The 69,657-nt window shown below is 42.2% G+C and overlaps 5 protein-coding genes across 7 annotated transcripts in view; 2 read left to right on the top strand and 3 right to left on the bottom strand.

The window, feature by feature from the left end:
• The window catches only part of LOC138724321 (broad substrate specificity ATP-binding cassette transporter ABCG2-like), a 434,882-nt gene extending 419,108 nt beyond the window's left edge, over window positions 1-15,774 (top strand). For both annotated transcript variants that reach the window (XM_069864276.1, XM_069864275.1), the window contains 14 exons: window positions 560-619; window positions 1,906-2,020; window positions 4,290-4,442; window positions 5,197-5,354; window positions 6,452-6,603; window positions 7,814-7,930; window positions 8,781-9,046; window positions 9,592-9,674; window positions 10,047-10,136; window positions 11,688-11,812; window positions 12,171-12,325; window positions 13,742-13,831; window positions 14,449-14,561; window positions 15,445-15,774. In XM_069864276.1, the coding sequence (XP_069720377.1) occupies window positions 560-619; window positions 1,906-2,020; window positions 4,290-4,442; window positions 5,197-5,354; window positions 6,452-6,603; window positions 7,814-7,930; window positions 8,781-9,046; window positions 9,592-9,674; window positions 10,047-10,136; window positions 11,688-11,812; window positions 12,171-12,325; window positions 13,742-13,831; window positions 14,449-14,561; window positions 15,445-15,592 (1,825 nt within the window). In that variant the 3' untranslated portion in view covers window positions 15,593-15,774. The remainder of the gene's footprint in view (window positions 1-559; window positions 620-1,905; window positions 2,021-4,289; window positions 4,443-5,196; window positions 5,355-6,451; window positions 6,604-7,813; window positions 7,931-8,780; window positions 9,047-9,591; window positions 9,675-10,046; window positions 10,137-11,687; window positions 11,813-12,170; window positions 12,326-13,741; window positions 13,832-14,448; window positions 14,562-15,444) is intronic.
• A 1,317-nt stretch (window positions 15,775-17,091) lies between these two features.
• Window positions 17,092-20,854, top strand: BLOC1S2 (biogenesis of lysosomal organelles complex 1 subunit 2). Of its 2 annotated transcripts, none has more exons than XM_069863999.1 (5): window positions 17,092-17,213; window positions 17,754-17,870; window positions 18,723-18,842; window positions 19,338-19,451; window positions 20,814-20,854. In XM_069863999.1, exons 1-5 carry the CDS (start codon window positions 17,150-17,152, stop codon window positions 20,837-20,839), a joined length of 441 nt encoding a protein of 146 aa, XP_069720100.1. In that variant the 5' UTR covers window positions 17,092-17,149; the 3' UTR covers window positions 20,840-20,854. The 2 variants fall into 2 exon arrangements, with proteins under 2 accessions (XP_069720100.1, XP_069720101.1); XM_069864000.1 differs by lacking the exon at window positions 20,814-20,854 and adding an exon at window positions 19,986-20,537 and having other exon boundaries at window positions 19,338-19,442.
• Window positions 20,855-25,441: 4,587 nt separating this feature from the next.
• Window positions 25,442-34,126, bottom strand: LOC138724323 (cytochrome P450 2H1-like). The gene is made up of 9 exons (XM_069864287.1): window positions 33,896-34,126; window positions 32,325-32,487; window positions 31,378-31,527; window positions 29,447-29,607; window positions 28,383-28,559; window positions 27,789-27,930; window positions 27,309-27,496; window positions 26,684-26,825; window positions 25,442-26,209 (listed from the first exon to the last, which is right to left on the bottom strand). Exons 1-9 carry the CDS (start codon window positions 34,073-34,075, stop codon window positions 26,028-26,030), a joined length of 1,485 nt encoding a protein of 494 aa, XP_069720388.1. The 5' UTR covers window positions 34,076-34,126; the 3' UTR covers window positions 25,442-26,027.
• An 11,742-nt stretch (window positions 34,127-45,868) lies between these two features.
• On the bottom strand, window positions 45,869-59,536 carry LOC138724242 (probable serine/threonine-protein kinase DDB_G0290621). The gene is made up of 10 exons (XM_069864124.1): window positions 59,512-59,536; window positions 58,111-58,181; window positions 56,292-56,310; window positions 55,317-55,384; window positions 54,214-54,345; window positions 50,782-50,976; window positions 50,053-50,168; window positions 49,379-49,532; window positions 48,322-48,482; window positions 45,869-46,710 (listed from the first exon to the last, which is right to left on the bottom strand). Exons 1-10 carry the CDS (start codon window positions 59,534-59,536, stop codon window positions 46,365-46,367), a joined length of 1,287 nt encoding a protein of 428 aa, XP_069720225.1. The 3' UTR covers window positions 45,869-46,364.
• A 207-nt stretch (window positions 59,537-59,743) lies between these two features.
• Window positions 59,744-66,258, bottom strand: LOC138723989 (uncharacterized). Its single transcript, XM_069863575.1, has 7 exons — window positions 66,165-66,258; window positions 65,944-66,057; window positions 64,444-65,063; window positions 64,072-64,210; window positions 62,663-63,508; window positions 61,268-61,446; window positions 59,744-60,252 (listed from the first exon to the last, which is right to left on the bottom strand). The coding sequence occupies exons 2-7, from the start codon at window positions 66,026-66,028 to the stop codon at window positions 60,079-60,081; spliced, it is 2,043 nt and encodes a 680-aa protein (XP_069719676.1). The 5' UTR covers window positions 66,029-66,057; window positions 66,165-66,258; the 3' UTR covers window positions 59,744-60,078.
• Between the last annotated feature and the right edge of the window lie 3,399 nt (window positions 66,259-69,657).

The raw sequence follows: 69,657 nt of genomic DNA, 5'->3' as shown, positions 1-69,657 counted from the left end.
TTCTTTCTTAAATAAGACACCAGTGGGTAGGAATTAATTTGCTGCTATGAATCAGTGATGTCAGTGTCACCTTACAGATCCAGCTGTGCTGGTAAAGAACTGCCAGCCCACAGTTCATGTGAACACTTTCTAATTTGATTTTAGGCAAAATAGCTGAGGTAGAACTGGAGCAGTTTCAGTTACTGGTCTGAGCAAATTAGGACCAAAGTTGTGTGAACTCTTCCGCCAGCAGATCTGAGGGTTCCCTTAGCTATGGTTCAAGCCACGTGGTGGGAGGAAAGGAAAAGCAGAGAGCTTCTTTTTTTCAAGAATCGTCTCATCAGGGAAGACACTTAATTTTTGGTTTTTGTAGATTGTTTTTTATGTCCAGCTCTGGTTCTGTTCTGACAGGTAGTCTGGGACAAGAAAGGAAAAGTGCTTATTGATTTCAGATTTAATGAGAAATTTATTTCAATAATCTCTAAGTTTTCCTTTCACAGCATTTTGTTCACACCTTACCTATACTGCGAACTGCTTGTGAACAGTCCTCCATTTGGAACTAACTCTTTCCTTCTTCCAGTGGCATTATGAAGCCAGGCTTGAATGCTATCCTGGGGCCAACAGGGAGCGGTAAATCTTCGTGAGTACTTTCTTCTGCTTCTTCAAATGGACAGTCAGCTGTGCAAAGAGGATTTGGGACTTTGAGGGTTGGGGGAAATGTGAGGTATCCATAGGCTCAGAACATTGCATACCTGTGAGAAATTTGGTGATGCTGTTTGACCTTGTGTCCCTCTGCTGCAGGCTTTGCCCTGCAGCGGTGTCACACTCCTCATCTGCTCCAATTGGTGGTCCATATTACTGCAGTCACCTTTGGTGGTGGGCTGAGTTAAGATACCAGGCTGAATTGGGGCGACTGTAGATTAGGTGTACGCTCTGTCCTAGACCTGTCATGGGGTGGGAAGACAGAGCAAGCTCCTCTGGGGGCATGAGTGATCTTGTCCCCCGTGAAGTCGCTGCAGCAAGACTTCCTCAAAGATGCTAGGCCAAACCCCTCTTTGACAGATGACAGGAATGTGGTGTAGTGTCAGTCTGTAGGATGCTCTGGATCTTCATCCGAACTTGGCTGTGGCCTGGTGGTGGGGTTGCACATATGCTTGAATTATTTGAATGCTTCTGTTGGAGAAATATCATGCAGACTATCTCCAGCTCATGCTATTTTCTCTCCCCTGTAATCATGGTAAGAGAGCTCTTTATTACTCTCTGCTTTTGAGAATGCCTGAGACTGGCAAATATGGCCAGAATTCATATAGATATGTCTTTTTTTGGTGACCCTTGATCTTCCACGTTAAGGTGACTGCTAGCTAATCATGATGTTTTCAAGAGCAGTGCTTCGTTAGTGCAGTGTTTGCTTAGATAACAGACAGGCTGGCCTCTGCATTGGCAATGAGGAGAATCCAGTGCTATGTTAGAACAAAATTACTTTATAGAATTAATGTTAACTCTGGTCTTGTTTGTACTTATTTGGATTAATTTCCTGGAGATCAAAGTAGTTACTTCTGTGCTTCCCTGGCTGGAGAACAGACTGCAGCTACTCGGCAGGGTGTTTTTGTCTCTTGTGGATTTGAGGTTAGCTGTTAATATGGAAACTGAGTTTATTTCTGTAGGGGGTTGACTGCTGAGAACTTTGAGGGTCTGTATGCTGCCATACTGCTGTGGCACACCTTCTGCTGGAAAATCCTGTATCTACACCAGGCTTTCTCTACAAAGACCAAACGTCCCCAGAGTAGAGAAAACCCCTTTCTGGGCCCTTTGTTTTGCATCATGCTGTGAGCAGACTGTAATTGCAGTCCTGGCTGGTGGCACTTATCCAGTCAAAGGTAAAAGCAGCTGTTAGGGCAAAACCTAATGCCTGGTGTTTGTCTGAAGTCTCTTAGATGTTCTAGCTGCCAGAAAAGACCCAGCAGGCCTGTCTGGAGAAGTGCTTATAGATGGCATTCCACAACCTCCAAATTTCAAGTGCATCTCAGGATATGTTGTGCAGGTGAGTAAATGCCTTCAGCGGAGGCTTGGGAGCCCTTGCAAAGGCATATCATATTAACATGAGCAAAGCATGAACCATCGGGTTAGGTAAAATTCAGTGATTCTTACAGTCTAATTTGATAACTCAGATGTTACAGTAATTAGTATTTTTCTGGGATATGGGAGGCCATTACTCCCATCAAGTCGAGCACAGAGATACTTGTTTTCCCAGAGCCACATGGATGCCCAAGCCACCGGGCTAATGTGGCTTCTTTGGGCTCTGCCCTGAAGAATCAACAAAGGTTAAAACAAAAACAAGTGAGACACGGACACACACACAAATACCCAAAACCTCTTGTAAAACTCTAACAGTTCTGGCTGGTAGAAGTACCTTTAAGCTATCAGACAATAATTCTAGGAAGTAAATAGATCCCTGCTGTTCTTCCTCTGATTCTGACCGGCTGGGATAGAGCTTCATTCCACTCAGAGACAGGAAAAGCCAGCTGAATCTGCGGAAGTGGGTGGAGGCCTGGACCAATAATAGACCCTCAAAGCCCTGGGGGAGCTGAGAAGAAGGGGATTCTTGGCAGCCATATGAGCAGCCAGATCTGGAAACCATCCAGGCTTCTGACTGCACGCAGATGTGAAATAGGCAGTTTTTCTGAAAGCTGCCAGCTGGGGTCTCTCAGAACTTGCATGTGATGAGACTGATGCTAAGTCTTGATCTTGCAGGTCAAAGATCCCTAGATGCACACAAATGGCCAGAAAGCTTCTTTCAAGTAGGCCCAGTTTGACACATTTGTCTCTCTAATGTAACCTTAAAATGATAGGCAATTAGGTGAGACATGAAGTGGTCTCTGTCCCCTCCCATCCTTGTGCAGGACTCCCTAGATCAATAAAGGTGAGCCAAACAGTATAAACAACACTTAAGGCTTACAGGATCAGTTTTATGCAGATAAGCATATAGACATGCCAAGTCATATGTTATCCTGTAAAACTGCTGGTGGTCTCTCCATTCATACCTTGCAAGTGAGGGTGTCATGCCACGGTTTGTTATGTTTAATATTAAGGTACATAGCTTAAATTCATAGCTTAGTTTCAATTGTGGTGACCCAACAGTTGTAGTGGTGGATCTGAGGATGAAGAACGGGAGGCTAAGGTGAGAGATGAGGGAGTGTGGGGAGGAAAGTAAGTGGAAGGAAATTCCTGAACTAGCTTTGGCAGCAAAGCCAGATTATCATAACACTACAGCCCGAGTAATTTGTCACACATGGCTAGCACAGCATCATGTTCAGTCTTCCTCTGTGAACTTCCGTGCCAAACACAGTTGGCTGGCCCATTCTTTGTGCTGATAATCAACTGCATCTGATGTGGAAGGGATGCAAAAGCAGGTAAGAATCTGCTGCCTTACAGCTTAGGGGCTGTGCCTTCCACATGGACAGTAGATTTGAAACACACCTTGTTTCTCAGTACCTGCCCAGTGTTGCAGCCTTTTCCCCATTGTATGGTGGGAGGCAGAATTGGCTTCAATGTTGGAGCAAGGGTGATGGAGAGGCATGGAGCCCTAGATGGAACCGACATCAGCTGTGGCTCATGGTTGCCCAGGTTGGTGTAGACTGCTCAAATGGTTGTGAAATGGATAGATTTGATTCTTGGTGAAGCTTTTCTAAAGGGGTAGCCCTAAGGTCTTGTGCATGAGAGTTACAGATACTTGAGACATGGAAAAAAATGAGAAGCATCTCAGTGAGTTAGTCTTATTCCTCCGAGGAGCTGCTGCTGAGCTGAGGGAAAACCCCTTATTGGCAGTTGAACTTTGCAGATGCTCTGGACCACAGCAGGATGTGACTTGTAACTGGAAACAAAGCTTACTTGGGTAACTCTCTAAGAGTCTCTAACTTGAACACTGAGTACTAGCAATGTCCCTTGGCTTCATCTTGGCTGGCAGAAGTTTAACTTTTTACAAAATAAGCTACCAGCACTGCCTCTCCTTGGCTGATGAGAAAAAGGCACTTGCAATACAAAATGGTACCATCTGCACTTGAACTCCTGAGCTTGAAGACAGGTTAAATTGGTGCTTTGTGCAAGCTAGCAACCTAGAGAGCTGTATTCTCCCCTTAACTGCTACTGAGTGACTTTGAATTTGGTAATGCAAGTCTTGAAACAAGGGTTGTCAGTCCTGTTTCCACTGTGGTTCACAAATGTCTTGTCCAGCAACTGCCACTACAGGGACTCTGGTGCTCAGTTGTAGGTGAGAAAACAGCTTTCCAACTGTCCATTTGTACTGCTTTCAGGATGATGTTGTCATGGGCACAATGACAGTGAGAGAGAACCTGCAATTCTCTGCTGCCCTGCGACTCCCCAGCTCCATCAGCCTTGAAGAGAAGGAAGAGCGAGTCACCCAGATCATTGGTGAGCTGGGATTAAGCAAAGTGGCTGATGCTAAGGTGAGCAGCGAAAATATCTTTCTTAGAAATCATACTGAATCTGAAAACTGAGCTACTTGATTGTGCGCAGTACAGTGTATGTAGTGCAGCTACACTAAGCTAAGCGGGAGCCTGACTAAACCGTACTGCATGAAAGAAATCAGTCTCCAGCTTAGGAGGTAGCTTGGAAAGAGGTCTATTTGTTGCTAAAAGGGTAAGATTTTGAACCATGTCCAGCATGTTTTATAAGTTCAGAAAGGGTGACTTTTTTTGCCTAGTCATAGCCCCTTGGAAAGCTGCTCAGTCACTTCCTGGCATTGTGGGACAAGACAGGGAAATTGTTTTTACAGTGCTGAAGGCTGTAAGGGATGGAAAGCTGGGCTACGATGGAGAAGTCATGTGCAGAGCTTGTTTCTCCTGGCAGCATTTTTAAACTTAGTTTAGTTTTAATTTACTTACCCCACTTTCACATGAGCAGCGGGTGAGCTACCAACAAAAGGCATCCCTAAACAGCAATGCTACCTCTGACTCATTCTGGCTTTTTCTTGTCAGTGTCATCCTTGTTCCCTGAAGTCTTAAGGTGCCTGCTACCTCTGAAAATCAGACTCTGCTTACTGCTCCACAGTCCCTCACACTGAGTCAGACCTGTCATATGCTCCTGGCCCTAGAATTCACTGCTGGGACACTGAAAATGAAAAGGGCTACTGGGTGTGGAGAGACCTGAGCATGCACTGACTAGATCTTGTTGCAAATACCTGATTTCTTCTGCTTGTAGGTAGGAACTGAACTGATCCGGGGAGTGTCTGGAGGAGAACGGAAGAGAACCAACATTGGGATGGAGCTCATCACAGAGCCACCAGTCCTTTTTCTGGATGAACCAACAACTGGCCTTGATGCCAGTACAGCCAATGCAGTCCTCATCCTCTTGAAGAAGTAAGACTCAGTTCTTCAGGGCTCTGCTGCAATTATGTTGTCAGCTCATTACTGAAAAGGAATGCTGTTATGACCAAGTAGCTACAGTGCTGTTTATTATTTTTTTTTAAAAAAAAAAAGCTAGACAAATAGACTCAGAAGTGGTGGTAAATTATTTATTTGGATCTGATCCAAAGCCTTCTAAAGTTGATGGGAATCTTTCCACAGCATGCATTGGACTGAAGCCCGAAAAGCAGATGTAGCTTGGACAGCTTCCTTCTGCCACAGAGAGGGGTTGACTGGGAGGTCAGGCCTTGTAATCATGATTTCTAGGCTTTCCAGCTGAGTCTCTTCCTCCATTCTGGCAACATCCTTGAACTCAGATCAGAATTCACGTGCAGATTTATTGTCAGTGTTTACCTTCGTCTTCTATTTTTTGGTGATGAACTGTCTTCTGATACAAAGAGGATCAGATAAGGCTTATTTAATGTGAAGAAGTTCCTAACCCTCCTTCTGGATTTGTGGCATTTTGTTTGGTTTTGCTTGGGAGGAAATTTTGGTCTGCTGTTTGTGAACAGAGGTCTTTGACTGGCAAGGATACTTGTGGGGCATCAGTACTAAAGCACTTGAAAGACAGTCTGACGAACCTGAAGGAAAATTAGTTTTGACTTTGCTAGAGAATAAATCTTCAGCAGATCTAAGAGAAATCTCAACTGGCCAGACTTCCACAGACTTCTCTGTAAAGTGTAGTATGTAAAGTGCCATTGAGTGCAGTAGGACTGTTCCAGTTAGTCAAGTTGAAGCCTGGTATAGAAAACATGTAAGGAGGCTTTATACACAGCTGCAGCCTCAACCTTTGCTAGCTACAGACAACATCATGCTTTGTCTGCATGGACTGTAATGACTATATCTTGTAATGACGGGTGCTGTCAAGGTATTGCAGGCAGCATCCGGCACAGTGACAGAGAAGGAAGAACTACAGCTTTTCTGGGTTGAGACTCTGAGAAGCTGACAAGTATTTATCTTGGATTTGGATACTTATTTTTTTCTTGGGTTAACATGACCTTTCTAAAATGCAAAGTGTGGTGTGTTTGAGGGATATTTTGTTTCTTTTTCAGGCTCTCAAGAAGAGGACGAACCATCATATTTTCCATCCACCAGCCCCGCTATTCCATATTCAAACTGTTTGACAGTCTGACATTACTAGCTTTGGGAAAGGTGCTGTACCATGGTCCTGCAAATCAGGCCCTGGAGTACTTTAGTTCCATCGGTGAGTCTTCTGTGCCAAGTACAAGGGAAACTGGCTAAGGAGTTTAATCTGTGAGTACATTCTTATCCTAGCAGTGGATAATGGACTTGTGCTTTTTTATCACTAGTATAGAAGAGGCTGTACACATAAGGTCTGAACAGTTAGAGCAGGAAAAAACCCAAAATTATAAAACCAACCTTTTTTAGACAACACAGAGCATAGCTGTTTCTTGCCTTTGTTTTGCCTTGCATTAGGACAAAACCCCAGAACCTCTTGGACATTTAGAAACATGAACACAATAGATAATATGATGCTTGTAGTTCTACCAGCCCTAGATGGCAGACTCTATGGAGTTTTGAACTAAAGCCTGCAGACTAGCAGCAATCTGTAGGAACTGATCCAAGAAGCTGCTCTAGTCTGAATGTAGATGCACGACCAAAAGGACAAAATGATGCTGTGTCTTAAGGTGGGCTAATAATTGCACTGTTGGGTGGCTGCCCCTCTTCCAAATAAGCAGGCATGGTCAGGGTTTCTGACTACATTGGACAGAGAATGTGGAGTGAATTTCTAATCTAGTCTAGATGCAGCTATGGACATGTCTGATTGTAAGGCTTCCCTGGCTTTATGGGAGATGCTTTAACCAATCTCACTAGTTCAACTCCTCCTCTTAGTATCCCACTTCAGTTCCATTCTCTCGGGAATGCTATAGAATAAACATACTTGGTTGTTTTTTTTTTCTTTCCTCCTCGTCCCATAGCTAGAACTATATTATAAGAAGCTGCTTTTGGACAACACTCCCTGTGACCAAAGGAACACAAAAAAGAGTTGAGCTTCTAGAGCAAGCATCTGAGCCTGCAGGGCAGACATCCAACAACCTCTACTGAGGAAATGCATGTCTTTCAGAGTGGGATGTAGTTGAACAGCACTCGGAAGGTAACTAGTGTTGTCCGTGCTGAATTGTGTAGAAACAAGTTGCAGTCTTCTCCCACCTGAAATCAGTGGAGAATAAGGAACTTTGAAGATCTGTTTAGAAACCTCAGTATCACCATCTCCTAAATCCTGCCCATTCTTTTGCTGTAAGCTAATGCTCATGGAAAGCAGTGAAGTTTTCTTGTAACAGGATTGTGAAAGTGATATAGTATTGGACCTGACCTTCCAAGCTGTGCTGTCTGCAATACAAACAAGTTGCATGTGTGGGGTTTTTTTTTTTTGTTTGTTTGGTTTTTTTAAGGATATGAATGTGAACCCTTCAACAATCCAGCTGACTTCTTCCTTGATATCATAAATGGTGATTCTACTGCTGTGGCAGCAAGCAAGGAAGAGCACAGACCTGTGGACACAGGAAAAGGTATATTGTGAAGGAGAAATCTGTTATTGGTTGATGTAGAAGGGAAGTAGTAGTATGTGGTGATGGCAAGCTTTTATTCTCTGAATTTCCTCCAGTCTAAGAGCATTTCATTATCTTTTTATTTTTCCTGCTAATAGATATACTTTGCTTTGGGCTTCTTTAAAGAGCTCAGAAAACTCTGAAAAGGGATTTTCTTTTTTCTTGCTTCAGTAATATAGGAGAGCAATGATAAATATCAGTAACTTAAAAAGCCTACGTAGGAAATACTGAAAAACTAGAATTGCTTCATCTTAAGAAACAGCCAACAGAAAACGGAAGTTTTCAGTCACTTAAGAAGCTGCTGCAGAAAAGACAGGGTAGATAGGCTAAGGAGTTTAGAAAGATTGGAACTAGATTAGAGAATAAACTTTCTAACAATATAGTGAGTGAAATGTTGGGAAATATTTTTTTGGTGATGCTGTAGCATACTCATGACTGAAGAATTATAAGGGAACAGTTTTCATAATGGTGATTTTTGGGGATAAGGAAATGGACCAGAGCAAACATTCATTTTGCCAAAAGTCAGTGAAACAAAGAGAGTTTGGTGCCTCATTCCAAGAATATGACCATTTTTCTGCCACAAAGAACAAGCAGGTTAGCTAGGTTTGATTAAAACTGTGGGGAAACCCTCTCACTCAAGCTAGCCTCTTGAGCTCAGAGCTAAGGCTTGAACAATTCAGATTCTCGGCACATTCCTGGTTTTTTGTTTTTGTTTTATTCAGGCTCCAAAATGGCTGAGCATGTTGATGGGTCATGTCTGAGGGTAGGGTTCATGGGCAATCGCAAGCCACATCTTGTCTTTCTCACTCAGAGGTGAGCAGTGAAAATGGAGTGGCAGGAGATAACGTGGACAGCAGTGTGGTAGATGTGCTGCACCAGAAATATCTCGACTCCAGCCTGTATAAGAGCACAAAGGAAGCACTGGCTAAAGTGGAGCTTGGACAAGGAAGCAAACGGAGAGTATCCAAGCAGGGGCATGAGATTACCTATGCAAATGGATTCCTTACCCAGCTGTACTGGGTCTCCAAGCGTTCCCTGAAAAACCTGATCAGGAACCCACAGGCCTCCGTTGCACAAGTAGGTAACCACAGCTAGAAGTCTCAGACTCCCTCTGCTCTCAGTCCCACAATCTGCAGTTTGTAGGACAGAATTTTGCTTACAAAGGCAGCTAGGGCAACAGGGAAGTCCTGTGCCACTGCCACTTAAGTGGACTGAGATGTCCAGCTACCTTTGTTGCCTTTGAAAAAAAATCTCCATTTTAGTTTAGCAAAAGGGCCAACTGCACTGCAGACTCTAGGGTGGGGGGAAATGCTCCATTCTCTGGTTCACATGGGAAGCTTCTATGGGGATGTTAATTTTTTTTCTCATTTGAAATTTTAAGCTGAGTTATTCTTTGAGTGTGCCTCTACTAACCTTTCCCAGCCAAATATGATCAGAGGAAGAATGAAGAGGATAAACTCAGAAAATTTGCCTTAAGGCTTTTAATTGTCTATGTCATAGCTGTACTTAAAACAGCGAGGTTTTAGGCAAGTGTGAATCTTAAACCCTATATGCCTTAATAATAAGTCTGTCCCTATTTATTTATTTGAAGGACTCCTTTTTCTCTTTCTTTCCCCTTCTAGATAGCAGTGACTGTAATTCTAGCCTTGGTTGTGGGTGCCATCTTTTTTGGTGTAAAACTGGATCGAAGTGGCATTCAGAATCGGTAAGTTGGAAAGCCACTGTCTTGCTCTTTTTTTCTATCTGTAGCAGGCAGGTTTCAGCCACAGGGAAGGCCTTGGGATCCACTTGGACCCCAGGGAGGGTTGGGTTCACGAGCCTCGGTGCACTGCAGCATGGTATTGCCAGAGGTTCTAAAAGGACCACAGTTCTTCTGGGCTCACACATGTGTACAACGGTGATGTGAAAGGGAATAACCCAGGTTTTACAATTAAGATCTACAATAGTACAATTAAGTATCTCTGTTCTGTGGACAGAGACAGAAAAGCACTGACTTCTTGTTATGGTGATGCCTGAGGCTGTCAGTATTTATCTGCTTTGTTTCCTTACTTTTTGCCTGTTCTATTTTGCTTTCTAGGGTTGGATCCTTGTTTTTTGTCACCACAAACCAGTGTTTTTCCAGTGTCTCTGCAATTGAGCTGTTCATTAGAGACAAGAAACTATTTGTGTAAGTAGTGAGGCACTTTAACTGTCTCATACCATGGAGGGAGGCGGGGGAGTATCTTACAGGCTAAACAAAATGATTTCCGCCCAAGACTTAATTGCTCCCTTGCAACATCAGATTGTAATAGTGATGCTAAATTGGTCTGTAAAGCAGGGAGCGAAAATGCTGAGAGATGGGGAAAGGAGGGGAGAAACAAAATGCCTTTATTTTCTTGCTGTGTCATGTTTTATTGAGAAGTCCTTTTCCTACCCATTTTTGGTAACAGCTTTTTTTGAAGTCTGCATGTGAACCCTGCCTGCCCTCTTGCTGACAGGCTTGAAATACTGTCTTGCAATGGTCCTAAAGTGCCAAGACTGTACAAAGATGAAGGCAGAGTTCTTGGAAAAGCTTTGCAAGGGATACTCAGAGGGCTGCTGCCTGGCTTACAAGAGCTTCCTAATAATCAAACACATTTCTCTGTGTATATATGTATGTAAATGAGTGTGTATATTCTATACACACATGTATATATACATATGTGTTGAAAATGTAGTTTGGAACAGCCCCCAGCTCATGGAATGAAAGGGCAAGAGATGGATCCTATGCAGTAAAGAAGAAATTGGAGATCTGTGCCTGGAATGCACATGTCCACCCACAGCTTTCTCAGAGAAGCTTAATATTGCCCCTAACAGCTGCTCAGGAGTGAACCTCCCTCACACTGACATGTCTTGCTAGTCTGCCTTGCTTAACAGCTTAGCCTACCCAGCTGTCTCAATGGTGATTTTGGCACCTCACCAATTAAAGCATCTTTTCATGAGCTCTGTTAAGCAGCAAGACAATCATAGTGACATCTAATTGCCCTGTGAGCTGGAGGCCAGTTGATATCCTAAATGTGTTTTCCCATTGTTGTGTACCATTCCTTCTTCCTGGGAAGCAGTTGTACAAGTTAGCTGTGCACGAGGTGTTTCTCTAGTTAACAGCAGTGTAATACTTACTAATTCTCTTGTGTAAAAGATCATTCTCTTTGAAAAGAGATTTAGGAGCTTTTTTCCAATACATTACATCCCAAGTGACAGGGAACAGGATGAGAGGGAATGGCCTCAAGCTCTGCCAGGGGAGGTTTAGGCTGAACGTTAGGAAAAAATTTTTCATGGAAAGGGTCATTGGGCACTGGAACAGGCTGCCCAGGGAGGTGGTTGAGTCACCTTCTCTGGAGGTGTTTAAGGGATGGGTGGACGAGGTGCTGAGGGGCATGGTTTAGTATTTGATAGGAATGGTTGGACTTGATGATCTGATGGGTCTTTTCCAACCTGGTGATTCTATGATTCTATGATTACTTAGCAGTGACATAACCTTTCATTCACTTTCCTCAGAGGGCTTCCAGTATGACTGTAGGGCCTGTGATCAGCCCTCATTTTATAGACTGGGAAGTGATGGCACAGAGAAAATAAACAGCTTGTATATAGAGGAGTCAGTGATAGAAGGAATAGAAGCCGAATCAGAGTAAAGCAGACACGCATCCTGAGCCTGCTTCCTGCATAACCTGTACAACTCCCCTCCTTCCTGTCCTCGCAGCCATCAGTACACCAGCGGATATTACCGTGTGTCTGCCTACTTCCTGGCCTTGATGATAGGAGATCTGCTGCCCATGAGAACTGCTCCAGCCATCATATTCTCATGCATCAGTTACTGGATGATTGGTAAAGAATTGATGCTTTTGTTGAACCTGTCATCTTCCAGCACGTTTGGTTTTTGACGTAGCTGGAGTTTAATTCCTATATCTGTAACACAAAAGTAGTTGAACTTTCAACTGATTTAAGTGCTTGGCATCATAACTTCGGAGGACTCTGGGGCAGGGGCAGAGACACCGGCAATCTGAGACAGAGACCCGCTCAGCCATATCTTTCAGTAATGCCTTTGAAGCATGCATAGTTCCTGCCAACTCCAAACTTGGTCTTTCTTCACACTCTTCCTGCCTTGTGTAGGAGTCCAAGGGTACCTTTCTGGGATTCATAATGTAGTTGTTTACTGAACACTTTCCTTCCTGTTTTTTGACAGGATACCAAGCTGTCACAGGCCGATTCTTCTTCTTCATGCTGAGCCTGATACTGGTGTCCTACACTGCCACGGCCATGTCTCTGGCTATCAGTGCTGGGATGGATGTGGTGGCTGTGGCGAATCTGCTCATCACCATTTGTTTTGTCCTTATGCTTGTAAGTCTATAAGAGAGGGTGTGCTCATGTGGTGGAGGTGAGGAAGCAGCTGAGACAGGCTGAGAAGGCTGAGTTGAGCCAGCCCTAAGCAGGCTAAGAATCCACAGTCCAGTAGTATGTTAGCCCCATGCCTGATTTTATTGTCTCTATGGTCAAAGATGGATTTCTGCCAATTTGTAGTATAAGGGCCAAATAATTGTTTGGGTGCAATTCAGTAGGTATGATGCTCCCAGAGCTTTGCAAACAGTGAGCCCCCCAAAAGGTTGGGCTTTTTTAAATTGTCTTTATAAAAATTGATTTAAAAAAAAGCTTGCCTTGCCAGTATTAGAAATCTGAGTGATCAGCTAGATAATGTAAAAGGAAAAAAATCTTGAAGTAAACTTTAAATCGATTTATTTTAATTGCATAATTTTTTGTGGCCCAGTAGGATTAGCAGGAGCATGTCCTTTCTTTATTTTAATTCAGTATTGTCCTTGGGTTCCAGATATTACTTCAATAGTCCTCTTCAAGGACATTGAAGGAAGAGAGCAAGTGAGAAAGGAATTTTGACTACTCATAGATGAGGGATGTGAATTATTTTTCAAAGAGATAATGTTAGTGATGAAACTTCTTGACTGTGAGGCCCATCAAGTTACCTTAGAGTAAAAACTACCTCCTGTCAGGTGATTCCCGGTAGCTATCTGTGTACAAATTCTGAGCCCACAGTGCATTCTGTATTCTTTGATTTGCAACTTAACCTGCGTTTGCAATAAGCTAAGTGATAGCATATTGCTTCAAATCCTTGTTATGGGTGAGAAGTGTGCACGCATAGCGTAGGGCAGCTGATATGCATTAAGTCACAGCATATGAGGAATGGTACATGCACATCCTGAAAGGCAGCAGCGTAAGCACAAAAACACTTGTGATGAAGCACAGCCTGAGGCATCATGCTTAGCTATGAAGTCTAATTTTGCTAAGCAGTAAAAGCTCTAGGCAGGAGAGAACACAAATAGAAGGTATAGGTCAGAGGGGGAAGCTGAAACAGCCCTTAAGGCTCCCCATGGTTTCCTTCTTGTTTCTCCACTTCCTCATCTCCCAGTCATCCTCCTCTAGCCTCTGGCTAACTCTACCATAGGACACAGTCCTACAGAATAAGAAGTTGTTAGGATGCACGCTACTTAGCTCACGTGTGGATGTAGAAAACCGTACCGACATCTTTGCAAGCAGTTCCACTGGAGTACTTGGGTGTTCTGTTGGACCAGCTGGCTGGGAATACTGCAAGGTTTGAACCTTGTGCCTGTAAGCACAGATGTAACAGCAGTAGGAGGTCCATCTATCCCAGTGCACCTCTGCTGGGCATCTGCAATATCTATGCAAGAAAGGCATTGTTTGCAATAAACAGTTTGTGACTCAGGAGTCTCTTCTGTTCTATTTCAGATCTTTTCAGGCCTCTTAGTAAACCTCCCTTCTATAATGGACTGGCTGAACTGGCTCAAGTACTTCAGCATCCCCCGATATGGCCTCACTGTGAGTAGAAAGTAGCATTGGTCTCCTGTGAGCAACGTGGCCATATTGCTCCTTCCTGGTGAGGTTTTGAGTATAAATCAAGTTATCTTAGAAGTCAGATTTGGTTCCTCTCATTGCATGAAAATGGTAACCAGCCAACCTCCAAAAGGAAGCAAAAGTTAATCTCTGTGTGAGAGGTGAAAGTCTCAGAGACTGAGCAAATTCTTTGTGCCACAAAATTAGTGCTGCTTGGACAGCAGTGGAGTGAGTCATTCTAAACACTATGGTGCTGGGGTGTCTGCATGCAGCCACATAGTTTTCAGGGTCAGTAGGTTAACCCAGATGAAAGTGGATGAGCAGGACCTTGTAGCTGGCAAGACAGAAATCCATGGCTAAATCTCTGAAATGTAGCTTTAAATCCAAAGACTTGGACACTAAACTATGTTTGGTGCTCCTGCATGTAGAAATTGGAGCAGTTCCTCAGAAAGTCAGTAATTAAAGGCTTCAAAATGAAAAGGAACATAAACATACAATTCCAAGAAAGGTGATATTTCTTCCAATAATCAAGTTCCTTTGTGGTGTTTGTTTTAGCACTCTAAGTCACTAATTCTGTAAAAATCTGATGTCTCTATCCCTAGGCTCTTCAAGTAAATGAGTTCAGAGATCTCTATTTCTGTGGTGAGAAGAAACCAAATATTACAGCATCTGTGGGAGACGCAGGCAGTTGTCCCCTTGATATTTCAGGAGAAATGTAAGTCTCTAGCTCATGGTGGTTCTTGGGTCTGAATTGTGACAGCCTGCTTAAAGAAAAGTCTGACCGTTTCAAATTTTTCTATTATTCACAGAATAACTGCTCACAAGACAACTTCAATAATATGTCCTGAAATAATGTATTTTAGGATTACATAGTAGAACTTCACTATTACCCAAGACTGAAGTAGGGATGAAACTTCACTCCTAAAAATAGGCAGATAAGCTAAATTAAGATTTCTTTTTAATAACCTAACCCCAGCTTATCGCTTTTCTTGAACCTGGTGTCACTTAGCAATGGAAATGCAATGTGTGGACAGCTATAAAGTTGCTGGAAGCAGTAGACCTGTGATCACAAACACGCCTGCCCTTCGGAGTTTGTAACTATTGGCTCTCTGCTGTATCTGCAGGGAGGCTAAGGTGCTACTGCCCCATTTGAAATACTCTTGACTATTGATACCTTAAGCTGTAACCATGCAAGTTCTGCAACACATGCTAGAGGGCTGGCAAACTGAGGTTATTGCAGGGAATGGTGCTGGAGCACCGTTCTCACAGCTTTTGGATCCCCCCCATGTGACGCCAATGACTGTTGTATGAAACTAATGCTGTTGCACTTACCACAGCTTAATGTAGTTCTGAGGCTTACTCATAAATTGCCAGCTATTTATAGACAACTGTTAGGACTACTGAAAAAGGATGAGAACCAGAGATCTAAGTTTATCATTTAAGCTTTTATTAGTGATAGGTTATGAAGTTACTCTATTACTGTCACCTGTTTTGCAGACTTGAAGGTAGAAGAATCTTTGTGGAATAGGAATAAAAGTGATTACCTGAAGACTTGCACCACACAGTAATACAAACTTCTGCCCCATGCTTTTTTGCAGGTGTTCTGGTGAAGCATACCTGTGCAGCCAAGGAATTACACCTACTGACTGGGCAATGTGGGAAAACATAGTGGCTCTTATCAGCATGACTGTTATCTTCCTTATCATTGCCTATGCAAAACTCCGGTTTATGAGAAAGTTCACATAGATTCCTGCATTGCCTTGCTCTGCAGCTTATCTGGTCTTCAAACTGCTAAGCTTGTTAGAGCCTCCTGAAGACTGCCAAAAGATTTCAGCTGACTTAACTGGACTTCAGATAGGAACCCCCTCCCCTTGTTTATGTCTGCACGCAATTGTATGATTTCAGTTTTTAAGAAGTGCATTAATTTACATTACATGAGTGATTTTTTTGGTAAGAGAATATAATTCTCCAAATTCCTTAAGTGCATATCGAACTCTATATTGGAAAGCATTATTCTTCTGTGGCCAACTTATACAGGAAACATTAAAAGGTAAACATTTTCCTTTGAACATATGAGCTTCTCCATCACAAGTGGTATAGGATGATGATGGCATTTATGCATTGATATGTTGCCCCTTGTTAGTGTCCATCACACCTGAGGAGAATCAGAGACCATCCACAGTATTCTGGAGATGTATTTGAGTTTGTAGTCAGTACAGGGAATGAGATCTTCTTAAGAAAAGTTATACTTCTAGTAGCTTCTCAGTGGAAGTTACTTGCAGAAACAACTTTTGCTTGATTAAAACCTAAACAGCAGTGATCTAAAACATCCTAATCTTAGAGGAGAAATAGATATTGTTGTAGTGTAAGGAAAAGGAACGCAAACAACCAAATCAACCATCCCCCCAAACCACCAACAGCAAAACATAATTTACTACTTATAAGGAGGGGAGGAAATTCCCTTTTTTAATAAAAATTATATATATACGTTTAGCAATAACATATCTTTTTAACAGACTTAATGCTTAGCTACACTACTTATATATAGGGCTACTTCCACTGTGGACTGGAAAACCCCACGTAACCACTGCTGTGGCAACTACAGCAATGCTTACCGCAGTCACGGCAGGACAGGCTCTATCATGCCAGCAGCTGTATCCTTGCATAATTAGCAAAAGCAGAGCCACTTTTAAGCTACACTAAAACCTCAGATGCGAGTGGACCAGCTAAGCCAAAGGAAGACGTTCTCTAACAAAAGGCTGGTGGCTTTGCCAAGGGCCAGGCTGGCAGCAGCCCCTGAAACTGGCCTGTAGCTGATAGTGCTAGTGCTCCTGCAATAAATAATTCAGTCATGGTTAGAGGGAAGGAACCAAAGTAACGATGCAGGCACGACAAGCACAAACCCTGCTCTTCCTGTGCTGCCACACTGCTTTTACCAGCCAGCAAAAAGTAAACTCGTGCCACGTTTCGCATCGGCATTTGCCTTTCCCCTCCCGCTGTGAAGAGGGACGTTTGTTCTTGCTCCCGCAACTCCAGCCGTTGTCCATCGCGCACCCGCGCCACCGGGGGCCTCTCCTACCGGCAGCCTGGGCCTGGATCCGGCTCCAGCCCCTCGTTCCCGGCTCCCGTGCGCCGGTTCGCAGCCCTCCCAATTCCCAGCCCTCCCAACTCCCAGCCCTCGTTTCCGACCTCTCGGTTTCCAACTTCCCGTTTCCGGCCCCGCCTCCCGGCCCGCCCCCATCGGCGCCTGCGCGTGGCGGGGCGGCGGGCGGAAGCGGGCGCGGCGGAGGGGGCTCTGTCGCCATGGCGACCGCGGCGGAGGGGCTGGCGGAGGGGCTGGCGGAGGCCGGCGCGCAGCCACCCAAGCGTAAGGGGCCGCGGCCGGGTTCGCCCCGCGGGGCGCGGCGGGTTCGGGCGCTGCCGGCCTCGGCCCGGCCTCCTCCCGGCGGGGCGGGCACGCGGCTGCCCTGGATCCCGGCGGTTCCTCAGGTCCCAGCCGCATCCCGGCCTCACCCCCGCATCCCGGGGCCCCTCGGGAAACGGGCTGGGGGTCTGTCGTGGTGTTCCGAGGCGGTGTCCGCACGTAAACATCCGTGGCGTTGTGCACAAAGTCCCTCGAAGTTCCTCCCGAATTCCTTCTGACATCCAAGCGCAGGCGGGGGCTGACGGTTTGCAGTGAGGTCGGGCCGGGTGCCTGTCCCTTCAGTGTTCCCTTCAGTGTTGTTTCGAAGTAATTGTGATGCGACTTGAAGGAAACTGCCTGCGTGTGTTAGCGCTTAGCGTAGATGACTTACGTGGAAAGTAGGCGGTGTCAGCTTGAAAAAGAAATGGGACCATCCAATTTTCATGGTGTATTTCTGTATCTGCTAACTTTCCCCTAACCCTGTAATGTCTGTTCCTTGATTAGAGGATCCTGCTGTTGAAACGGCAGAGGAAGCTAAGGAACCAGCAGAGGCCGACATCAATGAACTCTGTAAAGACATGTTCAACAAAATGGCCATTTATTTAACAGGTGAACTGACAGGTAAGATGCTGCAATACTGACTTGCAACTAAGTGTTTGTTTCTTCTATTTTAAAGAAATCTACTGTGTATTTTGTCTGCACTATACATATTTGGAGCACGTCTATCAAGACAGGCATTTCAAATCTGGCATGTTGTTAGACTACTAACCGCACAGAGATTAGACATAGTAATGAAGTCCCAGATTAGCACAAATATTTTTTAAAAAAATTGAGTCTGATATAAGCATCTTGAAAAAAATCCTTTTTACTCCTGCGGAAGCTTGTACATAGAAAACCAAACAAAGTGACTTAGGTTAATAAGGAAAGACGTGACTGAGTGGGATGTGCAGCTATTTTCTTTCTGAGTGTGAGTGAAGATCGTACAGGTGTTTTCTAACATTCATGCTTTGAAATAAACTGCTGTGCAGCATGAATGGGAACAAAATTAACTGCTAAACAGTTAATGAATTCCATAGGCTTTAGTTTTGAAAACACTCCATAGCACTACTGATTTGTGTGGACTTGAATGGTATATGGTACAAATACCAGTCTGGATTTATGTCATCAGTTTTCTAAACATCAGTGTTTAACTGACAAAATAAGAGTAGAAACATGAGGAATTAGGTTTTTTTCCTCAAAAAAACCCTCCAAACAAACACAGGTGAATAAATATTCATCAGTCTACATGGCTTTTAGAATTCACAGAATGCCATCTCTTTTTTTGTAGAATGTTATACAAATATCTGCATTACCATATAAACTATTCTTTGTTATATTTGGCTGTTGGTTTGACATCTCTTGTCCTCTTAAAGAGTCTACACACAATGCAAACCACATCAACTTTTAATTAAAATAAACTCTATTTTTTTTAAGCCACCAGCGAAGACTACAAACTCTTGGAAAACATGAATAAGCTGACTAGCTTGAAGTACCTAGAAATGAAGGATATTGCTATAAACATCAGTAGAAATCTGAAGGATTTAAATAAAAAATGTAAGTAAATCAAATAAGGCAGGGGTATAATGAATGGTACACTTGTTTGGGAAATGAAGCATCTTAGATAGTTCACACTCCATTATATGGTGGAGGACAGAAAACTCACTGAAATATACGTGCTGCTATACAATGCATTGGATATTGAAATATTCTTTACAATTGAAAATATTGAATATTTCTTTACAACTATAGACTACAAAGAGCATAAGAGAAAACACATCTTTATGTGGTGCTTTACCCAAGTTTTGGATCTGATGGAAATGAAATAACACTTCTTTTGATTCACATTGTATTGTTACTTGTGTTGAGTTTAGCTGGTACCCTTAGCCATGTTCCAGCAAAGCGCAAAATGTTTTATCAGTATTGCCACTTGCTTTTGGGGCAGGGGAAGGAATGAGCTTTTAAAGTGTAATGAGAAACTTTTGTTTCAAGCATGAACTGTTTCTTGGTAATGAATTATTAAGAACTGACATATTTTTCTGCTTTTTTAAGATGCTGCTCTTCAACCATATCTGGAACAAATCAACCTAATTGAGGAGCAGGTTGCAGCTCTTGAGCAGGCAGCTTATAAATTGGATGCGTATTCCAAAAAACTTGGTAACTGTTGTCCTCTGCTGTTACTACCTGGCAGTGTAGGCCCTTGCAAACAAATTACAAAGTGAACTCCTTTATTTAACAAGTTTGAGCTGCAGAGTTGACTTTGCAGCAGAGTTTTGCCCTGCTTTTGAACAACAAACATTGTATGTGAAGTGGCAGGTGTTGGGAAAAGATTAATATGCCAAGTTGTATGGAGGAGAACTAGTACAGGTATTGTTGAACTACTGCTTATTAGTGAGGTTTGATTTCTCTTCTGCAGTGTGCACTGACCTAAATTTTAAATTCAGCTGTTTAATCTTGCAAATACAAGAATTAATAAAGTTCCACCAGCCATTGAAGTCCCCTTGGCTTAAATTAATAGTAGTTGTCTGACTTAAGCACCTGGTTCTTTTAATTCTACAATTATATTTGCCTAAATACTTTAGGAAAATTGATCCTGAGTGATCCTCTAAATTAACCTGAGTTTTAAGATGTATAGCAGCTTAGAGGATACAAAGCTTCTACCTGCCTAGTCCTAAAATATTTTTATTTTTCCTTCTGCAGAAGCCAAGTACAAAAAACTGGAGAAACGATGAAATCACAACAGTCTTTAAACTGGAGTTGGGCTGTGAATCAGACTGATCTCTAATTTACACAACAGCAGTTCTGTGTGTTGACAAGGATTTGGTTACAGCTGACATCAAGGCTAGTAACTTCTATCTGTTGAATACAGTAGGCTGTATTCAGGCTTAAGACTGAATGATGTTTTCCTCTTCTCAGATGGTTCTGTTACCTCAGTCGTTCTGCAGTGAAAAGTTGAAACCTGTCCCTAACCCATGTGTTGATACCGGCTATCTGTATGTTATCCTATGTCCCACATTAAATACTTTTATTAGGAAAAGTTCTCCATAACCTATAAAGATGTTTTACCTTAGTAGCAGCAGGACCTAGACCTCATTTTTCCCTTCATTGAGCTCTGCATTGAGAAAATACCCAGGCATTTGGAGTTCTGAGCATGGTATTCAAAATACTTCATTTTGGTATTGATCTTTATCTGTTTGCAATAGAGAGACTAATTATAATAAATTTACAATAAAACAACTGCATTAATCTCTCTGGAATCTCACATACCTGTTGGAAAGATTATACAAGTTGTCTTATTTTATCAAAGAGTCTGTTAATAAAGACAAGGTCCTTCCAGCTACTGGAGATCATACAAGAGAACATGCTTGAAGGCTGCTTCAAGTATTCCTGCAATTATGTTCTTTTACTGTCTGTGTGTCAGGTGAAATTGCACGTATTGCTTTATCACGTGCTCAGTTAACTTAGCAGATCCTTCCTCCACTTTACCAAGGGATTTTGACCTAGTAGCTTTTGAAGAGGCATGCCCAGCACAAAAAACTTCTCTACTAGATTAACAATTTTGCAGATTGACAATTTAGCAAATACCTGCTTCAAAGTTTTTTTCTGTACCTGTCGATCCTGACTAGTTCCAGTTGGCTTTTGGAATTGCAGTCAAGGATAGTACAAGGGCTGATGTAGGGAAGAAGTAGTTCAAACTTCCTACAGACTGTTTAGAAGAATGTCTAGTTAGGTGCCAGTGTGTAAAGATGATAATACTGTCAAGACAATGTACAGCCACTATACATAGTCAAGATCGACATATTTCTCTAGTACTATTTATAAGCAGTGACGCACATGACTTTTGAGAACTTTCACCATCACTTTAAAAATCTTGGTTTTAAAATGTAACATACTATTTTATGGGGTCTTGATGTAGGGTTTAAAGGAGTTGAGTTTGCTTTGAAGGAAGGCCTTCTGGCAATGAGCATCCCTAAAGAACAGGGTTAAGTCTCCCAGAGGAGTTAGTGTCTGATGACTTTGCTTCCTGTGAAAGCAAATCAGGTGTTTAGTATCATTAGCGAATCAACATCCTCCAGCCCAACAGGAAGAGGTACCAACAGATGAGTTATCATTACTGTGTTGCAGGAAATAGCACCATGTAGAACAGCAGCCTGTTTTAAAATCTAACAGATCATCATCTTGGGATTCATGATGTGTTTGCAGTTTGGCTGGATAAGAGGGTATAACCAGACAGATCTAAAATCTTCATGTGTAGTGACTGGCATTTGAACGGCAGCCTAGACAGTGGCCTGCTTGGTGATCTCTGATGCTAGGAAGCATAATACATCAAGGGCAAAAAGACAAGGTGATAGGCCATCTACAGTCTTGCTTCTCCAGTGTTTCATGTATGTGTAGATTATACAAGAGCCAGACACAATTCAGCCAGACTCACTGGTGGTTTTGACAGTACTGTCGTCTTCTGCTGTTATGAAGGAGAATCACAGGTGTTTGACTGCAAATGTAAAAGCTCGAGGATGCTACTTGGAGCTCCTCTGTTCCCTGGAAGAATGTGGGTTTTCATTACAACATATGGCACCTGTGTGTAGCTGGGAGCTTAGTCCCTGATCCCCTGTAAGCTCTCTGCCTGGCCTCTACCCATCCCTAAGAACAGAAAAGTTACTGGCCCACAGAAGGCTGGAAATGGTTCTGGATATGTGGACATCCTCTAGAGCTGACCAGTCAGTGAAATGCTTACTAGGGCTGGTTTGAAACAAGACCACTTCTCTTCTAGTTCCAGCGAGCTCTGATTCCTGGCTTTTTCTGTGAAGATGGTGCTAGATATGCAATGTAAGCGCTAGTAAACAAAGGGATTGTTCTCCACTGCAGGGCTGCAGCTGACCCTGCACTCTGGGTAGGTGCAGAAGCTGAGATGAGAGTTCCATCCAAAGGCATTACACTGGAGGGCCATTTGCTGTCTTAAAAGAATTGTGATCATTTTCATGTGATAATATCAAGCCCTATGTGCCAGTGACTTGTCCTGTTGCATGGCAGCAAGCCAAAGAGTTTCTGTTTATGGCAGAGAGCCTGCAAATCAAGTATTGAGCATATAAAGGAACATGATCCATACACTGTAATGTCTGTAACTGTAATGGTAACAGACTGCTGATGTAGTTGCAAGTCCACTCCCTTATTGGATGTGGCCTATGTGCTCAGACCTTCAATGGGGAACAGACTCCACAGATCCAAGCTGCATGCAGAACTGGATGCATGGCAGCCCAGCTCTGTCTTTAAAATGAATCCCAGTTATCAGCCCATTTTCCTTAACACTTATTTTATACATTTGAGTTGGGATGCTGAAACTCAGTTATATTATTAAAAGGATTCACCGTCACTGGGATCATAACAGCAGCATTGCTGTGCAAATACCCAAAGTAGCCAAGAACAGCATGACTCTCCTCTCTGTTTTGTGTTTACATCATTTGACACTTCCAGCTGAGTGTGCCTTTGATCCAGTAGGAAGCCTTTTCATCTTGAGGCCACGGCGAGTCAAGATGCTTCCAAGCTGTTAGGTTTTTTTTAGTAGAAAAGAATTGTGTTCTTCACCCCTCTCACATGGTTCCTCACATGGTTTAATGTACTAACTTCATCCTGCAGCAGCAAGATGTGCCTTCCATAATTTGTGCCTGAGGCACACTATATTGCCAAAGGCAGCTACGGACATGACAGCACCCCAGAAGGAAGTTTTCCTAATAGTGTAGTGTGTTCAGGCAGAAAAGATTACACTCAAGGACAGGCTAACGCTTGCTAACCAAGAATGAATTCTCATGAATGTGAGGAATAGAGTTTGTCTTCTTTTCAACAGAGAACTGGAAATTTGTGTTTTCCAGCTTTTGTGAACTGGAATAAGCACTTTGTGGCTGTACAAAATGCCCCTCTGGATTACATGCATACTAGCTGTAAGCCCTAATCAGTGCTTCTCAGGTCGCCGAAGACATGTCTGAAAGCAGAGGATGCTCTCAATGTCATGACTAGAGTTGGAACAGTGTCCTCTAAGACAGCATCCATGCAGTTGCTTCTTACCCCTCAAGGTCAAGGAGATCAAGGGGACTGAGTGATAATGGGTAGGTAAATATAGTCATATGCAAGTAAAACCATTTTATTGTGTTCCCTCTGCTTACTCCATCTGGAAAATGGTTCAGTCTTCACGGAGCTTCCTGGCCTGCCCCATCCTACGTCTTCATAGCCCAAAGCCTGAACTGGTCTTCTGGTTTGTTTCTTTATGGAAAGAGCAGGAACAGATTTAAATATACTCCAGTGACACTCCTGTTTGGATCCAGTTTTGTAGAACTGTTGACTTAGCCATGCCCTGTTTTACTTACAGGTGCATTTGATAGTTGCTTTTATGAAGAGATCTACTTACCACATGCAACTCAGCATGCTGTTGGAAGGTCTAGGAATCTGCGTGGTGAGGGCACAGAAAATGTTAAATATTCTTCGTTCTTTGTCTTTCCCTGACATGCTTGCAGGAAGGCCACAAGAGGGCGATGTGTCAGCAAAGAAAACCCCCACAAGATAAAGGAGCAAAGGCAAAGTAAGGACCAAATCTTGATCCTGTTGAAAAAGACGTTTTCCTACATGTAGAAGATACAATGCTATTTTAAAACTAGACAGTTGAAAACCTCTAGGAACTCTGAAGATGGAAATCTGACTGACTACGCATTGCCAGCAAGCACTTGGTGGTTTTGGGTAAGAAAGCTAAGAAATAGCAAATTGCTTCATAAACTCTTAAATATCCCACCTGCAGGAAGCAGAAATGGTAAGAGGAACTTGTCTCACAAGTGACTTTTTATTGGGAGGAAATTTAGAGACTGACTGGCAGAAGTGCTTACCAAGCTACTTTCCATCATTTATCAGCACTCCAGGTTACTGGGGAGGTCTCACTTGACTGAGGGTCAGCTAATGTGACACCCATCTGCAAGAAGAGCTAGAAGGAGGATCTGATGAACTAGAGGACTGCCAGCCAGTGCCAGGGAGGGTTATGGAGCAGAACATCCTGAGTGACATCGTTTGATACACACAGGATAAGCAGGTGATCGTGCCCAGTCGGCATAGGTTTAGGAAAGGCATGTCCTGCCTGACTAACCCAATCTCCTTCTATGACCAGGTGACCCACTTAGCGGATGAGTGAAAGGCTGTGGATGTTGTTTACCTAGATTATATTAAAGTCGTTGACACTCTTTCCCACAGCGTTCCTCTGGAGAAACTGGCTACCTATGGCTTGAATGGGTGTACACTTTGCTGGGTAAAAACCTGGCTAAATGACCAGATCCAAAGCGTTGCGGTGAACAGAGCTGGATCCCATTGGCAGCCAGGCATAATGGCAAGATGCAAGCTTCCATTCATGTAGTAAATGGAACTGGAAGGATCCCAGTATTATTTCACTTGTCTTCTTTTGCTACAATGGAGAGCTCTGTAACCACAGCTAGGGTTCTGGTAGGTTTTTAGGGTCAGTCCAGCCTTCTCCCACATTGTTATTAGGAATGGGAGTTTTATAGGTCATGGGCCAGGTACAAGCCATAATACATTTCATATAAATGAGTGAAATGAACAGACTGATAGAATCATAGAATAGTTTGGGTTGGAAGGGACCTTAAAGATCATCTAGTTCCAACCCCCTAGTGATGGGCAGGAACACATCCCACTACATTCAGGCTGCCCAAGGCTTCATCTAACCTGGCCTTGAACACCTCCAGGGATGGGGCAGCCACAACTTCCCTTGGCAACCTGTGCCAGTATCTCACCATTTTCATAGTGAAGAAATTCTTCCTTATGTTTAGTCTAAATCTGTCCCTCTCCAGTTTATAGCTATTGTCCCTAGTCCTATCACTACAAGCCTTTGTTAATAGTTCCTCCCAAGCTTTCTTGTATGCCTGCAGGTACTGGCAGGTTGCTATAAGGTCTCCGCAGAGCCTTCTCTTCTCCAGGCTGAACAACCCCAACCAGTCTCAGTCTGTCCTCCTATGGGAGGTGCTCCAGCCCTCTGATCATCTTTGTAGCCCTCCTCTGGACCCATTCCAACAGTCTTGGAACATACGTACAAGTCCTGGAAAACATTTGGGAGAATAAGCTTTGTGGTGACAGATTTTTCACTAAAAGATATTCTTGGATCTCAGAAAAACAATTCAGTGTACTTTATTTTGCAATTTAAGTTGTATATTTACAAACATTCATTGTGATCACACAAAAGAGGATTCATCTGTCCAGTCATCAATAAACAGCATCCTCACCACAGGAGATTGTATGTATTTTGGAAGAATACAGGTGATGATCATCTTCTGACAGCAAAAACCACTCCACTCTGTTTTATACTTACCTTTAAAAATAGGTCACAATCAAACTGAAAATACAGAGGAGAGGTACCTCAGGCAGAGTCTTTGGAAACTCTGGAGTATACGCATCAGTTCCTGCTGTGCTGAGAGGATGAAGTGATAGGGACAGCTATGTGAGGCAGGTGCAGAGGAGAGTCTGTATAATTTTGCACAGGGAGTTGTCTCCTTCCCTGTGCAATTGCCTACTCTGTCTTTGTTCAGAGCTGGCTGTGTTGATTATAAAAGCACCATACAATTTTCTTTTCTAAGCAAGTTTCTCTCCATAAAGTATCTGGCGAATGATCTGAGTATTTCAGCCTCAACAGATCGGGAAATGACTGTCCTTCAACCAGGGCTTTAATGATTGTGGGAGCTGGCAACTGTCTTCTCTCAGCTAACGTGGAACAAAAGAAACCTCGTAAGGTCGGGGTATATTTGCCAGAGAGCTGACTAATGGGGTAATGTCAATGTCCTTGTGGTCCATGACAGGTTTCAAAGTGAAGTTCTGGAGGATGGATGTTAAAAATATGAATATCTCCATCCGGGCCAGACCTTTTCCTGCACAGATACGTTTTCCTGCAATCAAAAGATAACAAAAAGTGAGGTGACAGTAGAGTATTTTGCTGGTCACTTATTTAAACCATCATTCCACAAAAGCTCAGACAGCTTAGAATAGATAGACAGTGCTGCAACATTTCAAGGAAGCAAATGAACTGAACTAGGGGCTAAGCGTCTATAGAACAATATGCTCAGTGGGCAAAAGCACTTTGAAGGCTTTAGTTTTTCATGTTCTGCTGCTGTGTAATGACAAGTTTAGAGAGAGTGGTTGTGTGACTGAATCCCATTTCATACATCTCTTCTTGTAGAATGCTTTGGAGAAGCTTTTGTGATTGCTAAAAAAGGAAATAAACTGAAACTCTAGTGCAGGGGTGGCTTACGGCTGCCCACAAGTTAGCAGATCACCAGACACACTGGTGATGGAGGCACTAAAATCTTCAAAGAGGTTCTAGGAGAGGATAGCCTAGGATCTGAAATACAAAGAGCTCTCACCTGCAGAAAACGGCATGAAGTAGTCACTCTTTTTAAAGGTACCATTTGCATTCAGGAAATGTCCTGGGTCAAATTTTTCTGGATTTGGAAACTCCTTGCTATCATGTAGGACAGAACTCAGCATAGGAAATATCAATGTGTCCTGAATTGATGAAGAGAGGAGAAGAAAGTTAAACTGGAGACATGTTAAAGCAAAGCAGCCTCAAGAAGTTCCCACTGCTGAATAGAAGGATAGCCGAAGTTTAACCAGTTTAAAATGAGCTTTTGATTAATAGAACTGTGTGCCATTGGTATGTCAAAGATGATTTTTTAATGAACTTTAATGGTGAGTCCAATTAGAGTATTTAATATTGCTTTCAAATAAACTGGAATTGTGCTTACATTTAAGTAAAAGAATTAGAAAGCTCTATCTCCCTCTTCTCAGAGGATGAATCTTTTTTTCTATTTTTTTTTTTTTCTGAATAGAAGAGGCTGGACTCAATAACTTCCAGAATCCCTTCCAAATGGAATTATTCCAATTCTATATCACATTTCAGTGTTTTTGAAGATAAAATAAAATACAATGAATAAACCACATAACTGTTTTCAAGACATTATGGCCTTTCTCAGATACAGGGGAACAGACCTTGGGGATAAAGTAGTCTCTGAACTTGGTGTCCTTGATCACACTATGTGGGACATTAAGTGGTAGGAAATCAATGTATCTCTGGATTTCATGGACCACAGCATCTGTGTAGGGCATCTGGCTCCGATCTGCCATGCAGGGACTTCGGTTTCGGCCAACCACACAGTCTATCTCCTTTTGAATTTTCTCTGTTAGGAAATAAACAAATGTTGAATGGACAAATCCCCCATCAGTTTGCCTAAACCTCTCCCCAGATTTACAGCAAAACTTGCTTTTAGCACACCAGGAATAAATGAACACACTTAGTACTAATATATCTTTCCTGTGAATACAACTAAGACTGATACACATCCCCGCACTTCAAGTACACGTTTCCTTATTCAGAGGACAATTGTCACATGCAGTAGTGACAGAAATTGTCCAGTTTGCTCCCATGACCTATTAAAAAGTCTTCAATTATTTATTTCCTTTTTTAATTACCTACTATCTCTGGATATTTCAGGAGAATCAGAAGTCCATGTCTCAGAGTGGTGCTGGTGGTCCCTGTTCCCGCAAGGAACAAGTCGAGCGTGGTTCTATTCAAGGTCTCAAGGGTGAATTCTGAGTGACTATTCCCTTTCTCCTGGAGGAAGATTTGGCAGAATGTTTTGAATGACATAATTAAGCAACTTGTTTTATAATGAGGATCCTGTACTCATGATGTATGTTTTTAAACTTGTCTAATATCCTTTCAAAAATACGACACTCACTTTCCAGAACACTAGAATCCATAGTACTTTCACTGAATAATATTATGAACCTTTTTTAATATGGGAGGAGCACTGCATTACATCAATCAGATTGGTCTTCAGCTTTCCTAACTTTGGCTAGTGCTGTTAAATCTGTATTTAAAAATCGTTGATAAGAAAATGGAGAGGATAGAGTGAAGCTGATGTGCCAAGAAAAGCAAGTTCCCCTCTGTATTTGCAAAAGCCCAGTGCCCTGCATCAACTGGAAAGAAGCTGGGATTTAAACAGTGGTTTTCTTATAACCCAACATATAATTGGTTTTCTTATAATTTTACTCTTACATTACCTGTTCCATTTTGTTAAGAAAAGCATCAATAAAATCTCGAGGACAAGTGGGATCCAGAGTTTTCTGGTGTTCTGCTACGATGTCAAAAGTAAATTGATCAACTTTTGCAATATTTTTTATCAGTTTTTGATGAGGCCCAGGTAAATAATCCATGAGAGTTGGAAAGAAATTGTATAGCTGTAAAAAATGATGGAAAAGCACATTCTGATTAATGACAGAATCACAGAATTGGTTAGGTTGGAAAAGACCTTTAAGATCAAGTCCACCTGTAAACCTAACACTGCTAAGTTCATGACTAAACCACGTCCCTCAGTGCCACATCCACACATTTTTTAAATCCTTCCATGGATGGTGACTCCACCACTTCCCTGGGCACTCTGTTCCAGTTCTTGACAACTCTTTCAGTGCAGTAGCATTTCCTAATATCCAATCTAAATTTCCCCTGCTGTAACTTGAGGCCATTTCCTCTTATCCTATCACTTATTACTTGGGAGAAGAGACCAACATCTACCCTGCTACCACCTATTTTCAGGCAGTTGAAGGGAGTGATAAGATCTCCCCTCAGCCTCTTTGTTTCCAGCTATTCATTCCCAAGCCTGTAGCTTTGTGTGGGGTTGTGTGGCCCAAATGCAGTAGCCAACACTTAGTCATGTTAAACCCCATACAGTTGGCATTGGCCCGTTGATTCAGCCTGTCCAGACCCTGCTGTAGAGCCTTCCTTAATGTTCCCCAACTGTAAATATGAAAATGGAGCAATTAAACTGTTTTGGAGCAGTAGGTCTTTTTATTCAGCTGGATTTTAATGCCTTTTCTTTATGGTTTCACTATATTCAAGGACAGACTTCTCTTAAACAGTTTTTTGTCATTTCATTCTTTGGAAATACAATGGCAATTCCATAAGATAAGAAAAAAAACACAGGAATTATTTACTGCCTTTTTGGCTTTCGAGAAATGGCTCCAAATTTAGGAAAATCCACCCCAATTAAAAATTAATAAGATGAATAAATATTAATTAGTAAAATATTATAATAATAAACACATTAATTAAATGCAACTGTACACACCTGTGGTTGTACTGAGTTCTGGAGCCTGTTGTTTTCCTCTAGCAACTCAATTAAAGTTAGAAATTTCTTGTCACCATAGTCAAACCGATCTCCAAATACAACGGAGCAGATGATGTTGGAAACAGCATGGATTAGGAAGGCGCCAGGATTGAAAGGTTGCTCTGCAACAAAAAAAATCCATTGTTATCTTGCCCTCAGTATTTCAGTCATCATCCCCTCCTTTGACACCACAGGGAAGTTTTGCATCCACTTGAGACCCAGAGTTTTGTAGGCTTTTGAAAAGATGGTGAACAGCTTATCCAATTTATTCTTCTCTACTTGAAGTAAACTAATTTCCTGGTTTGAATGGTTTAAGTATCTCTTTTGTTCTGTTCTCAGTAGAACACTGGTCTGAATGTCTCGGTTCCTGTTCAGCTGATGTATGCCTGTCTGTCTTATAGACTGTTTATTAGAAATGGCCTAAAGATTCCCATCAAAACCCAATGAAACAGTAAGGACATTGCCTGAGCCGTGTCTTTAAATTATTGCACTGTTTATGAACTCTGTTAGCATAACTTCAATGGTATAACCCTCTCCTAGGAGTTCAGATGCCTGCGATCAAAGTCTAGTTTTGATAGCACAGCTGAATAAACTTCTAAGAAGAGAACGAATGTGCGAGAAAAAGCAAGATTAGACCCCAGAAAGAAAGGAAAGGTATAATTGCAGGCAGTGATAGGATGCAACTCAAGGATTCTAGAGGAGAAATGACAATATGAAAAGGTGTCAAATTCTAAAGGAAAACCGAAGAGTTAGAAAATAGAACTTGGCAACATTGAGGATCAGCCAATTTCAAGGAGCAATGGCACCAACCCTCCTCTGCCTGACTGATTACTCCCTGGACAGCAAGTCCTTGGCAGGTGTCTCATCAGAGGTAGTGAGTTACTGCCAAGCCTAGTAGATAACTAGTTAGAGCTATTTATTATTTGTTATTAATGAGTGAATAACTACTTTATATGTTTCAGTTGTAGATACCTTGGTTGCAAAGCCCTTAGTAAACAGTAAAAAAAAGTTAAAACAAAATGACCCAGAGACAGAAACCTACAGTAGAGCACAGGAAATGCAGTATAACTGTGCCAGTTAAAGGACAAGAGCAATGCAGGTGAGAGGGTTTTCTTTGCTTTGTAGTAGGAATGTTCATCTGTGAAGACAGACTGAATTTTCTAGTGGCTAATGGGAAACTGTGATGCTTCAGTATCCTTTTTCTCCCCTGCAGAATAAGCAAATGTTGAAGGCTGGCTGTGGAAAGGAAGTTTGTTGTCCAAACTGGCACTGTGCTTCTCTTATGGGAGGTACTTAGGAGTAAAGTTCGCTTATATACTATCAGAAAATGCATTTATAGATTGAAACCAAAGAGGGGTTCCTTATGCCCTGGCCCCAAAAGAAACTTACACTCTGTGTTCCCATTGCAGCCCCACACCAATACCAGGAGATATTGTCTAGTGCTCAGATGGACCGGACTCAAACCTAGAGATCTATATATGAGTTTTCTGGTCACTCGCTTCTTCAGGATGCATTTACTTAGGATGCAGGAAACAAAGAAAGTAAGTGCGTGCTGCTTGGTTACCTGAAAGTACCCAGCCCTGTCTCCATGGCTGAATTCCACCAAACCCTTGGCTTTGGGGCTGAACCATTCCTTTTACCACTTCCTATCTTGTTCCTCAAAGGGAACAGGTTAAGGGGTGCTTTCCAACACCAGCCGCCTACACTTATCCCTCCATACTGTGCCTTAGACTGACCCATTCCCAGCAGTGGTAACTTCGTCTGTTGAAGCAAAGGAGCAGAAACAGCAGCCACATGCCCACTTCTTGGGTCATAGATTTAGTGAAGCAGCCCTATGTTATCTCATTGCAGATACACCATGTGTCCCAGCAGGCATAAAGTCCATGTCCTACCATGTGTGTTCCTGATCCTCTCCACCAGAAAATGAGCTTCCTCCTGTATTCGCTCCTCAATGCTCTTCTTCCCCATCCCAAAATCCCGCAGAGTGGTGAGTGCAAATCGCCGGAGCTGCTTCCAGGTCTCCCCATTACTAGTCACAATGCCTGACATGGGAAGAAGAAACAGAACTCCATGAGGAAACAGATTCTTTTCCCCGAAATGGGAGGTGTACAGTAAGTACTCCACATGCAAAGACACCCATCTGTGGAGTTACACTGCAATTGCTGTATGCCTAAAAATGTATCTTTGCTGCAATTCTAGGGGTGATAAATCTGATCTGTCACAGCAATTTGAGAAAAACTGAGTTTAGTCCTAGAATAATAAAACCTACATTAGTATGTAAATAAGAAGCTAATAGTGGTACTGAATTGATCTTGACTACAAGCACATGGCCCTTGCACTAACATAACCACTCAACTGTACTACTATGCTCCTTCACACAGTATCATTAATACTGTACTATGATACCATGGAAAAGGATCTGTTTACCCAGATAAATGCCATACTGGGAACTGCCCTGGTGAATAAGCTCAGCGCGTAATGCTCAAAGTGGCCCTTACTGGGACAGCCCACATCATTAACTTGTCTTTGTTGTGCTATGAACTTCCTTTTTGCTGGTTCCTTAGCTGTATTTCTATTATCAATATTTTCAGAAATGGGAGAATGAATGTAAGATTTTAGAGGCACATTTAATGAACAAAATTTTAGCCAGAATTTGAAGCATGCTGAAAATAGAAAGGCACTCAGTGAAGCCAACCAGTGACCTTAAACAGTTCCCTATGGGTCCAGTTTACCCAAGGGTCCAAGTAATGTCTTGGCTTTTAGTCTTTTATTGCTAATCTGTATGCATGAAAGTTATGAATGAAATCCACCATTCCCTCCTTCACTGCCCTGGATGTACCTGAGCCTTGGAAGAGTTTTCTAAACAACGGTAGGATGCCTCTTCCACTGAAGTCATCTGCCTGATCAATCAGAGCTTCTTTCACAACATCATAGCCGTATAGCACCACAGCCTTTTTTGGGCCTAAATGTACTGTGAAAACAGGACCATACTTCCCGCTGAGCTGTAGGAAAGAGGAACACAAAGAACAATGTGTCTGAATATTAAACATGTGAAAAGAAGTTTGTAGCAAAGGTGTCTGAGGGGGTGATACACCATTGCCCAGCATCACTGAGACATGGCAGAAGTGCAGAATCTTTCAACTATGAATTGCAGGCAGGGGAAATGGGAATTGTACAAGAAATAGGGGATATGTATGGAGATGGTGAGGTGTCAAGTCCATATTCCAAAAAAGAAAATAGTTCTTCTCAGGGCTGGCAAAACAGTCTAGGATACCTTTCTACAGGGCACAGTGGATAACAATTTACATGGGCTCAGAAAGCACATACAGCAGCAAACACTTAAAGGGTCTTTGCACGCAAACATACCACAGTTGTCTCTAAAATATCCTAGGCTACAGACCTCTGGAAATTGGCAGAATATATCATTGGAGAGTCATTGTGTCCTTGCAGTACTCATATACTCTTTCCTAGGCACCTGCTTTTGGCTAAAATTACAGAAAGTTTATTGGGCTACTTGATCCAACTTGGTACACTTTTTCTTATGCTAACTTTTTAAGAGCAAACTAGATATAGTCCCTGTTTTTTTATGGCGTGAAACTGAATCACATTGTGCTATGAAACAAAGCAGAACGTCTGAGGGTGCTCATGATTCTCAACATTGGCGTGCACTAAGGCAAAGAGGAGCTCATATGGTATGTGTGCTTCTGGTGATACACATGGCAATGTCAGCCATCACCACAACTATGCTCTGAAGAACCTAAGGACACCTGCCCTTCCCATCTCTTTGCCACCATTTCCTCACAATCCCCTAAGAAACAGGCACTCCAGCTGAACTTCCTCTACCTACCCCCTTCCAGGCCTTGCAACACACAGGTTTTGTTTGACAGATGGCTGATGTCAGCTGTCAGGGAACAGACAGCACAATTTACCTCCAAACCTTTTTTTCTTCAACACTTTCACTCACTACTTAAGCTCCCAGGAGATCCTGGCTGTTTGTTATGAGCAGAGGCAGCAAAACGTACCAGAGTCTTGCCTGAAAAAGGGCCAGGATATGTTGCCAGTATGATGAGGAGCTAGGCAGCAGGGGAATACAGTGAATATTGCAATAGCATCAGTGTCTTGATTGCAAATCTATTGCAAATTCCAGTACTGCTGGGGGTCAGCACAGGCTCATCATTACTATGATTATTGCAAATATATAGACTTAGACTTGTGATTTATAGACTTAGATGTATAGATTATTGCAATATACAGACTTCAGAAGTATGTATTTCTGGGAAACTTTTTGTTTCTGAGTCTAACATTTGGTCAATGCAACTAAATATTGTAAATTAAGCTGTGACAGTCTGGACCAGACTTTGTTTTATATGCAATGGAGACAACACAGGAAAGAAGGAGACAGTCCCTTACCTTCTTCAGGCTTTCAGGCAAGTTCCACGGGTCCAGATGGAGTAAGTTTCCAATAATTGGGAGTGCGATGGGACCAGGAGGCTGCTTCTGGTTTTGTGATATGCTTCTCCATGTGGCAAAGAGAAGAAGGCATGAGATGCAGACCAGCAAGAAAATAGTGGTCATTCCCAGGAGCTCCATGGTGAGAAGAGAGGAAGAGACATCAAGTGTCAGAGGAGCCTGATGTTGGACCTGTAAATCCATGTCTATTTATATGCTGTAAGGCCAATCACATGGGTGAAATTAGCCAATAGTGCCTTCCTATTCCTGCTGAGATATAAGATTAATAAATAATATGCTCAAGATAATAATTAACTAACTAGGGATGAACTTCTTGTTTGCATACTGATATTTTACCTCTCCAGTTTGTGTTTCTTTGGGTAATCATTCATGTAGGACTAAAGAAATAATGTTCTAGTAAGGTCAAACAAATTCAGAGCCTATCTGCCATGTATGTGCTTAAACACTTGTTGTTTGCCTTCATGCATATTGACATCTGCCAGCTCCTCTAGTGCCTGAGCACAGTGCAGGGAGGTGGTGTGACTGAAAAAGGGCATCACTCCAAGTTCATCCTAGGCATTTCACCTTCAAGTTTATGCAATTGTACCCAAGTTATACACACAGATTTTGAGGAATACACTCAGCTTGTCCTAATCTGATATTTTAACCAGATAAACCATGCTGTTCACAGCATTTACAAGTCACAGGTTGTCCCCAAACCACCACTTTCTGCAGTAACATGCACTAGTTGAAGATCCATAGAAGGCATGAAGATCCATGAAAGTTAAAGGGACCCTAAACAGAGCTTAACAGAATGATTGGGTTATTATTATTGTGTATTTAATACAATATAAAATCTTAATAAAAATATTATTCTTCCCACTCCTCCTCCCCACAGGAATCCCAAACCCTACAAACAGAGTAAGAACTACGTGTGTTTTCTGGCAAAGAAACAGAGCGGGACAGTGATTCAGTCACCTGAGACTGAAGACCAGATCCCAGGACTCTGTTGCCAAATTTTGTCTGCATAGTGTTAGTGATCTACTAGCGTTAGTGATCCACTGTGAACACTGTACTGGGTCTCCTACAGCCCTTTGGGTCTAACATGCCTTACATGCTATTCCCCCACTTTCCACTCAGCCCCAACTACAAGGCACGGTATTAGGCTGTATATCCTCTTTTTATGTGACTTTATATAAAGAGATGACAATACTCTCTTGAAGCACTTTTGAACATGGTAGCTATAGTGAGATAACTAGAGCAAGTCAGGGAAGCTTGGTGGAAACATCACTGTACAAGTGACTGTGAAAGAGGCTGTGCATTCAGCAGGTGCTCAGGCTTCCTGCTGGCCAGGGCTGGGTGGATGTTGTCTCATTAAAACTAAGTAGTTATGGGAAAGAGTCTGAATAACAGGCACACCTTTTCTAAATTAGACATTATTACTAAATAGCGTAGCTCTGGTTTCAGGAAACCTGTAGGGCAGTAAACCAGTGAAACAGGCAAAATTGTTTTCTGAAACTGCTTAAGTATCAAGAGCATGAATTACTCTATGGTTATTAAGGTTAACAAATGTTAATAAACTTGACTTTTGTGTATCATGTAATAGACCTAAGGGAATGTTAATTCAGACCCAGTGAAGCTCCAGTAGGGAAACAAACCAACAAGGGAAGAGGACATGGAGTGTAGAGAACGGAAGCTGATAACAACTGCAGCTTAAGGAAGTGAATGGGAACATTACTTAAATAAAACAACTAGTTTCATCACTGAAGGAGATCTCTGCGTAATAAGAAAGAGACATCGAATTACTCCTAAACTCACTCTGAATGATAATCAATGCCAAAGGATATTATTTTCATGTTTATCTCTAATTAACAAAGGTCAGATATTTCCTATCTATGAAACTGGTGCTCAAAGACAATGCAGGGTCTAAGTCTTTCATTTGACTCTCAGGTAATGGTAAAGGGCTATGAAAAGCACTTTATTTCCTGCACCAACTCATTGGCTTAGAACTTGAGTCCACGTTGGTTCAATCAGTTTTTGAGTGCTCACATTCACACTTTGATGTGTACAAAAATCACCAGATATACTGTGAACACCAGACCATTTTCTACTAAGTTGTCAAAATGGGATTTAAATGATGGGCAGATTTTAAGTTTTGCCCAATTAGCTCAGTCAGTCACTGAAGAAATGTATTTGTTTCCCCTGAATACAAAGGGAGCCTCAGGAGACTTATATAGATATACATGTCTGGCTGTTAGGGATCTCTTTTGAGGAAGATGACTTGGATTCCCTACACATCTCTCCTGGTCCTAATAATGTTCTTTATCAGCAAGAAATTCTACAAATTCTGATACAATGGGCACTGCTCTGGATACTGCACACCAAGGGTGGTTAAAACCAGAAGTGGAAAGACAGGTGAAATTGAGAAGAGCATTCTAGACCATGTCTAGGCAGATAATTGCATTGCTGCAAACAGCCAGTTTTATTGTCATCAAGAAAAAAGTAAATTTTGTGTTTTCCCTTCCTTTACTTTGGCAGACACAGTGCCTTGTATTCCTCTATTGGCAGCCCTGAAGGTGAGTAACCGCTGTGAAGCCTAATGTGCTGGAAAAGCAGGGCTTTGCTCACAATATCATTCTACATATAGACATGGCTTTTTAAATTATTTTATTATTTATCTAATTACTCACATAATTCCTGAAGGGTTTCAAAATGGTACTGGGATAAATCCAGAACTTCTTGAAAGGATCAGTGAGTTTCACTGGAAAGAGATGTAACTGCCAAAGGTCTTGAGTCATCTTTGATGACAGAAAGAAAAGATTTATTTGAGTATGAAAGGCTAGTTGAATATGAGGGACCTATCTTGATACAGTTCACATTCATAAGATTCTGAAAGATTCTGCTTTTCTCCCAGGGTGGTATGAAAGCAGATGCTGGGGCCTCTGGTCTTGTTATGAAATGTCACCATTCTCTGGCTCCACCTGTGAATTTGACAGACTGGGATTCCACCGTATGAACCAAGCTTTCAAAGTCCAGATCTTCCTCTGAATGTCTTTTCTGGGTCTGCCTAGTAGCATGTATGGGCTGGCTTCTGGGAACCCATCCTATGTTTATACGTAGCCTTTAATCTAGGACTTGCACTTACTATTTAACTCACTTGCTTCTGTTCTTCTCTAGATTGGGTCTGTAAGAAAAAAAGACACACTCTTAACCCACAAGCAAGTGTATTCACAGCCTAAAAGGATGTACTGGATCTGGTTTGTTCACAGCAGCCTTCACAGAAATAGGCAGAGAAGGCTGGCTGGCTAAAAGAGGTTTTGGTGGGGAAACACCTTCCTGACCTCATGAGGACTGCAGATCAAACTGAAAAATTATCTGCAATGTTAGCATACAAAGACAGGCCATTCCCATCTTTTCTTAGCCTTTACAAGGATAAAGCCTTTCTATCCTTTATCTTTACTAGGTGGAGGCTGGAAAGTGATTGGGGGGAAAAAGATATGACAAAGGATTGTGCTGTGGTATCCCCTCACTTCCAGGGCAGCCCCTGGACAGACAAATGCTAGAGGCTCTGCAACTGATGAAGCCAGGAAACCTGCCAGCACTCCTACAGAATGTCCTATACTCTTTGTTTTTTTGGCAGATTGAGGTCATGGAAGAGGAGACCATGACAGAATTGGTTTTGGTTCTTTTTTTTACTCCATTATAGGCTGGATATTAAGGAGGCTTTATGCTGAGTAGGATGCCCCAGAAAAGCAAACCAAACACTAGGTGTTATTAAAAAAAGGAGCAGAGAACAAAAGAAGTACCTCTTTACACCATCTCTTTACAAGCCTGTGGTAGACCTTTAGCTGGAATTATATGTGGATCTACAATTCCAAAAGGATGGAGTAGACTTTGAGAAACCTTAGAATAAGGTATTTAGAATGACTTAAATTCTGGAAGGACTGGTTAAATGGATGAGATCTGGCTGGAAAAGATGTGAATGAAGTGCATATAATAGACATTTTTGAAACTGTGAAAGGTTAGGAGACTTACAGAAGGGGATGACTGCTCATACTTGCTTCCTGATTAGAGACATAGAGCACCAAAATAGCAATTGGCATGTTTTAGACAGGCAAAAGAAGGTGGTACTTCATACACCATACCCTTCAGTTATGGAACACCATAGGACATAGTCCTTCTCTTCAGGGCTTCTCCTAATCCATTCTCTGCCCAGCCTGAAATTGTGCAAGATCCAGGTGCAGGACCTTGGACTTGGCCTTGTTGAACTTCATGAGGTTCACACAGGATCACCTCTCAAGCCTGTCTTGGTTCCTCTGGATGGCATCCCTTCCATTCAGTGTGTTGACTGTGCCATACAGGTTGGTGTTGCTGGCAACCTTGCTGAGGGTGCCCTCAATCCCGCTGTCCACATCAGTGACAAATATGTTCAACAACACTGGTCCCAACACTGAACCCTGCAGAATGCCATCATCACTGGTTTCCACCTGGATATTGAGCCATTGACCACAATTCTTCAAGTGTGACTAGTCAGCCAATTCCTTAACCACAGAGTGGTCCACCTATTAGATCCATGCCCCTCCAATTTAGAGACAAAAATGTGCAGGGCAATGTCAAATGCTTTGCACAAGACCAGGTAGATGATGTCAGTTCTTCTACCCTTATCCACCAAACCTGTAACCTCATTGTAGAAGGCCACCAAATTAATCGGGTATAATTTGCCTTTAGTGAAGCCATGTTGGCTGTCACCTATCACCTCCTTATTTTCCATGTGCTTCAGCAGAATTTCCAGAAGAATCTACTCTGTGATCTTGCTGGGCACAGACGTGACACTGACTGGCCTGTAGTTCCCCATGTCTTCTTTTTTTTTAAAAAAAATGAGATTTTAAAAAATCCATTTTTCCAGTCAGTGGGAACTTCACTGGACTGCTGTAACTTCTCAAATACGATGGATAGTGGCTCAGCAACCTCATTTTCCAGTTCCCTCAGGACCTACAGATGCATCTCATCAGGTCCCATGGACTTGTGCACCTTTGGGTTCCTTAAATGGTTTTGAACCTGATCTTGTACAGTGGGAGCTTCTTAAGTCTCCCAGTCCCTGCCTCTGTCCTCTGTGACTTGCATGGAGTGGCTTAAGCCCTTGCTGCTGAAGACTGAAGTAAAAAAATCATTGAGTACCTCAGCCTTCTCCATATCCAGGTTTCCTGTTTCCCTCTGGAGAGGTCCCACATTCTCCTTCGTCTTCCTTTTATCAGTGACATACCTACAGAAGCTTCTTTTGTTGTCCTTGATATCCTTGTCCAGATTTGATACTATGAGGACTTTAGCATTCCTAATGTGATCATTTGCTGCAAGGACAATTTCTTTGAATTCCTTTCAGGCTACCTGCCCTCACTTTCTCTTCTGTAGGATTCTTTCTTTGTGTGTTTCAATTTGTTCAGGAGTTCCTTGTTTATCCATGCAGGACTCTTGGCATTTTTGCCTGACTTCCTCCTCATGTGGTTGTCATGCTTCTATTCTGTTCCTTGGCAATTCATTTTTAAGCCATTGTTTGACAGGATTCTGGGCTGGTTTGACCATTGCTGTGATCCATCCATAGGCTCCTATGTCCTTACTGTGACATTTCAGTGAACATTTTCATTGAGCAATTTAGCAGGGTAGCCTGGGGACATCATCTTGCCTATGCCACTGTGAATAATAACATCTCAGCTACTAAAGTCTTACTACTTTCAGATAGGACTTTCCTTAATGCCTTGCAGAAAAACAGGATCAACCTCTGCCTTATTTGTGGCAGCAATTTGACAAATAACCTACTGTGACCAGCAGCTATTAAGGTTCAGTGACAACCACAGCATTCAGTGATTTATGTAACACCCATATTTGTAACATGATACACAGATAGTACTAGAGATAAGATATACACCACATCACCAGTTTTCAGATCATAGCAATGTCATTTGACCAACTAGCTCAAAAAGTTTAGTTAAATATTTGTGTATGAACTCACTAGACCCAAAACATGACTCAGAGGAATAGGATGAAGTCAATGAAGTTCATCAGTAGCTTGCAATAAATGGCAAATCGCTTGTTTAGTCGCCAAAAGGGCAAGAAAGTTAAACTGGTAACAGCCTTTCTGTGACCTGTACTGTGACTCCACCAACAGCAAATTACTGTGTTGCTGCCATACCCCATCATCTTTGAATAAAGCCAAGATGCTTAGCTCTGTACCATGGTCAGCATTAAGAAAGAACAGGTACTTCCCCAAGCCAGGCAGAAAAACATCAGGAAATGGGAAAAGTCAGTCCCAGTGATATACATGGTAAAGAGAGGGACAAAACTGAAGACTGCCAAATTTTAAAGATGTGAGCTCAGCAGAGCCCTTGAGTCTGCTGCTTCTGCATGGGCAGTAGAGCTCCTCCAAAACCAGCTGCAGAACAACCACTGCATACAGCAAGTTCCTTGAAAGGTCCATGCCCTGGGAGATAAAGAAGTGAGGGGGCAACTTTGTCAACTCTCCCCAGCTATGACAGCATCATCGTGTGGCAGACTGCCCACTGTGACTTTCCAAGGGCTGAGCAGGGAATACATGGCACAAACAGGACCTGAACACAGACTTGCTGAAACCTGGGCTAGGGCCTTAACTAGAAGCATTCATAATCTTAAAAAGGTTGATGATAATCATCACAAAAGATCATAGAATCATGTAATCTGCTGCTAGTCTGTATTTTCTGTAAACAGTGCACTTCATAAAGAAAAAAAATGATGAAGAAATTAATCAACTGACAACTTAAAATTCAAGAAAAATTCAACAATCAAGTAACAAAACATTTGGCTACACTTTGTGATACCAAATAACTACAGCAATAAGGAAAACAGATGAGACATCATGCATTTTAAATGTAAAGAAAAAAGTAACTTATACTGATGCCAAATGATATAACATTTAGCATCACCATCCCTTTCAGTCCCGTTACAGAAACACAGAGGTAACAGAGTGGTTTGGGAAGCTGAAGGAGGAAATCAAAGAAACAGAACAGCCTTAAGACGTGACCCCCAGCACAGTGGCACATGCAGTGTTGGACTGTTCTAGGAGGAGGGTGGTGTTGGAGGAGGGTTCTTCACTGTGGTGACATTGTCTTCCTATTCATTGTGTAGAAAGTCAGGCTATAGCAATTTCCTCAATATACAAAACCTTCTAGCTCAAGACAACACAGATGTCTGCAAGAAAACACACTATTGTCTGTTTTTCTCTTCAGCCTAGTCTTCCAGACAAGATCCCACAAATGGATTTACATGTTTTCTTACCATCTGGGAGGCATCAGTTTTTGAATGGAGCGAATGCCAGAAGCATCTTAACTTCAGGTTTGCAGGTATCAGTATCTGTCAGTCGGGTTTTTCTCTTAAGCATTCCAAAATACAGGAAGTCCAGAAGAGTAAATCAAGTCTCCTGACTACATGCTAACCAAGGAAATGTAGAATGATTTAGAAAGATGGACTGTGTCATAAAATGGAAGAAAGTGAGGGAAATGTGTTTTATACATGACAAGTCAAAGAGGAGTGCAGAGAAGTGCACTGCCTGGGAGGGACCTTTGTAGAAAATAGTGTCAAATTAGTGAGTATGCAGTGGGGCTGTGGGGTACAAGGACAGAGACAGAGGAGATAAGGAAGACCAGTGGTTGTCATGAGCAAAGACCCCAAGTCATTCCCTGTGTGAAGGCCTATCTCTGCCACTCGGTGACAGAGGGAAAAGGAGAATTTGCAGGGTTAAGGGGGAGTTTCTGGGATGTCTTTTCTACTTATCACTGTGGAAGCCCGTGATTAAACGCTCTGGCAGCGAATGGTGAACTGACACCTTTCATGACCTGCATCCTACGAGGAACAAGATCTTGCATGAACTTTCAAGCAGACCTGGGTAACAGATAGATGAACAGGCAGTGCTTTCCTGGCAGGACACAAGCAGCAATAGCTTAGAATGCAACAGAACAGATGAACTTGTCAATGAACCAAAGCCAGAGTTCACTTGATTAAAGCAAAACATGCGTGCACTTCATGCTGAAATAAGATTTTTCTAAGCTAATCATTGTATTAGAGTTTCATTTAATGTTGGATAGTGATTGGGTCAGAGTCCACAGGGACCATCCACTTCTGTGACAGCTATCCACATTTGGGTCTTGATTCTCTTCCTCCCATCCCACAGCCAAAGCGCTACAGGTTTCATGCATGGAAATATGGGTGAACAAGACCCAGGTAACACTTTGTCTGCTGCGCTGCTCATCCCTGCCTTCTTTGAGTGCTAGCAGTGGCTCCTCCTCTCCCCCCAGCCATCTTCTGCATGTATCACTCTCTCAGAAACATGAAAGGTATCCCCTATCATTTGTCTTAAAGTAATTTGGAATAGTGGAAAAGGAGCATATCAACTATGATTTACTTTCCCCACTTAAGAAGTGTGAAATATATGACACGCCAATGAAAAACTGCCAATTGAAAAAACCCGAACAAGCAATCATCTGTGTATGTACTCCCCCCTTCTTCCTGTGTGACTCTCAAATAGAATTATTAACTGAAGTAAAGCTCTCAGTAGTGCTTAAGCAAAAGATACACAGTGATCCAGATATGGTACGGTTCAATACATTCTGTTAGCACTCAATAGCTCAGATGATCCAGGTGCTGGAAGCAAAACAAAGTATAATTAAGGACTGACCAGATACATTGCACAGCTTATCTCATGTTTCACAAGGACTTGGCAAGATGTATTTTTATCAGTGTAAATGAGGTTGGTTAAATGTTTCTTAATGAACTCAGTTAAACCAGGCATCAGCTGAAAACATCTAACGTCAGACATTCTAAATAGCTTTCACTGAAAATGAAGAGTGAACTTCCATGACCTCTTTCAATGTACTTTTTAATGCAAAGTACAGTGACTCTTAAGACTACAAGCTACTAAGGAAAGATTGTTATATATTATTTGATCCAGATATGTTCGATAGGAGCTGTAGGTCTGCCTAAAAGTACTTTATCCTTAATAAAAGAAAACTTAAAAAAAAAAAGGAAAAAAAGGAGCACCACCATCCTCTTTTTAAATAATAAACTGTTTTTCCTAAGTCTGAAATTGGTTTCCCCAAGCTCTAGCCTCAATACTGGATTCTTCCTTATGACACTGTGGTTTGTACCACTACTGGAGGCATGATATTTGTTTTGCTTTCCTTGGATCCATCTGAATACATTTTGCAGAGTGCAGACTACTGCTTTTGGTAAAATGAGACATTAAGACAGAAAATCATCAGTTCAACCACTAAGTGCAGGTTTTGAATATTAAATTGCTCAAGGCTACGTACTTGCAGGCCCAAAGGAGAGTGGATTCTAAATAAAATATTACCCCAGAAAAGCAGCCTTAAGCAACATCATTCCTCACAGGAGATGTGTCAGAGGCAGAGGTCTTGAGGTGCTGCAGGCAGGAAACATCAGCACAAAACCTGCTTAGTAAGGAAGAGCTATCTGGGGTTAGTGAGTAAACAGGGTTAAAAGATAGTATGTAGCCGAATAGAGGTAGCATGTGGAAGCAGCCCATGAGCAGTAGGTCTCTAGGGAGGAGGGCAGTATCTCCACTACTGCGAGCCTGCTGGGGACTATGGTTACAGAGGAGAGAGTAGTAAGGAGATACCAGTAGGTGCCCAGTCAAGGGTCCCATTTAATTCCTTAGACTCAGCCACACTCTCCTACTGGAAAGTGAAGGATCTACATATGTCAAGGAGGCACTTCTGAGGCATTTCTTCCTCTGCCACAATGGGAAATAAATCTTGGCTGATATAAAGAGCAACTGAGAGCGACAACAAACTTACATGAGAAAAGCAAGTATTTATAAAAACAAATCCAGCCTCCGGGATAATTTAAAACCATGGTATAAAAATTTTAAAAGGATTTAAAACTACTTTCTTCAGCCCTTGTATCTTCATTTAATTTTATTGATATATGCAGAAATTTGTCACCTGCTGAAGTCATGGATATATAGTCTCACCTATCAGTGTGACAATCTGATCAGTAATAATAGGATAAATTGCATATGGCTGTGCTGGGTTAAGTAAATTCTTGGCAAAAAGTAAGAAAAAATAAAAAAAATAAACAACAACATGAATTCCTTTCTTTACATGCTTCTCCTCTCATCTCTCTCCATTTTTTTCCTCAAGTCTCAACTGGCAAAAAATCTAGGCCTTTCCTTGCATCTCAAAAATTATTATAAAATAACAGGCTCCACAGTCAATGAATCTACATCCTAGATTATTGTCTACATGTCCACCAGAGTTAATGGAATCAGACAGGCATATCTTGGGGATTGAATCATAGCTGAGATTAGTTGCACCCTTGAAATGCTCCCTTATGATCACTCCACAGTTGACTATAAGGCCAAACCCATCAATATTTACATCAAGAAATTTTTGGTTCTAAAGTTCTTAAGTTCAAAACTTAACAGGAACCAAGTGACCACAGCACTTTGAAGGTAACACTGCAGTTAGTCACTTTTTCTCCCTTCATTTTAGCCCAGCAGCAGAATGTTACTGCTGACAGTAAGCTCTAAAGAAATATAGACCGTCATGCACCTACGGCCATCTACAGGAAAAAAAATTCATGGACTCAGCAATTAATCCCATCAAGAGCTGTGCAACTGAAAACATTACTACAGTCCCTCACACAAGGTCCATCTTCTGGACTACTGGGCTGAGACCAATACCACGAGATTCAACAAGGGCAAATGCTGAGTCTTGTACTTGGGGCACAACAACTACAGCTACAGATTAGGGGAAGAGTGGCTAGGCAGCTGCCTAGAGGAGAAAGACCTGGAGGTGTTGGCTTACAGTGACTGAACATGAGCCATCAGTGTGCCCAGGTGACCAAGAAGGCCAATGGCATCTTGGCTTATATCAGACACGGTGTGGCCAGCAGGTCCAGGGAGGTTATTCTCCCTCTGTACTCAGCACTGGTGATACTGCATGTCAAATGCTGTGTTCAGTTCTGGGACCCTCACCACAAGGGCTCTGGAGCATGTCCAGAGAAGAGCAACGAAGCTGGTGAAGGAGCTAGAGAACAAGTCTTACGAGGAGTGGCTGAGGGAACTGGGGTTGTTTAGCCTCGAGAAGAGGAGGCGGAGACTGAGTGGTGACCTTATTGCTCTCTACAACTACCTGAAAGGAGGTTGTAGACAGGAGGGTGCTGGCCTCTTCTCCCAAGTGACAGGTGACAGGACAAGGGGGAATGGCCTCAAGCTCCACCAGGGGAGGTTCAGGCTAGATATCAGAAAGAAATTTTTCACAGAAAGGGTCACTAGGCACTGACAGAGGCTGCCCAGGGAGGTGATTGACTCACCATCCCTGGGGGTGTTTAAAACACGGATAGATGAGGTGCTCAGGGACATGGTTTAGTGGCAGATAGGAATGGTTGGACTCAATGATCCAAGAGGTCTTTTCCAACCTGGTGATTCTATGATTCTCCTCATCCCCATCCAGTGCTATGACTGGAGGTATGAGGAAAGCCTTGTTCTCTCTCCCAAACTCCACCTTTTCAACTTTTTGACTATTAATACAGAATATGTTGCAAGTAGCCAGAAGCGTGGACCATACGCATTCACATACTCACACACTCCCAACCACTAGCAGAGAGGTTTTGGCACAGATGGAGCATTGGTCTAATCCAGGTTTGGCTGCTGACTCTTCTTACACTCCTTCCACATACATTTCCCAGTTGTGTGCTGCTACACAATTTAGGATGTGCCTAATTCAACTATGACAGAGCTGATGTAGTGGGGGGACAGAAGTGTAACTAACTCTTCAGCAGCAATCACATTCTGAGTTTTGTATTCTAGTTTTCACCCAAATTCACCATTTTTTTCAAAACAAACAAACCAATGCAGTTTGTTATCACAGTTGTATTATTCCAGTAAAAAAAAAATCATCTAATTTTATTCCAAAAGATCACGTTAACAATAATACTTTTAAAAGTGAACAGAAGCAAAGTCCTTACAGTTTAGTCACAGAGGTAGTTTATGGGAAGTGGCTGAGTTCCTGTCCACCACATGCATTCTCCTTGCCAGAAGAGAATAGTGTGGAACAGTGTTTGGAAATAGTGTCTTTATTAAACAGCCCATTGAAAGGTTAGTAGGTGCCCTTTGGAAAAAAAACCCAAACCAAACTGTATATTAATAATTTCTGATCAGTATGGGAGAATGCATGAAAGAGCATGTCATTTTGCCGTTGAGTCCTACCAGTGATGGTGTAAGCTGTTCAAGCTCCTCTAAGCATTATGTGATTTCAATGTCCCCTCCTGGCTGGCACTGACCATGCTGGGATTTTCATCTGCCACCAATCATGGATTTACAGAGGTCCAGCATCTTGCTTTTTCCATCTTCGTTTTGTTGGGGGTTCTTTGCTTTTTTTTTTATTTAATGCCACTTAATGCCAGTATCACTATACCATCCAGTTTCCTTGAAAGTGGCTGGGCTCCTGTCTATTCCTCTTTTTGCCTCAAGCTCACACACCATCTCCCCCCATCTGTCTTTCTTAGAGAAGTACAATTCATTTCTTTCTAATGGCTGGACTTCATGGGGATCACCAGGGTCCAACACATTGCCAGCAGCCTGTGGGAGATCACGGTCCAGCTCTAGAACTGTGTCATAGATATGGTTGGAAGAGTCCTCCTCTAAGGCTTTGCTCCCGAAGTAAACAGAGTCGTAGTCCTGCATGTCAGTATCAGAAGGCACTGCTGAAAGCCTGGCAGCCTCCGATGCCCTTTGGAGAAAGGAGAGAAAAAGTGATGCTTACCCACATGCTGTTGCTGGGCTATGATTATTCCAAGTACTGACCCATTCTGCTGGACTTATAGCTGGCTCCTGTTATTATTCAGGGACATCCAACATCAGATGCCATCATCTACCTGTTCTTAGCATGAAGCACCACATAATTTCCCCTTGGTCTGGAAAGTCACGGGATGCTCTGTAACCAGTGTGTGCCACATGCTGCCTCAACCTTGTTCCAGCACAAGCAAGATGCTGGGCTGACAGTGGGTGCCACACGTAGTAGGCAATGTGGAGCTATGCTAGTCTCACTGCTGCAGCATTACATGCTGTCTTTTAGTTCAGGGCTTCTTTTTTTATAATTAGAGGTGTTGTGCCGTAGACGAATCCTATGTCTGCTTTCCACACACTGCACTCAGATTTTAGGAGGCATTTTCCATGAAAAGCACAGATAGGGACAAGCAGAAATCTTTATTGCTGTCCATTAGGTTAAAGACTTCCTCAAGCAGGCAGCTCTGCAGGATTGTGATTCATGACTATACCTTAAAAAATACATGCTGAAATTTACTATTTTATAGCTTTTAAAAACTTATAGCGAAGCCATTTGTGACATATCTACACAGACACCAGATCTCTTCCCTGTTGAAGTGAATGGCTGAAATCCTCATGCTGCTTCTGAGGCTGGGGTTTGTCCTACAGAGAGAAGCAATTTCCCCTTTGGAACAATGCGTTCTGCAGTGAGTCTCTGAACCAGCAGGTGGAGGAGGCTGGCACCCATTTTTCTGCTGCTCTTTTTCTTGGGAAATTTGATGAAGGCAATTGCAGCAAACAGAGCCATTAGAGGACAACTTTATTGACAGTGGAGTATTAACTCCATTATTATATTGTTGGTACCTGAACAGCTCTCATTCTGCTCCTCTGCCTCCAACTGAGAATTTGTAAGAAACTTTGGGCAGATTATGTTAGAAGCCATCATCTGAATGTTTTTCCAAAGCTTAAAAGAAGAGGCAATTGCACTGGGGACATGCACGTAGGGAGGTACAGACATCCCATCACACTGAGCCTACTCCATCAACACATATGTGGATGTCCAGACTAGCCAGGCTCCCTGCCTGCTGCTCTCCCTCCATAACACTGAATCTTTGGGAGACAGCATAGCAATGCCTGAGGAACCATGAGCCTGCTTTCCTACTGCAAGACATCACCACAGCAATATAGGGCTCAGTGCTGGATCATTTATCCTCCTCAGACATAGTCTGTGGTGTGAAAGACTTTGGGTCTTCATTAAACACAAAATAATTTGCCTAACTCGTTAAACACAGCCTTATCCAAGAGAGTTCTACCTCCCCTAGGAATGCTAGCCGAAGCCCAAGAGGGCATTTACATTCATTTTTTTCCTCTTTCCTCCTCATTTGTTCATCCTACCTAAATTAGTTATTTAGCAACAGAATTATTCCAGCAAAATGGTCAGTGTTGGCCTTGACTGAGGCTGTGAGCTAAAAGCTGGGAGGCTTCCCTGCGTCAAGAGTAACCCCTATGGATATTACTAATCAATCACTGGTGGGACTGAGTGCCCGTTAAAAAGCATGCAAGTGAACCTTATTACCTGTCTTGTATTTCCTGTTTGATCATCTCTATTATAGTAGAAAACGCAGGTCTCCTGGTGGGGTTGTGACTCCAACAGGCTTTCATGCACCCAATCAGTCTCCTGAGGTTTGGTAAGCCAAAATCACCAGGAATGCTTCCTAACTCCGTAAATTTTAGAACCTGTTTTTGTTAATCCAGACAACAAAACCAATGTCACATTAGCTTTCTGGATGCGCAACTTTGCCCTACAACAAAAATGGTCAGCAATAAAAATGGTCAAGCCTCCACTGAATTGCATACAAACAGTAGATTTTACATGTTAATTGACATTAGTAGGAATAAATAGTTCCTTGAAAAGAAGTTTTGTATGGCTGTTGTGTAAATTCTTTATCAATGTGTTCAAGTTTACACTGCAGCCTTTTATTACTGAAGGCTATAAAATGTGTTTCTTCCCTCTTCAGGGAGAATCTATGTCCAAAAATGATGCAGGAGCCTTTTAAATGGCTCACAGGGTATGTGCTTGCAGGACAAGAGGAGAGTGGGTTCTAGGTAAAACATGAAACTATATGACAATTGAGATCAGTACTTAGTCATCACACCCAGTCAACAGGTTCAAAAGCCACTGTGGTGGCAAAGAGGACCAGGATGCTGACAAACTGATGGGCAGACAACCAGCACAGCACAATCAAACAGGTCTCCTGCCCTCAGGACCAAGGTAAATGCACAAGTGGGAAGAAGAGAGATTTCCATGAAGCCTGAACACAGTTTTCATATACGAAAATGCAGATGAAGAGAAGAACAGATTATGGGTAAAATGTACTTTCCTATCTAAGAAGGGAGCCCTGAGATTCCAGGTGCTACACTCAGAATGTGGTGGAATATTTCTGAGTCCAAATATTGTCTGAATTAAGGTAAAAATAATGACCCCCTGATAAATGGCAACATCCACACTTGGGCTGGGGGTTTATTTTCACACACAAAAAAGAAAAACTGGAAATGGGTCTTCCCACTTCTAGCAATATCAGAATTATAGAGGCTGATACAGTTTCCCCCCAGAAAACCTTTACCCTCCTTACCTCTTTGCTGTTCAGTGAGTGGAAAGGTTTCAGTGGCTTGTACATGTGCAAATTGCTCAACTGTGCCGTTAAAGCTTCCCATATCATAATGCCAAAGCTAAAGACATCTGATGCTCGGGAGTAGAGCCCATCATTTCTCACTTCTGGGGCAGCCCTATGGAAGTAATGAACAGGTTATTGACGAAACATGTTTCTGTATTTTATAGAGATGGGGGGCAAGGCAAAGCAGAGTGCTCCATGCTTTTCACTGTGAATCCAGAGCCTTGAGATCACACTTCACATCAGTGGTTACAGCTAAGTGTCTAAGTAAGAGAACAGAAGTGGTGTAACAATGGTGCATCGTGGGACGTATAACTAAGCTGTTGAAGAGAAAGGCAGCAGAAGGCATAGAAGTATTTTTTTTCAATGTTCAGAGTTATGAGAGAATTCAATTTTTGTCAGAATGCCCAAGTTTTCTGCTGGTTAAAAAACTATAAGAAAGTTTCTCTCTTTGGACAGGTATGAGATAGAATACAGAAAACACAACTTTAAGAGAAAACCTTCAGCATTTTCCTCATTCTCATAGGAGCCATAAGAAACAAGATGTTGGCTAAAGTTGTGGATGGATAAAGCAGAGTTTGTGTAGAAAAATGGTCAGAAGAGAGAGCGTAAGTGAAACATAACAAGGCACTTACCATTTGTCTGCATCAGCTGGCATAGTTTTGCGCACATAAGGTTCAAAGAGGTTGTCGTCTGTCCCTGGATGTGGCAGACAGACTGCTCTTCCCCAGCGACAAACTTTTGCCATCACCTTTCAGAAGACAAGAGAAAGAGAGGGAATACAGATCCACGGCATTTATCCACTCTTTAGCAAAAGCAACAATAATTCAGTATTTAAAATATCACAGGGTTTGCTGGACAGTTTAACTGTGTTTTGTCAACAGTGACCAGCATCACTGCTTCTCAGTTGAGGGATGAGTAATGATGGATTGACCTGTCTTGATGCTTGTTCAAGCTAATGTTTCAGCAGTTAAGACAGTCGATATAAACATTTTATACAGCTTTCCTCACAGGGCAGATCTAAGCACATCCATAAAAAAAATTTGACACCTCCTCTCCAGAAACCTACCTTGGCATATGATAAATCTCTGTCTGGGGTGACTGCATTACCACCTGATTAAGAAAAAATACTACTAAAGTTTTTGCAGCCCTCTATGTTCTAATGTAACTGAAGATACATCCTTCAACATATGACAAACCATCTATGACTGTAGTGCTGTGCTTGTTACTGTACTTTCCTGCTCATTTGCTAAAGATTCTGTACATGTGTCTACCTGGGTGGAAGTGGATTGTGATTAGCAGCAGTTCAAGTAGAGTTAGGGAATAATCTCAAACAAGACTGAATGAGTAGAAAGAACAAATACCTCTGGGCAACTGTCACCAGAGTTAATGTAAATGTAGCTGCATTGTAGGTCACAGTGTATGATACTCCTGGAATGAAGATACGCCATGGCAGAAGCAACCTGCTCCAAACAAGTGAGAAGTTTGATGTCATCCATGCTAGGACTTGCAGCAACTTCTATTAGGGACTTTGGGTTGCCATCAAGAGGCTTGGAGACCTGCAGAAAGTTATACATGAGAAAATTAGGGAGACAAGTCAAAGGGCAAATGCTTGCTAGCAAGTTATCATAAAGAAAAGCTCTGCTGCCATATATGCGCCTCACAGCAGTTTCCCATCTGCCAGGAGTGAAAAGCAAGATGCTGTATTTTGCCTTGGTTCTATGTGGTTTCCCTACTTTATGCACAAGTGTGATGTACAAAGGCTCTTATGCGAGATCTAAGAGAGCAAAGGGCAGAGCCCAAAGTTATGCAAGCTGGGGAATACACCCAAGTCAGCACAGAATTAATTTGTCTTCATTTATGAGAACGTGTTTAGTGTCGCATAGTGGGGATGATATTACCTGATGGGATTTCAAAAGCACACCCTCCCCAAACACAATCACAACCTTATACAGTAGCAGTGCTTCGTGAGGGCACCACGTTTCAAAAGACTGGGAAGACACAAACTGGGATGAGGTCTCTGACTCACAGAGTTTACGGTACATTGCCTGACAAACAGCTCCTTTCTTTAATTCTTCAGTCACTACTACACAGCTCTTTCAGTCACTGCTGTGGCTAAGTGCTTTGTGAAACACTTTACAATCTCTCAATGGAAGCTGGCAGCTCTCTCCACTACTGTTCTGCTCCTTGAAAAGCATGAACAGCAGAGCAGCCAACAACCGTTACAACAAAATACTTCATGCAAACAGTTACAGTTATGTGGCTATTTCCCTACTCAAGGAAGGACTCAACAGCAGGAAAAGTGCAAAGATAACAACCTCATTCCTCTACCTACCTAGAAGGCTCCTTTTAAACATTGCCTGGGATCCCAGCTCAAGACACAACAAACCTAGACATCAAGTAATGTGTCAAAGAAAATCTTTGTACAGAGAAATTCCTCTTTCATGTACCACACTGCTATAAATACACAGAACTTCTCTCGAATTTAGAATAATCACTCCTGATTAACACGGGAATGAATAAGAGCAGAATTATCCACTAATGCCTTCATCATCTGCAAAAAGACCCTGATTATGAAAGTCAGTTAAGTACAAAGAAATAAGCCCATTGATTAGCGGCTGAAAATCATTCTGCTGTGGAGTTACACCTCCACCTCCCTTGCTTACAGTGAAAGTAAAAAGCACACAGATAACTAGTAGCTTCTTGTTACCACAGTGAATATTCCTTTTCCAAGTTATCCAAGTTATCTTGGTTTTCAGAGAGAAGAAAAATGATCTTTCTTTGCCTGCTATGCTGTGATCAGGTGTTTCATGAGGGATCTGAGCAAAACCAGCCTTTCTAACGGGAGCAAATTTACACTTCATGGTTCCTCAAGCCTCTTGTTTCTGCCACTGCACACACTAATGCATACACACTTGCCAATTTCAAAAGCCGCACGAAGGGAATATCAGAAAATTGTCGCTGTAAAATGTTAGAGCTGCATGTAGAGACACTTAGTGACTGACTGGCTGGTGACATGGTATGCCTGGAGAGTAATCCTGTAGTCACAGAGCTTGCAATAGACCTGAAGGCCCTACATTGATTCCTATACTTCACAGCTGTATCACTGCTACTGTGGGACTGCTTTTATCGTCACCCATGGGGGTCTCCTTGTGCTAACTTAATCCAGAAATGACTGCTCTGATGTTTATGCTATGGCTGAGAAAGGAAGAGAGCCTTAAGTGTTGTTATACCAGGAGAAAGTACTGAGGGCAGCTTCACCAAATGTCAAAAACATATTTTATGATCTCAGATAATGAGGATTTAACGGGATTCATCAAGGAAGAAAAAGCTGTACCCACCCAAGGCATGGAAATGCAGTCTCCACAAAATGACTCAGTGTTTTTATACTGGTAATTGCTAAATGAGAGATGACATATGTAGCAGTTAATCAAGCAAAACCATGCCTGTGTGATTGTGTCTGGAAAAAACTCTGTACCAGGGCAATTTCAGACATGTCTAGGTGAAAACATAAGCTCCTGGAAACCCTGATTCTGAGCTCAGAGATGATTCCAAGGGAAATCAGACCAGCATGGACCACTAGTGACCACTCCACAATTTCCTAATACGTGAAGAAGTGAGATCTTGGTGCTGTCAGCAGTAAAACTCTATCAAAAAAGAAAATCCTATCCGCATGCTTACACAAGCTCTCTTGGAAATACTGTAGTGAGATACCAGAGCACTCCTTTTACCAGGCAATAAAGATCTACAATGGTGGCAAAGGACAAGAAGTAATTCTAACGAATGCTTAAAGTTACTAATGTTATAATAGCAACAGCAGAGGGCAGTAATCACAACATCATCAACATCCGACTTTTTCAGAACCTAGAGTAACCCTGGCCAAGGCAGTTGCCTCCATCCTGCAAGGTTCATTGGAGGCTCCAGCAGTTTTCCAGGACTCCCCTCCTCTGCATCCCTGCCAGGCTGCTTCCTTCCTCCAGCTGCTCAGCTTTTGGTCCTACTTCAGTTCCACTCTTCTCTCAGGATGCTTATCCCAGCTCCTCCCTGTGTGATTCTTGCTCATGCTATGACCATTCTCACTCTTACAGCTTGTGCTCTGAACCCCCTCAGCACCTTCCGCTTCTTGATTAAGGTACTCCTGCCACAGGTGGAAAGAGTGCCATCAAGGGTACATTTCCCTGCCTGCCCCACACCCTGTGAAACCTCCCCAGATACATGCCTGCTTCATGACCCCCACTCCAGGGCTTCCACCACCACTTCCCATCCTCTGCAATGACTCACACCTGGAATTTGAGAAGTCACAACAACTATGACTCTAATTTTGAAAATCTAATGGAAGACACTACTCTGATCTCTTCATTTTGCCATTTGCTTTTTACTAGCCCTTCCGATGATCTCCCAGAGTACAGTGGACTATCTAAATATAGTCACAAAGCTACCTCCAAAACAAACGACCTTCAACCTGAAACAAGCTGGATTTTATGAATGCAAGAGAATAGCAGTGACAACCCTTGGAAGACTCAAAATATTAAAGGCATAAGACTCATAGCAGAATTCACATCATAGTCATGTTAGATATTTCACTCTGCCTTTCTTCACTAACTCACATCCAGACCCTCAAAAGCTAAAACCTTCCTACAGCTGCACCACATCTGTCCTCTCTTATCTCCTCTCCAGGTCTGAATGCACAGCTGTCCCCTGCCAGCACTCCATGCATGGAAAATCAGGCCACAGACATTGCTCTCTTGACACAGAGCCCTGGTAAAGCTCTCACAAACCATTCCTGCTGCACTCACCAGTGTAGTGGTCATGGGGAAGTAGTGCATGATTTCTTTTACTGGTAGTATGTTCTTGTGCTGTAGTGCTTGAAGAGCCATCTTGGTCATGTGGTTCATTTTGTGTGACACCAGCTCCCACAAGCAGTCACCCTGAAAGACAATCTGAAAATTCAGCCACCAGTAGTAGCAAGATGTTATCATCTTTATGGAGAAAAGGACCGAATTTGATTCCTACCTGTTATGGCAACAAAGAGCTAAGTTTTCCTTCAATAACCCTAGTGAAACCCAACTGACTTTAAAGGAATGACTAGAGATTTTTTAGCCTTTGTAATGCAAGTTGCATTTACTGGTCCTATCAATTTAGTTAGCTTTGTGAATGACTGAAGAGTTGAACCGTTTGATGATTTAACTTAATTTGCATTTGGAAGAAACAAGTGACATTTTGCAGCTTTAAGTGCCTCAAAAATTGGGAAAAACCAAAACAGATATCCAATTATATTCTGAAATTTTACTGGCCTAACAAGATTTGATCTGAAAAGACCATTTGTTACTTATATAAAACATGTTACTTATAAGAAACACAATTTTTCTTGCACTATTCTGTCAGCCAGTTTACTCATAGTGAAAATGCTCATGCTCACCTTGAAAGTCCAGAGACAGATGAAATTTGGTAGGCTAAACTATGCTGAAAAGAATAAACAAATCATAAAGATTTGTCACAGAAAAGGCACAGACACGTAAGGTTTTCCATCATATTTTTCCAGCTGTCCAAGAATTTTGCCTTATTCCTCTGACTCGCCTTAAACTGGCTCCTCTCATTAAAATGTACATTTACAAATGGTGAAGCCATAAATAACTAATGTAGTTAACTTGACCATCTCCACAACACAGATAAAGATTTTTCGCTTGTTTGACTGTCAGCATAATGTTGAAAGATTCAGCCAATCTGAGTCAAAAAAATGATGATAAATCTACCACTAGTCCTACTTTTATCTAATTTCTCCTATCTCTAGCCACTGGCTCTTGATATGATTTTGTCTGCAAGTGTAAAATATTTGTATTGATAAAATTGATAATTTTTTAGAAGAGATAAGATGATAACAAAGAAACCAAATCACTACCTTTTGCTCAACAGTGTCTTCATACTTCTCTGGAAAAACGTTGGGTGGATCATTCCTCTTGAACTTGCCTGAAGAAACAGCAAGACAAAAATACAAGGAAGCCTATTTATCCTCATATGTATAGCACCTGTATGTTGAGATACTGGCATAAATGTCTGAAAAGTTGCTCTAATTAATCCTTAACCAAAGAAAAATCTGCACCAGTTCTCAGATATTTTAATAAAGTGTGTTTAACTCTCCACTGCGGCTTAGTCATACAATCACTTTGCCAGAACATGCTCTTGCAAAAAAATGCCTCTTTGGGTAAGAAACTTGTGCAGAGCAATCTCTCAGCAAAAAGGATAACTTTTCTTCTAACCTCTGCAGGTTTCCCATTTCCAGCATAGCATGTGCTGCCAGCTGAAGGTGAGGAAAACAGGTATGGGAAAACTCCAAATGCATGAATTGAGTTAGCACTATGCGTTTCTGAAAGCAGCCAGAGTCTTCATACAACAACCTGCTTGCATCATCTTTTATTCTCATAATTTCTGAGGTCTTTTAAGAATTGGCCCCAGAAGATTTCAGTGTTTATAAGGTCTTGAATTCTTAGTGTTGTCCCACCATCCACACTCAGCCCTACTGAATCTCTTTTGGCTGTTTCCCACACGCTCAGTTAGCTGTTGAAGCCCAGATTCCCTTCTCATGATTGATTACACCTCTTCTGAAAGATTTTTCACATAAACACCCAGAACAAAGCAGAACCTTCATCCAGAACTCCTTCAGACTGTGGGTACACTGCTAACTTATCCCAAAATTGCATTTCTGGATCCCCATCTGCAGAGCTCTGAAAAACTTATTGAAAAACCTTTTGTCTCTAGATGATTGGATCAATTAGTACATCTGAATCTGATGGCAACCTGAAAGTTACTGTAGAAAGTAAGACATTTTCTTGCCAGAGACACTATTCAAACATGCTTTGAGAAAACTAATTCATACCTTTGCTGTCAAGGTAGCCCTGTAAAACAAAACGGAGAAAAAACATAACTAAATCACAACCATTCTTAGTTATTATTTCTGCTTACTTCCATCCAAGCAGATGGAAATACCACTACTTGCACTTCCAAATCACATAGTACACACATAGAACTTTGAGTTCTAACAATGCCAGAAAAATCAGGCTTCAGCAGTGTAGACCTGGGAAGGAGAAATCTTCCAGATGGCCTTTCATTCCCAAAACAAGAAAAGCCTGCTGTGAAATGCTGCTGCTAGAACAGCTTGAACATACTGAACCAACACAGGCTTAAGTAGGATCCTAATGGTATAAATCCATTCCTTCTAGGTTAAAATTTTAAAAAGCCCATTTTTCTTCACGTCTGAAACCAACCTGATTTGCTGGAGCCTGCTATTAAGACTATTAAATAGGTACTTTTACTTTGGGTCACACACAGTGGCCAAGTGAAAACAAGGCAACACTTATCCTACATACTTCCCATTAACACATGAGGCCAGCAAGTCTGCTTCTGACCTTTTTCTTCTACAGGGCCAGAGAATCAGATCAGCTTGTTTTAAGCCTGGCCAGACACAGTTTTCCTACCATCTGAAGCTCAGCAGGGACCAGGCAAGTGCTGGACAAACCCAGACTGTTCAAACGTTTACACAAACACTTGGTGAGACCTGATCATCAGAGTATTGGGCTGGCTTTGGCACACACATCTGATTTTGAACAAACATGCCCTCCAGATAGATTACTCTGCAGTTATTAGGATAATGATTAATGTTGATTATTGATTACTGATGAACACTGATTGCTACTAAACTGGTTGGATGGCCGGGCCCAGAGAGTGGTGGTAAATGGCGTTAAATCCAGCTGGAGGCCAGTGACAAGTGGGGTTCCCCAGGGCTCAGTGCTGGGTCCAGCCCTGTTCAATGTCTTTATCAATGACCTGGATGAAGGCATTGAGTGCACCCTTAGCAAGTTTGCAGACGACACTAAGCTGGGTGGAAGTGTTGATCTGCTGGAGGGTAGGGAGGCTCTGCAAAGGGATTTGAACAGGCTGGACCACTGGGCTGAGTCCAATGGGATGAGGTTTAAAAAGGCCAAATGCCGGGTCCATCACAACAACCCTATGCAGTGCTACAGACTAGGAGAAGTCTGTCTAGAAAGCTGCCTGGAGGAGAGGGACCTGGGGGTGTTGGTTGACAGCGACTGAACACGAGCCAGCAGTGTGCCCAGGTGGCCAAGAAGGCCAGTGGCATCTTGGCTTGTATCAGAAATGGCGTGACCTGGAGAAGAGGAGGCGGAGGCTGAGGGGTGACATTATTGCTCTCTATGACTACCTGAAAGGAGGTTGTAGAGAGGAGGGTGATGGCCTCTTCTCCCAAGTGACAGGGGACAGACAGGATGAGAGGGAATGGCCTCAAGCTCCGCCAGGGGAGGTTTAGGCTGGACATTAGGAAAAAAATGTTCACAGAAAGGGTCGTTGGGCACTGGAACAGGCTACCCAGGGAGGTGGTTGAGTCACCTTCCCTGGAGGTGTTTAAGGGACCGGTGGATGAGGTGCTAAGGGGCATGGTTTAGTGTTTTATAGGAATGGTTGGACTCGATGATCCAGTGGGTCTCTTCCAACTTGGTTATTCTATTATTCTAGTGTTCTAGATTCTATTTACTAGTTCTAGATTCTATTTACTAACCACTAGTAAATATAATGTGAGTGGCAGCAGCCACTGCCACAGACACCATGCTTTAGAACATGTCAGAAAGATATTTGCAAAGTTGGCACATTTGGAAAGGTCGCTTAGCAGATTTGACAGTTACCATAATAATATCTTCCTCACGGATGGGAATGAACTGGCTCGCTATCTCATGCAGCCTGTCCAGATCTGACCCTAGGAAAAAAAGAAATAAAGGCTGGAGTTTGTATTTCATGCCACCCAAATGATGAGGGCAAGGGTAGAGCTCCCTTTGCTGTCACAGCTGCAGTCTCTTTGAGGCAAACAGTGTGGCTCAGCTTTTGCTGAAGTGAAACAAAGAATGCAGTGAAGAGCTGCAGGCTGCAACCAAAGAATATTGTATTATAAGTATCTAACAATCATTTAAGTCAGATGAGAGTCACCCCTATACTTCAGCTCCCCGCCTCGAGACAGCAGCTCTTCTATTGCTGTGCTTCCAGCATAGACAAAAGCACTCAGAGGCTCTGCTGCCCAGTCTTCAGGAGGTCAAATGTACCACCTGCCTACAGGGATTTCTCCTGAAATGGATCCTGAAGAGGCAACAAGCGAGGAAGGAGGAACTACACGTGACAGATGTCAGTTTGTGCATGGTGTTAGTAACTTCACAAATGTAACAAAGGTGCTCAAACAAGGTACTGAAAAGCTCCATAGACAAGCACCAAGTTGGGAAAGAAATTCCTTTTCAGCGACCCATGTAAAAGGATGATCTCAGTCTAGTTCCCTCTGCTGAAACAAACTGCAATAATTATATTGAGTGTAAGGTGTTCCTCTGCTGTATCTTTGCATCTCTGCTAAACTGGAGGGACAGATTTCACAGAAACCTTTTCTATATAGTAGTACATGTAGGCAGGCAATAATCTGAATTAACTTTTGAGTGAACAATTGCTAGTTAAATACAGGTTAAATATTTTTAGCATCAGAAGCTAACGTCAACAGATTAAAATGTCTTACAAATTCTGATTCAAGGGTCTGCAGCCATGACCACCAGGCAGCAGAAACCACCAAATGTTCCCATGCTCCAAGTGGGTACTGTGAATAATTAAAGGAAATGTCTAGGTCCCTCCAAAGACTGAAAAGTTCCTCTTCGAAGTTGAGACTCAAGAATAGTCTCAGACTTGGGAAAAGATAGATCCATCAGTTTGCTCTTCAATCAGGGAATTGGAAAAGAGGCTAGGAAAAGATCTCCTGCCTCTACCTTCATGGGGCTGTTCCAGGCTTTTGTGTTAAGTATCAGTTTGGTGACATCATACTATTAAAAATTCATTGTCATCATCTGAGAAGTCTCTCATTTAATAGCTTCTGTAATGAAAGAGAAATCAACCACGAAGACAAAATTATCAGTTCAACTGGAAGTCATTAAGACCTAGGTAAGTAATATTGCTGAGACAGACTTCTGTCTCTCTGACTATGCAATGCACTAGGTAAATGTAATGAACCTAAAAGCCAAGGTCCCACTGTGGTAGACATTATAAACACAGAGGTTTACCTGAGCCTCCACTTGAAGGAGCCATATCCAAAACAAAAGGGAGTACAATAATGGGGTGGAGAAGCTTACCCAGACCCTGGCAGCACCACTGAATAGCGAATTTATCAATCAGTTATATTGTAGCATATACAGGGTTTAATGCATTAAACAGTCTGCTCGGTCACTGTTACTGTCACTCTAGTAATTGTAACAGAGCTAGGAAGATGACAGGTACAGACATGCTGCTGTTTGAAACCCTCAGACCTAGCTTTTTACAGTACAAGGAATTTTACATCACTGGTCTTGTGTTTTGCTGGTACAAGCAAGGATCACAAGCAGGATACTAGAAATAAAGGTGTCCCTAAGATTAGCTCTCTAGTTGGTGGAGATGCTCTGACTGCAGGGCTCTGCTTTTCTGCAGGAGGGAATGGACACACACTTATTATGTCTACATTTATTTTAAAACTATAAGCTCTCTAACTCTGCATTTCTACAGCCTTAGCACAGTTCCTTGACTGGTTACTACAATACTACAAATGACCAGTACTGTATTAAGTTGTCACTGCTACAGTGATGTTGACCAAGAAACTATCCAGTTATGGTGATTTCCATACCCAGAGTCCTCCTGTAGCTTTCCAAGTGCTCTGCCAGTGTCTCCATGGGTGTACGCTTTGTCTCATCATGCTCCAAGTTGGGGGCTATTATGTCCCACAGTTTCAGAGGAATTGAGTCTGGTCTTTGGGCCTTATGCCCATGACAGATCTAAGAGGGGGAGACAAAAAAAGGACCAACAATGATGGCTGCAGCTGAGCCTGATTGCAAAACAATACAGTCCTAGCTAATCCTTATCCTGCTATCTCAAAGTCACGTCATAGATTACTGAAATATAAATGAGTTAACTATCGATTTCCAGGATTATACCAACACAATGAAGTAGAATTTGACCTATCTAAATACTCCTTTCACTCTTCCAGTTCCCCAACACCACTGTGCAGCACCATTGATATTTCCAAACTGCTGCTAATTTGGCTCTCACATAACGTTTCTCTTGATGACTTTACCCCAAGAAACCCAACAATATTATAATGTCTGTAATTAAATCCTTTTATTCTGTAGCTGATCCCATGCTGGGTTTTTTTACCAGTTTCCAATGAAGTAGTCATAGGTCTTTCAAGCACAGAGTTATCAGACCCTACTCCCCTCCCAAGGTAGAGGCAATATTCAGCTACAAGTGGCTTTCATTGAACTCCGATACAATAACTTAATACAGTACTCAGAGCAGAAACTTCAGCTTTAGTCTATCCTACGCACGCTGCTACAGCAAGTTCTTATGTTTACTTAACCAGATTTCTCTTAACAATATGCAGATTTTCTTTCTGGTTCCCATAGATGTATATGATTTCCTTTCTCTTTCAGGAGGACTTGATCACTTCTCTCGAGTCTTCATTTCCCGCTTTACCTTGGGGAAAACAGAGCTTATCCAGACTACACACATGGATGTTTAACTAGCCAGATAAGGACAGCCTACACGTGTGGCCAAGGATTGTTCTTTGTGCACTCTTCCAGATTCAGATGTTTTATCAAGGTTCACAGGTTTGTAAGACCAAATTAACATGAACTTCACCATCTTAGATTGAAACAGGTTGTATTTTTCATGGTTCCTGTTCATTTCCCACTATTAGTCTCCCCTCACACCCTTAACACCCTCTGGAATTAAGGACACATCCCCTAGTCAGTAGAAAAGATATTTTTCTGATTCCCTCTGAAAGCCACATACCTCTTCTATGAATCTGGACACAGGCAAGTGCCTGAGCTCAAAGTATGTTTGCCCACCATACAGGAGAATGGAGTAAAACGTTGCAGCAACACCCCATGAATCAGATGAAGCAGAGAAGATGTGATACTGTAGGGACTCAGGAGCACTGAAGTATATGGACAATGGCTCCTCACTGTCTCCTGTGTTAAGATAGAGATGAATCAAGACAAAGCCCATAACAAGAATTCTCTTGCCCTTGCCATGGATATGGATTTATCTTTGTAACCATCAGTAATCATCCTCACAGCACCTGGACATGGCCAATAAGAAACAAAAGAGGGAAAATTGTTCTTAACAGCAACTACTAGACAGCCTACAAGTTACTCATAAGGAACATAAAGAGAGCAGACTATGGGAAATAATTCATACTGTCTGTGGGAGACTCTATCACACCTTAATAAGTTACAAAAATGTTGTCCACTTGTAATTGCATTTGACTCAGGGACAGAGGTCTCAGAGGAGTTCCAACAAGTGTGAAAAAAGAGGCTTTTTATAGTGTCTTTGCTGAAGAAAAGCTGTGACATGACTCAGCCTTTACTACACATACAAGAACACACATAAACACTCACCCTGGTAATATTGATATATTTCTGGGCCAGGTTAGTTTGGTTCCAGTAATAGGGTGGAAAACTGAATGAGTAAGGGCTTTACCTAGGGTTTCAAAGTATGAACTGCAAGGCTTCAAAATTTACATACTCCTGGGCATTTCTGGAAGTTTCATTCTTTAACTTTTAACTGGCATTGTTTACAGCTAAGAGTCCTCTATCATTTCTGATGACTCAGTGGTCTAATCTTAGTCTGTTAACAACAGCTTTCCAGGCAAAGCCACAACAGCTGTTCTATGCAGAGACTGGATGAATTTTTATGGCCTGCCTCAACTGATTGTTTTTGTTAAAGCCATTTCCTTATAAGAAGCACATGATTAACCTTAACTGCAACACATTTGAGTGGTTACTGTTGGTGTGCAGATATAAGCCATTTGTAAGAGCCAGCCAGCCCTAGCAAGGTACTCAGAATGGCAGCCAGACTGCAGCAAAAAACTGAGCAGGAGAACAAGCTGGGGTCCTAGAAACTGAATTTGTTTGTTTCAATAGCAGTCAGAGTAAGAATGGGTGCTTTTTGAGGCTTCTTATATTTCACTCAGTCTTCTTGCAAATTTATTTCATTAATAGCATTAGCTTGCATTTATTAGGGCTCTCTAAGGTCTTCACAGATATGGAGAAGTAAATAAACCTTGTTTTCCCTGAGGCACAAAGAAATTACCCACAAAAGAGCTGTTCAGTGAATAGCAGCCCAGTGAAAACCACCAATTTTTACCACACCTGTCTTCACCCTACTACCTCTGCATGTCCATACCTTTGAGGTGGCCAGATCTGATGTTTTCATAAGAATAATAAGAAGCTGAATAGTATCTCTCATCCTCTGTGGGAGCCAGCCTGGCCTGGAAGAAATCAGACAGCTTGACCTGCACTTGAAGTGCCCCAGTTCCTTGTTGTCCACCGGTGACCACAGTGAAGCTGGCTGGAGTGACATTGCAAAGTAAGATCCTTTTCTGGTGACATGACCTGACAGCTCTGGCAATATCTTGTAAAATGCCTGTTATAATGGATTGGGTGACCTTATTTCTTTTTTCCTGCAGGAAATCCAACAGCGGGTTCCCATCTTCCATCATGTACAGTGGAGGGACTCCACAGGCACTGGACATTAGCAGCCTGGCAATGGACTCCCTGTCTTGACACAAAGCCACTATTTTGATCACTTCTTTAAATCTTTCGCAGTTACAGTCAGTGTCATTGGTCTGCAAGATCTCATTCAGGGTTTGTTGTTTGGCTATGTAGATCTTTGCCTTGCCTGCAGGTGTGATACCTTGCACAACAATGCTACTGGCATTTGTCTTCATCTGTCCATTGAAGATAAGATCAGGGAAGGTGATCTTCAGATGTTCTCGGAGAGCTGCCTCCACGTGTCTGGGATCAGCTGGGATCACTCTGTTTCCCAGCTTAGTAGCATCTGTGTATATGCCATCCTTGCTGAAGAGTAGTGGTGCGATGCAGTGTCTCACCTCACTCAGCGGGTGGTAAAGTAATTTCTGAAAGAAATGACTGAGAATAGTCATTGCCAAGGTTGCCTTCTCTTTATTGGCAGTTCTTGTGCACCATTCCCACAGGCTTTGGAGCAGATGCAGGCACTCTTTTACTTCCCCTGTGATGGAGACATGCTCTGTTAATGCTGTTGCTGCTGCATAGCAGACTTTTTAAAAGAACAAGGCGCTATGATACAATGATTTGAGACAGGAAGAGAAGAAAAATACTGTTTATCTGCTGTAGCATTAACTAAGCAGAGTCAAGTCACCACAATCTTACTGAAAATGCCATGGACACCTGTAGGCACCTGGAGTGTTGATTTATATCACTAGGGAGAGTTTTGTCTATTAGCATAGGGCTCAGTTCAATGGACAGAAAAGCAATCAGCTCAGAAAAATCAGATAATGAAGATCTCAGTTGCTTTATGTAGAAACTGAATGCCCAGTCCTCCCTCTTTCTGAAAGGTTATAATTCTGTCATCATCATCATCAGTCTCCTCAATCAAGTCAGTCAGTGGCAAACACTAGACAAAAATGGGATAATAACGGGACAATATCTAATAAATAAAGCAGATGAGGCCTTTTGGAATTGTGACCAGGAGAGCAGTGACTGTTTTGCCATTGCCTGAAATCTGATGCCCAAAGCAAGTACCGGCTTCAGGCCAGTTCTGTGTTTCCTTACCTTGCGTGCGGCTGGCTTGGATATGTTCAGTGATGCGCTCAGTGATTTCCAGTAGAATCTCCCAGTGCTTTCTTCCCAGCTTTGTGCACACATGGAAGAAGAAGAGCTGGCTGACTGCAAGCAGTCTGTCTTCAAACACCTGGAAAATACAGACAGTAACTGACTTGCTCACATTTGCTGTGAGCTTCATTGGTGGCAGGTGCTTACTTTCATATTAAGTAGCTGACTTTACATCCAACTGAAAATATGCATGAAACAAGTCTTTCGGCTGGGGTTGTGTATTTGCTGCCAACAGAGCAAGGTCACACCAGTGAGAGATGGACAAATCAGGAGTTACAAAAGCATGGACTGCATGATCATGTTGTTACGCACCTTTTCTGTCAGAACAAGAATAAAAATATGTCTTATCATCCAGGGTACTCTCTGAAGCTGCTTCTGGATCAACTGGAACTGCATGATCCTCTGGTTTGCACAAGTCGCTGTTTTCTCCAGTGTCCTAAGGAAACTTTCCAAGTGTTTCAGGTACACTTCTATGAAATTTGGCCAGGGTATTTGTTTTTTTACAGCACTGGAGATGGCCATTCTGATTTTCTGATAGGCACTAAGGCACACATACTCATAATTTCTTTCCCCAGAAGGGACTTTTGCAAAGACCATTCCCCTCAATAGAGCCTTCAGCTTTCCATTGTTTGTTGTAGAGACATGAACAAACATTGCTGCCAGAATCCAACAGTGTAGTTTCTCCTGCTGAATGCGAAGCTCCTGGTTAGAAGCAGAGTAGTTGCATTGGATGAGATTTCTTACTTTCAGCTCTAAGTTCTCCAGGTTTGCCAATCTAGAGAAAGTCAGGAAGTCCCTTCTGATGGTTTTGACTAACATCTGACAGATCTGTTGTCTCATCCACTCATTGCTAGCATCCCAGTATCTCATAAAACAATCATCCAGCTCTTGAAAAGATACGTAGGACATTTCTTTCAGGATGTCTTCAGTTTCTGGACAGAAAATAAAAGAAACATATATCAGTTGGAACCCTCCTAGAGCTTCTAGCTTGTTTCTGTACTGGACCACAGTGCACAGGAACCATTATCTGTTCTCAGAGAACAGGATGTGGTTTTTCTCTCTATTCAGTTAGGCATACTGACCAAACCTTGCACGTAAGGTTCCTTGAAGATCTCCCAGAATATAAAGCCATATACATATTCTGAAAGTGGTACAGTGGTCAAAACTTGACTATAACTTGTGTTTTTAATGAAAGAGCCAGTCCATTGCCCCCTTGAAGAGATAAATTGGAAGAGGTGAAGTCTTACTATCGACAATGCTAAGAACTGAAGTTGGCTCGTAACACTGCAGAAGCAATGCTGCACAGACATGAATGGCAATCTGTATTTTAGTTGATTCTTGCCTGTTAATATTATACATTCCTATGAGACTCAAGCTGAACCACAACACCTCCCTTATCTTGCTCGTGTTTTATGGTGCAGCTAGCTTCACCAGGCAGTATGATGTACATTTAATGCCATAAGCAAGGAACATAACAGTTTGTGCTTGCTTCCCCCACCATCTCTTTCCTCTGCAGCAGCTCCAGTGCATTATCTGTTACCCATTGACACCTGAGAGTATTACAGCTATATGAATCATCTGCCAGTAATTACTCTAACGCAGATAAATACAGTCTTTATTTTGCAGTTCAAGAATACCACTGCAAAGGCAGGAGCCTGTTGTGCAGGACATGAAAATTCCTAAAGACTATTGCAACAAATCCTCCCATCTGCTGTTGTGTACGACTATTACTTAAGTTAGAGTGCCCAGGCTGGACGAGCATTACCAGCTGCGGGGAGCAGTCTATATAGAGTATATATGCAGGAGCAGTACCTCTGTAGGGAAGCACTCTGTGCTGCAAAAATGAGTTGCTGAAGGAAGATGTGCAGTGATTTCTCCAGTATGGTCTGAATGACATCCTTGACCTGTCTGACCTCTTGAAAGGGGCTGTAATACAAAGATGAATCAAGGAGACATTAGTTGGCTAAATCCACTCCTGTTGTCCTGCGGACTCTCCACAGTAATTCATACTAAAAAATGCTGGTACCACTTACAATCTCTGCCTATGGAGGATGAGAAGGGCAAACTGGACTCTGGAAAAAGAAGGCAGGACAGTTAAAGAGAGCAAGTTCTTCTCCAGAATAAGACAAAATACAAACCACCAAAAAGCACAATCATGTCTAATCTGACATGGAATAAGCAAGCTGTTTTGTGCCTGATGTACATGGCACTTTGCGTGTATTTACTCCTGGGTGTATAGACTCAAATCAATGCAGAACTGCTTATCAGTATGAAGACACATAGGTCTCATGAAAGGTTTAGGATTTTAGAGACAGCAACTGCACCTGTCCATCTGTTTTGTGAATTGTTCAGCACAGTGAAGGGTGCTGAAGAAAACGCTTCTGAGTTCCACTGTGTTTATTCCCCACGCTAGGTCAGATACTGAAAATACATCACAAGAAATGTGTCCTTTATCTGAATACCAAACTGGTGGCCAGAAAGTCATGATCAGCTCCACAGAGCAGGGTCTTGAATACCCTACATCCCCCCTGGCTCTCTGGAGAGTTTCATGCTATCGGAAAGAAACTATTTCAGCTTCTCCTCAAGGTATGCATATCTCACTGGAGCACTAACATTTTTTTGAATTTTTTAGGCCAATTAAAGATGTTATTTCAAGTTGCATTAAAATGCTTTTACCTTTAAGCAAATATTTTTTTTCTCTCCCTCTGGGACCAAAGATCTAAAATTCACAGATAGAAGAGTTTTGAAAGAAATGTCACAGGATTGTTTTGGTAGAACTCTCAGGATATATTACCATCACCAAGTGCAGACACTGTGGCTCTGCTCTGTGTTTTCTAGTTGGTACCACATAACCTACATCTATCATAGAAATAATTTATGAGCACAGAACCGTGCTCAAATTAGACAGTTCTGTCTTATCATGGAGTCTGGCTGCATAGACATAGCCTTAGACATTTTAAAGGAAGCTGGATCTGTCAAAGTCCTCACTAGAGTGAGGTACCTGTAAAACAAACTGTTGGCCTGACTTGCATCCTGAATAGACTGATAGAGGAAGTCTAGAGCGATGGAGGTAATCTGGCAGGAACTTGCACCAGTATTGCTGAGCAATCCTTACTAGAAATCCCATACTAGAAACTGCCTCTTTCCAAAGCTGTCACACTTCTCTCCATCTACATGGCAAAATAAACTTCAAATTAAATTAATCCAACAGTCAAACATGACAGGACCTATGATCTTACCTGTGTCAATTTCCCTCAATACCATCTGTCTCCTTATGCTCAATGGAAGCAGTGTTCTATGATGATCTATGGTTTTCTTTATTTTGCGCAGAAGTTGTGGGTCATTGACTTCTACTGAAAAGCAGCACTGCCATAGGTTGGGCAAAGTATAACTATGATCGAACAAAAGCAGTACAATTCTTTTCAGTTTATCTGCAGTTACAAGCATGTCTAAAAGAGTCCGGAAGTATCTGTCTCTGTAGACTGGTATAAGTGTAACTGGGATAATTTTCATGGGTTTCTGCATGGCATGTATGACGGTATCTCCACCAACAAAATTCCTGTAACCATGGTAGCAGCAGTAATTATCATTCTCCAGGACTTCCACAATCTTCCTGTTAATAAGGCTGTCAGCAGCTATCTGTTCCCTGTTCCGTGGTGCAGGGGCAGATGGGATGTAGAGGTCATAGCAATACAGTTTATGACAAATGAGGTCACCTGAAAGAAGAACAGTAGTACAGTTCATGCCACCGAGTTGGGAATATTGGTTCCACATGGGAACATCCCTCCTGGAAATCCAGTTAACTTCACAGTACAATGACTGCTTCTTCACTAGGAAGAGGATCATTAGTTTTGCCTACTGTAAATGCATTTTGACAATGTATAAACAGGTGTTAGGGTCTGAGTGAAATTCTATACTTCAAATGAAAAAAAAAAAAGATCATAGAATCACAGAACAGCCCAGATTTGAAGGATCTTGAAAGATCATCCCATCTTTCATGGGAAAGGGACTCTAGATGATATTATCTAGCACCCTGTTCAACTGCATCTTGAAAACCTTCAGTGATGGGGATTCTACCATGTACTTGGAGAGGTTGTTCTAGTTCTTACTGTAAAAAAAAAAAAATCTTTCTTTATTTAGATGAAACCTCTTCCAGTGCAGTTTGTACCCATTGCTTGACCCTTGTCTTCTTCATGTGGCTCCTTGTGAAGAGAGCCTCCATTCTCTTTGTAATTGCCCTTTAAGTATTGGAATACTGTGATGAGGTCCCCTCTGATCTGGCTCTTCCTCAGGAAGAGAAGACCTTAGTCCTTCAGTCTTTCCTTACAGTGCAGGCTTGCCCTTTGATCCTCTTTGAATCATCTCCAATCTATCTGTATCTTTTTTGAACTGTAGGGACCAGAAGTGGACACAGTAATCCAGATGTGGTCTGACTAGCACCAAGTAGAGTGGGATATGGTTGCCATCCCAGGTACAGAACTTTGCACTTGTCTCTGTTATCATATACAGTATTTGCTAGTGCATGGTATGCTCTAGATGTCTATTAGAAGATCACAATCTCTGAGCAAGCTTTTGGGTTTTTCCTCAGGACTGTCTAGTGTTTTAGCTTAGCCAAAAGGTCAAGCATGGAGAAGGACCTGATTTTGGTGAAGTAGGTAATTTTCCTTTCTTCTCATTGTATTATATACACTCAAAATAGTTAACCTGAAACTAAGATAATGTGCTGGGAGAAAAACATGGTTACCCCTTGGTGCTTTATGAAGAGCTTCTGAAGGACTGATTCAAAAGACACATTAACTGAAGTTAAAGTAAAAATACCCACTAACTTCAGTAGGCATTGATCCAAGAAATATTGATGCAATTACTAGCAAATCTGAGCATTGACACAGCCATCCAGAGCACCTCTAAGAATAATTCAGGTTCTGCACACAATCCAATGTTGGAAGAAAACAGATATGTATTTCAAGGTAGAGTTTTACTCACTTGAGTCACTCTTGCATTTGGGTCTTGTTTAAAATTAGACTTGTGATTGTAAATCTTGCCATCAAGGCTTTGAGACTTGAGTAATTAATGTTCACTCTAAGTTCCCTGATAATTATTTGTTTAGAGAGAACGATCACTTCTAAGAGTTTTCCTTTCCCCATGTCCTCTCATCTGCCTCTATAGACCTGGGGCAATATTGATCTTTTAATAGAGGGTTTGAGGGATATTCCAGTTCAGTTCAGACCAGCTGCAGGTTGTAGCCTAGATAGACTGGTTTTTGAGACCCTTACCACATTTCCTTTCTTCACACTCCGGACAGGTTTCTGTCTCACTGTTGGTATTCATCCTTCTCAGGACGTTTGGAGAGTCACAGACCAAATGGATGGGGCATTCAAACGTACTCTTTCTTCTGCTGTCTTCAGTCAGGTGCAATTGTTAAGCTGAAGTAAATCACCTTGGGCTGACTCTTCATATTCCACGGTGAGACCAGAGCTTGGGATCAGGATCAAGCCTGGAGAACAGACAAGTTAAAGGAGAACATCT

The sequence above is a fragment of the Phaenicophaeus curvirostris genome, chromosome 9 (genome assembly GCF_032191515.1).
Source record: "Phaenicophaeus curvirostris isolate KB17595 chromosome 9, BPBGC_Pcur_1.0, whole genome shotgun sequence".
Lineage (NCBI taxonomy): Eukaryota > Metazoa > Chordata > Aves > Cuculiformes > Cuculidae > Phaenicophaeus > Phaenicophaeus curvirostris.
Note: the sequence above shows the minus strand (reverse complement) of the source record. Positions and strands in the feature narration are given on the sequence as shown.

Excerpts from the sequence above, each read along its gene's own strand:
- LOC138724242 (XM_069864124.1), bottom strand. The coding sequence starts at position 59,536 with ATGGCTCCTTCAAGTGGAGGCTCAG. Across the intron at positions 54,346-55,316 it reads AAGACACTGTTGAGCAAAAG|GGTGACTGCTTGTGGGAGCT; the intron begins GTAGTGATTTGG and ends ATTGTCTTTCAG. Across the intron at positions 48,483-49,378 it reads ACTCACTGAACAGCAAAGAG|GTTCTAAAATTTACGGAGTT; the intron begins GTAAGGAGGGTA and ends TAACAAAAACAG.
- LOC138724323 (XM_069864287.1), bottom strand. The coding sequence starts at position 34,075 with ATGGAGCTCCTGGGAATGACCACTATTTTCTTGCTGGTCTGCATCTCA. Across the intron at positions 32,488-33,895 it reads TGCCTGAAAGCCTGAAGAAG|CTCAGCGGGAAGTATGGTCC; the intron begins GTAAGGGACTGT and ends TCTTTCCTACAG. Across the intron at positions 27,931-28,382 it reads TTCTTAACAAAATGGAACAG|GAGAAAGGGAATAGTCACTC; the intron begins GTAATGTAAGAG and ends ATCTTCCTCCAG.
- BLOC1S2 (XM_069863999.1), top strand. The coding sequence starts at position 17,150 with ATGGCGACCGCGGCGGAGGGGCTGGCGGAGGGGCTGGCGGAGGCCGGC. Across the intron at positions 17,871-18,722 it reads TTTAACAGGTGAACTGACAG|CCACCAGCGAAGACTACAAA; the intron begins GTAAGATGCTGC and ends ATTTTTTTTAAG. Across the intron at positions 19,452-20,813 it reads CAAAAAACTTGGTAACTGTT|CACAAAAAACTTCTCTACTA; the intron begins GTCCTCTGCTGT and ends AGGCATGCCCAG.
- LOC138723989 (XM_069863575.1), bottom strand. The coding sequence starts at position 66,028 with ATGTCATTCAGACCATACTGGAGAAATCACTGCACATCTTCCTTCAGC. Across the intron at positions 65,064-65,943 it reads CAGAGTGCTTCCCTACAGAG|AAACTGAAGACATCCTGAAA; the intron begins GTACTGCTCCTG and ends TTTTCTGTCCAG. Across the intron at positions 61,447-62,662 it reads CAGATCTGGCCACCTCAAAG|GAGACAGTGAGGAGCCATTG; the intron begins GTATGGACATGC and ends ATCTTAACACAG.